Source organism: Phaseolus vulgaris, chromosome 4 (genome assembly GCF_000499845.2).
Source record: "Phaseolus vulgaris cultivar G19833 chromosome 4, P. vulgaris v2.0, whole genome shotgun sequence".
In the NCBI taxonomy this organism is placed as follows: Eukaryota; Viridiplantae; Streptophyta; class Magnoliopsida; order Fabales; family Fabaceae; genus Phaseolus; species Phaseolus vulgaris.
The window spans coordinates 19,069,454-19,131,397 of NC_023756.2; the positions used below are offsets into that span (position 1 = coordinate 19,069,454).

General features: G+C 34.3%; 2 protein-coding genes across 5 annotated transcripts; both read right to left on the reverse strand.

Annotated features, from left to right (window-relative positions):
* Positions 1 to 19,483: 19,483 nt before the first annotated feature.
* On the reverse strand, positions 19,484 to 24,027 carry LOC137837391 (YTH domain-containing protein ECT2-like). Of its 4 annotated transcripts, none has more exons than XM_068646368.1 (9): positions 23,774 to 24,027; positions 23,153 to 23,229; positions 22,965 to 23,067; positions 22,797 to 22,864; positions 21,560 to 22,132; positions 20,476 to 21,045; positions 20,175 to 20,387; positions 19,949 to 20,095; positions 19,484 to 19,774 (listed from the first exon to the last, which is right to left on the reverse strand). In XM_068646368.1, exons 1-9 carry the CDS (start codon positions 23,805 to 23,807, stop codon positions 19,643 to 19,645), a joined length of 1,917 nt encoding a protein of 638 aa, XP_068502469.1. In that variant the 5' UTR covers positions 23,808 to 24,027; the 3' UTR covers positions 19,484 to 19,642. The 4 variants fall into 4 exon arrangements, with proteins under 4 accessions (XP_068502469.1, XP_068502466.1, XP_068502470.1 ...); XM_068646365.1 differs by having other exon boundaries at positions 22,965 to 23,082; positions 23,774 to 24,010; XM_068646369.1 differs by having other exon boundaries at positions 22,960 to 23,067; positions 23,774 to 23,942.
* A 15,260-nt stretch (positions 24,028 to 39,287) lies between these two features.
* On the reverse strand, positions 39,288 to 45,047 carry LOC137837392 (ADP-glucose phosphorylase). Its single transcript, XM_068646371.1, has 3 exons — positions 44,408 to 45,047; positions 42,204 to 42,494; positions 39,288 to 39,846 (listed from the first exon to the last, which is right to left on the reverse strand). The coding sequence occupies exons 1-3, from the start codon at positions 44,861 to 44,863 to the stop codon at positions 39,580 to 39,582; spliced, it is 1,014 nt and encodes a 337-aa protein (XP_068502472.1). The 5' UTR covers positions 44,864 to 45,047; the 3' UTR covers positions 39,288 to 39,579.
* Positions 45,048 to 61,944: the final 16,897 nt, after the last annotated feature.

Consider the following 61,944-nt stretch of genomic DNA (forward strand, 5'->3'; position numbering starts at 1 on the left):
TGGGTTTCTTCCCGGATGACCTGACGCCTTTCATCGTTAAAATTCCTCCTTCTTTGGCGGACAGGTCGGACCTGTGGGTCCATGGTGAGATGATGACACAGAAAATCGGGGTCAATGCTAGGCATGTCTGAGGCAGACCATGTGAAGGCATCTAAGTGTTGTGCTATGACCTCGGCAATCTGGTCCTACACTTCTTCGCCTAAGGACTTTCCAAGTTTGAACATTTTACCCCCAATCTCCCTCTCCGGTACTTCTTCTACGGGCTCGGGTCGTCTTTCTCGGGCGATCTCGATACGGGTGACCCCTTCTTCCCATGGAGGTTGGGTGGTGACGGCGTACACTCTTCTTCTTGTTTTGAGGCTGTTCTCGTAGCACCTTTTGGCCTCTTTCTGATCAAATTTGATGGTGATCAATGTTCCTTCAAGGGAAGGCAACTTCACCTTCATATGCCTCGAAAAGGCTACTGCTCCTATCTTGTTCAAAGCGAATCTGCCCAAAAGTATGTTATAGGCTGAGGGAGCATTAACAACAAGATACCTTATGTTAGCAGTGCGGGAAGTTGTGCCGTTAGTGAAGGTTGTCCTCAACACTACGTATCCACGCACTTCTACTTGGTCTCCCGCGAAACCATACAAATAGCCATCGTAAGGTCTCAATTGGTCAGGAGACAGCTGCAGTTTGTTGAAGGTCGACCAAAACATTACCTCGGCCGAGCTTCCCTAGTTGACAAGAACACGGTGTACCTTTCTTCCCACCGTTACCACTGAGATCACCACTGGGTCATTGTCGTGTGGGATCACGTCCTGCAAGTCGGCCTTGGTGAAGATGAGGTCGGGCTCGGGTGTCTGGTATGACTTCTGGGCTTCTACTGCCATCACTTCTCTGGCATATTTCCTGCGTTAGGAGGCGGTGCACCCTCCTCTTGAGAATCCTCCAGAGATTGTGTTGATCTCTCCGTGGATGGCCACCTCGTGCCCCTGATCTCCTGTTGGGGCTGCTGACGTCGGAGACCTCTGCAGTTCTTGTAGGTATTCCTTCAAGAAACCATTCCTCACCAGTTCATCTAACTGGAATCCTAATGCCAAAGAGTTGTGCAAGTTGTGGCCAAAGGCTTGGTGGAACTCGCACCAAGTGTCTTTGCTGGGCCCTAGCCTCTTGTCGATCTTCGGTGGAGACTTCAGCTTGTCTGCCACGTTTGGGATGACATCAGCTCTTTGAGGTCCATTCGAAAATTGTGTCTGGTGGGGGCGTTTTCCTTCGCACATGCCTTGAAGGGTCCTGGCAGCACCCCTCGTCTGATAGCGTGTACCGTCATATCTTCATCTTTGAAGTGCAGCTAAACCACTAGTGCCCCGAACATGTTCAAGAAGTCTTTCAGAGGCTCTCCCTGATATTGCTTTACGTCGAAGAGATCGTAAGAGACAGGAGAGGGAGCCAGGTTGACAATGTATTGCTCTCTGAATAATGTTGAGAACTGGTCGAAGGAGGTAAGGTGTCCATCAGGGAGACTGATGAACCAGTCCAACGCTGTGCTTGAGAACGTACTCATAAACAACTTACAATACATGGCGTCGGTGCCTCCTCAGATCATCATTTGGGTGTGGAAAGCCGTGATATGGACTTCTGGGTCTTCTATGCCTTTGAAGCCGATCTTTGGACCCATGAAGCTGGCTGGTATCATAGTGTCCATGATCTCCTGTGAAAACGGCATGAGGCAAGCCCTAACTGGTATAGGCGGGTTTCACTCATCAGTTGAACGCTCACCCATGCGTTGCAAATCTCTGTACAATTCTTCGTTGGCTCTGCGTTGTTGCTTATTGCTTGCATGCGACGCAGCCAAGTCGTTCTGGTATCGGTTTTGGCTAGCTTCCTGCTCGGCTTGAACCTCAGCCCGAATCCTGTCCTGGTCAACCTTGGACACCGTTATAGCCTGCTGGAGAGCGCGAATGGTCTCCATGAGTTGTTGCATGGAGACGTTGTCTCCTCCTTCGATTGCAGATGCACCTTGCCTTGTATTTCTCATGTTGTTGGGTGGCTCTCAACACGATTGTGAATGGAACCTAGTTTTATCGGGTCCCATGGTGGGCGCCAAATGTTCTCACCGGTTGACTCAGTCGTCGTTGACTTCAAAGGCAGATGGTGGCTCCTCCTATTTCCTGGTGGTTTCTGCTCCCTCCTCGGGTGGTCGAGAGTGGCTCCGTTGAAACAGAGGGGGCCCTACCTATTGATTGCACTCTGATGATCAAGTTAGTATTGGGCTAAGAAACAATAAGTATGTAAAGCAGTTTCAGTCTTAGAAACAGCGTACCTTTCTAGGGTTCTTACCACCCTTTATATAGGTTGTATCTAGGTTAACTCCATGTCCCACGAGGATCTTTCCTTAAGTGGAATTAGGGTTACTGGTGAGGCATTTTGTGACACGTTGCACAAGCTTACCGTAGCCGCCGCACAGGACTTAAGAGTGCAAAATCTTAACAGCATGGTCGTCAGGGTACCAACTCATGTACCAGCGCTGCAGGAACATTTGTTCTATCTCCTAAGTATTCATGTGCCATGCATGCAGTCTATCCTTGGAAACCCTAACCCTTACGGGCCTTAGTGCCTTTGAGGGATACTTACTTGTGCTAGACCTGAGCGTACTATGCATACTACATGCATGATCTCCCTCGTGACTTAGGTCCTTCTTTCGTCTGGGTGATAACTCATTATTATTTTTGGGACCCACTTACGTGACCCATTAATGCGACCGGACCACCGAGGTTCGATGTCCAAGTTTGACGTCGATGACCAAGGTCTGGCCAGTACAACCTTATTTCTTTATAATTTTATTTAAATACATTTCTGTTTGATGTTTATTTTTTTATCCTAGAGAAAATTAAGCAAAATAAATAAAAGTGGAGGAACTTGAATATCTCTCAGATCGGAGGTCAGATCATTTTCAATAGGGAGGGTATGATGTCGGAGCATCTAACCACCACATATTGAGCTAAGAAGGCTGAAGAAGATCAATCCAATTTGAGAGAAGCAATCATAGTTGAAGAGTCGTCTTTCTTCCTAGCCTTGTAAATAATAGTATAGAGTAGTTTAGGAAATTATTTTATGCCTTGTATTTTGGGCCAAGAAGAATAGGATTTCGGTCCAAGTAGCATAGAATTTTGGCCATTGGGCCTTTTATCAAAAGTTCTCTAGAACGTCCACTTATGAAGCTTGCAAGTGGCGTCACATATGAAGCTCGTCTCCAACAAGGCACCCCATGAGTCTCCAAGAAGGTGCCACATCGGAAGCTTGCTTTCCAAGTTTATTTTGTCACTTATCCACCGCTAATTGAAGAGGATTTTGAAGCTTGTTCTGCAAGTTATTCCTGCCACATGTCAACTTATAAGTTGATAGTGTAATTAAGGGTGTAGGCTCATTTAATTTTGAGTTTTGATATGCACATTGAAGTGCTGGCAAAATTTGTGCACAACTCTCACTTATTCTTAGCTCTCCCTAGGTTAACTTCTCTTAAAATATTTTAGCCTAAGACCCACTCAAGAAATGGCCTAACCTCTCTTGAATTCAGATCCAATTCCACCTTAAATCACTTTCATTTGCCTATTAACAATAACCACAACTTTCACATCTTCCAATTGCACTTACCTTTCCTCAGATCAAACTTGGAGCTAAGGAGAATTGCATCACTTTCTATCTCCAAGAAAGTCCACCAGTACATGGTGTTGAATTAATGGGGGGGGGGGCTAAGTTCAAGAGGGGGTGAATGTACTTAGGTAGATTTTTGCAAGTAGTAGTTTAGTCAATCCTGTCAGAAATTTAATCAATTGTTTTTCAAAATAACTGATTAAAACTTTCTAAAAGAACAATGATTCAGAAAATAAAAAACACAATTATTAATAAAAACAGTTGATAAAAAAAATCCAGGCACACAAATCACTAAGACACAAATTTGTCAATCAATTTCACTTAGAAAAGATTTAAATTTGTTTTAGGAAATAAATTTCAGAATTAATTTCAACTGATTATCTTTAAAAACAACTGATTGTTTTTTCCAATTTTAGTTACAGAAAAAAAAAAAACAGATTAAACTTGAAAACAACAAATTGATTTTCTGGTTTTGGTAAAAGACAAAAAATATTTCAGCTTTCAAGAATCAATTAAGAATCCAATACAATCATGTATAGTTTTCAATGAGCTTTTTCATTTAAACAATGCAAGTGTATACACACAGAATCAATACACAGATATTCACACAAAATTGTTTAGAACACTAATTATGTTAAATTCAGAAAGTCAAACAGCTCTACAGATAAAAACAGCCGATTGATTTTAAAAACAATAGATTGATCTTTACACCAGTAAGAACAATTATGCAAAGAAAGAAATTGCAGTGATAAGGAAAGGTTAATGCACACCAATATTTATACTGGTTCACTCAAAACAGGGTTACTTCTAGTGCCACCTCACACCAAGATGGAATTCACTAGATCAACATTTTCTTTTTACAAAAGAAGATCAAAAAAGTTCTTGAACACTACAAGAACCAAACCACACATTGCAACACCCTGTCACAGTTGTGATACCCGCCAAGAAACCTATCTTGGCACTTACAAACACAATAAAGAAAAAGAAGTTCACCTTAATTATGAACCAATAAACTCAAAGGGATGTCCCAATTCACATATGCACTTTGAATAACCTTTAACCTCAAGTTGAATCGTGAAAATTAGGCACAAAGAATACTCAAACATTAACAAAGACTAATTTTCTCCAAAAGCACCTCACTCTTGATTCTCTCAATTTGTAAAAGTGTATTGTCTGTAAGAAAATCTCATAACCTTTTTAAGAAAAAAAAAAACTCACCCTTTTATAGGAGTTAAAACAGAAGTTGTTTTAAAACATAATATGTCAATAAAATCAACCGGTTAAAAATCTATATAATCAGTTGATTTTACTTAAAACACTTAATTTGTTTCAAAACTGATTTTTCTTAAAAGGAAAGTGTTTAAACTGAAAATACTTTATATCTTACATATTAAAATATGATTTTTCAAACGTAAAATACATTACAGAAAAAATCTAAAACATTTCGAGATTTTCAATCAATTGATTTACAAACATAACCGATTTAAAAATTGCACCTTTCTAGTAAAGAAAATTATAACCAGTCAAAAATATTTTTAATCAATTTAAAAAAAATAACCAATTAAAAAACACTTTAACCAATTGAAAATGAAAGCCAAAACTACCTGGACACATAAGGCAGCAAGTCTTCACTCAAGGCTTCATCAAACACTTTGAGTTGGGATTCTTGAGATGTCCAATACATGGCATATCCCTGGAAGCTTAAGGTGGTCTATGGTACTTTTCTTTCCTCACTAACTTGATGACAGGTAAATAATTATTCTACCTTCATCTCCCAATCAAGGTAGACTTCAACATCTTCCTTACCATGAAAATAAGGTCAAACAACTTTTGCTTCTTTAGGTTTGGCTTTCTTTGTTTGCCTTCTAGGTGGGTGTTGATAAAATGCATTGATTCTAATACTACCTTCCTCATATTGGGTCTCCCCCGACCTAGAACTTTTGTTAGAACTTTTATTTAAAAAATTTCTTGCAACCGTTTATCTTTTTCCCTTAAGAGTATTAACTCCTCCTCAAGTGCAGCAAGATGAGCTTCTATTTCAATTCTTTCTTTTCCTTTTTGAATAACATCTTGTTGTCTCCACAGTTAAAGTGAATGAAGATCTTTACAAATTTGTTTCAAAAGTTTTCAAGAAGAACTTAAATCACTTCCACTGTGGTGAGGAGTAAGATTTAACAGAAGCAAAATAAGCCCAACTCACAAGGTAAGTTCCCATGAAGGAACGGTGGATCACTTAAGTACCAAGTATTTTCTAGTCAGACCTTATCCATGTGTACTTCACAATGTTTCTTCTAATGAGAAACACTCAACACAATAAAGATTTGTCCTAAGAAAACTAAAAGAAAAACTCAATAAATGCACAAATTGAAACTAGGTGAGTTCTAAGGTGAGGCTGTTAGGATTGATGACTAAAACAAGAGGGGGGTGAATTGTTTATAGAAGATTTTCGCAAATACTTTCTTTAAAATGAATCTTTAACAATCAACTCAGATAAGAAATTCATAAAGCCAATCAAATAGACAAACAGAAACTAATATCATAATTTCAATCGGTTAAAAGCACGATTTAACCGGTTGTTTATGATAGCGGAAAATATCAAACAATTATGGAGAAGAGGGATAGAGAGATTTACACACAAGGTTTATACTGATTCACTCAATCCTTGAGCTACATCCAGTCCTCAGTCAAACCACTGAGTATTCCCCTATGTAACCAATCACAGATTACAAACACATATACCACAAAGAGGTGACTTGGAATCCCACAAAGCCTACTCACCCTTTTTTTCACACAGCAAACACCTTAAGCCAGAATCACACTGACTTTACAGGATTTTACAAACAGTTTTTACAGAGTGTAATAAGAACAATTACAAGAAACTAAGTAAGGGTAGAAAACACCTGGAATTACAGTACACCAGAAACCCTATTGATCAGTTCTTGAATCACAGCAAAGCTCAAAAGCAATCTTGCTAAACTTGGAAAAACACCTTTTCACAAACAGTTGGTAATCTCTCTTTTTTTTATCTCAAATCAGAGTGTAAAACTTCTCTCTTTCGTATTTCAAACATTTAAAAGAAGGCTATATTTATAACCTTTGAAAAACTACCGTTTAAGGCAGATTTAAGTAACTGAAACAGTTAAAACATGTTTTCAAAAAGTTGTTAAGAAAACTTACTTTTAATCGGTTGAAACTATGATTTAACCGGTTGAATGGTTTCAGCAGTTATACAACTGATTCAAAAAACAGTTTAAAAACTCCTTTGCTGGCTAAGTGACAAACAATTGATTGCCTCAAAACTTTAATTAGTTGTTTTCCCTTTGCATGAAAAAAACACTTTAATCTTTAAAACATATTGAAATAAGCTTTGTTTAAGAATCAAGACTGATCTTACAAAGATTTTAAACCCCTTAACTAAACCCAACCCTAAAACATAACACAGCTTCAGGTCCAAGAGGATTTGATACATCAAAGCTTCCCATCTTCAACAGAGCCTTCTTGGCAATTATGAAACTTCAAAACACACTCACTGTCAAAATGTTTTATCTAATCAAGTAATTAAAGAAAAATCTTTACGAAATGGAAGAACGCCAAAGACTCTTCCAATACACCTAAAGTTAACAATGGTCCTTTACAACAAAAATTGAAAGTACAGCAAAAGAAAATTCGTCAAACTTTATTCTCTCTAGGGTTTCCATCTCCAATTGCCTTCAGACTTGTTTTCTCTCTTTGGGGTGTTCATCCTTGGAATTTTTCCTATTTATCTTTGGATGATACCTAGTCAAAATAGCTTCACAATCCACATATCAATTCCAACAAGAAATTTCAATCCACTTCAAAAGAAGTTAAGAAATAAGAAAGCAAGAAAAGCTAATTTGAATAACACAACTCAAGATAGTGTAGATGAGACAATGCACAAGAATTAACAATAAATTTAGACAATCAAGAAATTAAGGCAAGAAATAAAGTAGGCACACAAGAAAATTAACTAAGATAGGCACTAGAATAGAATACACAAACAAAAATAAATTTTTAGAGTATTTCTGGCAATAGTACTTATCAGACTTACTAAATTTTTTTCTACAATGAATTCGGCCTTGAAATTTGTATCTCAACTTTTTAACTCAAAATAAGGATTATCCGTAACAAAACTTGATGAAAAACACAACGGGAAAAGTCTAAATATTACCGAGAGCAAACGCACAAAGAATTTTATTTTTTTCAACACATAGCATTCTAGCTCTTTTGATTTATCATTTTTATTCTTCTTTGAATTAGGATGCATCTTTTTAGCACAACATCAATAACATATTGAAGTATTCAATTCCAAATTTGTGCTTGAAAATACGGTGTATTTATTTTTAACAAAATTTACAGTCTAGTGTTAATAGTACTTAGTTTTCCAGCAAATAGAAACCTAAAGGAAACAAAAAAATTGAACAATACAACAAGACACAATGGAAATCTAACTCTAAGGATGATCACTAATGATCTACTAATAATCAATGAACCCAAGATTGAAAAGAAAAAGCACTCAAAGCACTCAAAGGCACACAATATGCAGTCCACTAATTACAAGACTTTAAAATACAAACCAATCGGCTAAACTAAGAGATTATGACATATAACGGAGTAACATTACTTAAGAATACATTGAATGGATCTTAAAATGAAAATAAATCAAATGGAATATGATTTAACTAAACAAAAAGGATAAAACACAAGTAGAAATAATAGAGCACACGACTACACTTAAAATTAATCCTAAAAGCTCAAACATAGAGGTTCAATAAGGAACAATGCAATTGAACAAAACAAAAAAGACAAGTCAATTAATCTAATAAGTGTAAAACACTTTAAACAAGCTCAAGACAAGAAAAAAGTGTAGTAGACAACATGGAACTTAGAAGAAAACAATTTGAAGAAGAAAAACACTTATCTTTTATGTCAACTGAAACTTTTAATACCAACTTATGGCCTTCTCCTTCTTCATTGATGTTGTTTCTTAACTTTAGATTGAGTGGAATGGAGTAATGATGTGAAAGCTTTGAAGAAATGTAGATGGATGTCGAGAGTTTGAAGCGAAAGAACTAGAAAGACCTAGTGAAATGTTATGCATATTCACTAGGAAAGAATCTAGGGGAGGTTATTTAGGATACTACTCTGTAGAGAGATTTAGCCATTTTAGATGTGACACTTTACTTAGGATTGAGATTTTTATCAATTATATGGTGAGAACCCAAAGAAGATCCCTATTGGACACGAACTTAACCAAGTGGTTAAGTAAGTGTGAAGGTTCACTTCTAGAGGGCAAAGGAAAAATACAAGTATATGGTGATTGATGATGAAGGGCGGAAATTAAATGGACATGGAAGGAAACATACAAGCATGATGGAAACCGAATTGACAATGGAGGAAAATAAGAACATAAGAGCACAAAGATAAATGGAGTAATGAAAAAATGGAAGAGATGAAGGAAGGAAAAGCTTATGTGATGGAAGAGAGTTGGTCACGCCACTTGGAGTGGGGTCTTCTTCCAAGATAAGTGAGATGGTCGCCACTTGAGAGCTCTCCAATCACTCAAGATGAGACCTAATGCTAAGAGGAAACAAGCTTCAAAAAACACCTCACACAATTTGTGCAGAGTAACTTTTCTATTCAAATTCAACATGAAAATACATGGAGTAAGGCACCCTATTTATAGGAATGGGTGCCTTGGAAAACAAGATGAGCAAGGATAGGATGGTAAATGTGTGTGGGGTTGCCTTTAGGGTTTGACTAAGTCAAAAACACACCCTAGGCTTAATGTTCTAGAAACTAGGTCAACTACACCCCTATTATGTTAAAGGCTCCTTATTCTAGCCTATCTTACTATTTGGACCCCTAAAGTGAGCCCAAATTATTTACAGTACATGTTTTATTTTTAAAAAGACCAGAAGAAAGAACATTTGATGTTCTAGTCTTTGCCCATTTCTTCTTCTGGTGAGGCCTGTTAGATCCTTAGTGGGGTCTTCATTTGAAAGTTGAAATGACTTCTCATAGTGTGAATGGTCATGTGAGTCCTTGGTCATCTCCTTGTTGGCTTGGATTGTATCAATTTATGAGACAACTCACTAATCACTCAAGCACAGCTTCTCTTCTATATTCAAGTTCAAGTGTAAGAATACATGAGGCAAGACACCTTTTATATAGGAGAGACTGACTTGGGGACCAAGAGTGAGAGGGGTAGGGACGTCAAGAAACCATCTAAAAGGTAGGTAAAAGAAACCCTAAACCTAGGTGCAAATGTCATGAAAGGTGGGCTTGGCACAAACCCAATTTCCTAAGTACACCCTACTCTATCTTATTCTTCTATTTGAACCCCCAAAGTGAGCCCAATTTATTTACATAACTTGTCTTGTGAAAAGATTAGAAGGAAGAACATTTGATATTCTAGTTTATGTCTGGTTCTTCTTCTATTGAGGTTCTCTTGAGATTTGGTGGGGCCTAGTCTTGTATTCTAAGATGACTGAGCTAATTGTGAAGTGTCTTTTGTGTCATTGGTCATATGCTTGTCTAGTTGGGTTGTATCACTCACCTGTAAGAAATTATGTAAATTAATTTCTATAAAGTGACTCACATGACTTAGTGATATGATTCCAATATATTTGATTCTCATCACTTAGAGTTTGGGCTTTGGGCCCAAATATGATTTAATAATAATAATAATAATAATAATAGAATAAAGGGCACATTGGTTAACGTGAGAAATATATATTTGATGATATACCTAATGAAAACCTGCATCTGATGGAGATTGGAAACTAAAGGCTATAGGGTTCTGTCTCTGCAAATAATAGTTGTCTCACTGATAACCATCACGAAAGTGTGTGACAAGAACGGAATTGTTAAGAGATAGATTGGGACAAAGGAGATAAAGTAATTGCTCAAGTAGGATCACTCATGGATCAAGGTAAGTGCCTATTCCTTCATTGTATGAGAACATTATTGTATGTGTTCAATTGTACGTTTATGTATGTTTTAATTTACATGTGGTATCAGAGCCTTGTTGCTCATTTTTTGTGATTCTCCATTAATGTTTTTCCATAATTTTAAAAACCCTAATTCGGTTCCCAATTTAATTAATCTCAATTGAAGAACCCTAATTTTAAAATTAGGGTTTATAGATCAAAGTTTTCATTCCTCAATAACAGAACCTAATATGCACCCAACGCCATTAACGACGTTAATACCCTGTATCTGAACCCATTATCGGAGTCGCTGTCGGCGCGAAACCGCAAGCCACAGTCGATCGCGCAGCCTCTCTCGTTGTCGATGCGCACCTCTCCGTCACCACCCATATTTGCAGCCGACGACGCAGGTGGTCGCAACCTGGTCGTCGTCAAGGAACAGATTTGTTCGCACGATTGTTCGCGCAGTGGCCGACGCGATGGTTCGTGGTTGGAGGCGCAGTGGTGGTCTCCCTGAACGGCCTGGTGCAGCGTTGGGGTTGAAGAGGGAAAGTGAACTTTTTACGGTAATGCAGAAACATATGCTTTTGGTTGCATGATTGTCTTCCAAAAGAATGGTTCTAGGTTTGCAATATGTATGAATTAATTCGTCGCACCTTATGTCATCAGTTTTTTTTTTTTTTTTTGGTGTGTGGAAGTATCAGCCTTGGCATGGATGATGCAATGACACATAGGGTCCACGTCCTCACGAAATTGGAATCTGACCAAATGTCGGATTCAAAATATTATAATATAATATAATAAAATCCATATATAAATTATCTGCACCCTTACGTTATTAATTCCCTCAACTTTACGTTATCAATTTTATTACTGTTTTTGTTAAAGTTTAATTAAAGTCTTTTTCAAATTTTATTATATTATAATATAAAATAATGAAATGCATGTATGAAAAGAATTCAATTAATGAAACGCATGAATTCATTTATGCACCTTACGTCATTTATTTTATTAATGATTTTATCAAATTTTTAATTAAAATTTTATTATGTTATAATGTAATTTAATTTACATTAAATTAAATTTTAATTAAAGTTTTAATGAAATTTTATTTTGTTATAATGTAATTTAATTTTCATTATATTAAAGTTTAATTAATTGACTGAAAGTGAGGAATGGAAAATTAATTTTTCCGCTATATGTATTAATTTTTTTTAAATTATGATTTTGGAATTATTTGTATGATAGATTTTTAATCATCAAAGTGATCACATCTTTATGTTTTATTTAATTCCAAATTATGGATGAATTTTATTTCAATTAATGATATTATTTATGGAATTATTTGTTTGATAGATTTGTAATCTCCAAAGTGATCAAATCTTTATGTTTTATTTAATTCCAAATTATGGGTGAATTTTATTTCAATTAATGATATAATTTTTGGAATTATTTGTATGATAGATTTGTAATCACCGAAGTGATAAAATCTTTAAATTTTATCTAATTCTGAATTATGGATGGAATTTTATTTCAATTAATGATATCATTTATGGAATTATTTGTATGATAGATTTGTAATCACCAAAGTGATCAAATCTTTAAGTTTGATTTAATTCCAAATTATTGATGAAATTTTATTTCAATTAATGATATTATTTATGGAATTATTTGTATGATAGATTTGTAATCACCAAAGTGATCAAATCTTTAAGTTTTATTTAATTCCAAATTACTGATAAATTTTATTTCAATTACCTATAGAATGGATGCTAAATTATTTAAATATGGGTAAATGGAAATTCATTATTATAAGACATTTTTGGATCACCCAAAGGTTGATTAGTTGTCCTTATAATTAATGGATATGATTGTTGGTAGTGAGTATGTGTTATTAGTTTTGTTTGTATATCCAAAGATAACAAGTGTTTCTAGTTAATGCATATATCTTGCCAAATAAAGTTAATACTATTAGCATCATTATGTTTTGTGTAGTAATGGATCTCCCAAAGGAGAACATTATTATACATAGAATGTTTTCTGAATCTGTATTGTATGGTTAGTTTATGACTTGAAGTATTAATGGTAAGCATGTGTGATTGCAGTATCTGTTCCTGTAGCCTTACATTCGCAAGCTACGTCTGTTCCAGTCTTTAATGATCTAAATTTTTCTGACTAGAGTGAAAAAGTCCAATTTCACTTAGGTGTATTGGATCTTATGACCTCGCATCATAATGTTGGCCCTAAACGTAGTTTGGTGAATTAATGTTCTGCTTTCTTGTGGCACAAACGTTTGGGACATATTTCCAAAGAAAGGATGGAGAGATTGGTAAAGAATGAAATACTTCCAAGTTTGGATTTTACTGATCTGAATGTATGTGTGGATTGTATTAAAGGCAAACAAACAAAACACACAAAGAAGGGAGCCACAAGAAGTACTCAGCTTCTTGAAATTATACACACTGATATATGTGGACCTTTTGATGCAAGTTCTTTCAATAAAGAAAGGTATTTTATCACCTTTATTGATGATTTTTCACGTTATGGTTATGTCTATTTACTGCATGAAAAATCGCAAGCAGTGAATGCCTTAGAAGTTTATATAAATGAAGTGGAAAGACAATTAGACAGAAAGGTGAAAATTGTCAAGTCAGATAGGGGTGGTGAATATCATGGAAAGTATGATGAAAGTGGACAACACCCTGGTCCATTTGTTAAGTTCCTTAAGAGACGTGGTATTTGTGCTCAATACACAATGTCAGGTACACCACAACAAAATGGTGTTTCAAAAAGGCGTAATCGAACCTTAATGGATATGGTTAGGAGCATGTTAAGTAAGTTAATTGTACATGTTTCATTGTCGATGTATGCTTTAAAAACTGCCATGTATCTGTTGAACAGGGTTCCTAGTAAGGCAGTTCAAAAAGACACCTTTTGCAATGTGGACAGGAAGGAAACCTAGTTTGAGACACCTGCATGTTTGGGGATGTCAGGCAGAAGTTAGAATATACAATTCGCAAGAAAAGAAATTGGATGCAAGAAAAATCATTGGATATTTCATTGGTTATCCAGCAAAGTCAAAAGGGTATATGTTTCACTGTCCTACCCATAGCACAAGAATTGTTGAATTTAGAAATACACGGTTCATTGAAAATGGTGAAACCAGTGGGAGTGATACTTCACAAAATGTGGAGATTAAGGAAGTTAGAGTACAAGTTCCTTTAACTAGTACCTCTACTTCAAGTATTGTTGTTCCTAATGAAGTTGAATCACTCAACGATGAAGAAGAACAACAAATTAATGATCATGAAGTTAACAATGAACCTATAGTAGAACAACCACAAGAAATAGTATTAAGAAGATCTCAAAGAGAAAGAAAGTCTGCTATTTCGAATGATTATGTGGTTTATCTACAAGAGTCAGAAAATGACTTAGGTATTGATAATGATCAAGTTTCATTTTCATACGCCATCAATGATGATAATTCTGATAAGTGGTTAGATGCCATGAAAGATGAGCTTAAATCAATGGCACAAAATGATGTATGGGACCTTATAGAATTGCCAGAAGGATGCAAGAGAGTTGGGTGTAAATGGGTCTTTAAGACTAAACGTGACTCTCATCGCAATATTGAACGTTACAAGGCCCGACTTGTTGCCAAAGGTTTTACTCAAAAGGATGGCATTGATTATAAGGAAACATTTTCACCTGTTTCTAAGAAAGATTCCTTTTGAATTATCATGGCATTAGTAGCTCATTATGATCTTGAGTTGCATCAGATGGATGTCAAAACTGTCTTTTTGAATGGGGATTTAGAAGAGGATGTTTACATGGACCAACCAGTGGGGTTCATTGAAGAAGGAAAGGAACACATGGTGTGTAAACTTAAGAAATCAATATACGGGCTTAAACAGGCTTATAGGCAATGCTATTTTAAGTTCAATGATACTATTGTGTCCTTTGGATTTAAGGAAAACATCGTTGATCGGTGTATATACCTGAAGGTCAGTGGGAGCAAGTTTATATTTCTGATTCTGTATGTTGATGATATCTTGCTTGCAACTAATGATCTTGGTCTATTAAGTGAGACTAAGAAGTTTCTCTCTAATAACTTTGAGATGAAAGATATGGGTGAGGCATACTATGTGATAGGAATAGAAATATTTTGTGATAGATCACAAGGACTGTTAGGTTTGTCTCAGAAAGCATATATTAATAAAGTTTTAGAGAGATTCAGAATGGATAAATGTTCAACATCTCCTGTTCCAATACAGAAAGGAGATAAATTTAGTCTCATGCAATGTCCAAAGAATGATTTGGAACAGAAACAGATGGAGAATATACCTTATGCATATTGGATGGAGAATATACTTTATTGTTGGGAGTTTAATGTATGCTCAAACTTGTACACGACCAGATATTAGTTTTGCAGTTGGTATGCTTGGTAGATACCAAAGTAATCCAGGATTGGATCATTGGAAAGCTGCAAAGAAAGTTTTAAGATACTTGCAAGGAAACGAAGGATCACATGCTTACTTATAAAAGATCTAATCATCTTGAGGTGATTGGATATACATAGTCATATTTTGCTGGCTGCGTGGATACACGAAAGTCTACATTTGGTTATGTGTATCTTTTAGCCGGAGGAGTGATTTCATGGAAAAGTGCGAAGCAGACAGTCATTGTTGCATCCACCATGGAGGCTGAATTTGTGGCATGCTTTGAAGCCACAATTCAGGCTAATTGGTTGCGGAATTTTGTTTCAGGACTTGGAATTGTTGACAGTATTGCCAAGCCGCTGAGAATTTATTGTGATAACTCCGCAACCGTCTTCTTTTCTAAAAACAACAAGGTGTTAAACATATGGAATTGAAATACTTTGTCGTTAAAGAAGAAGTTCAGAAACATAGAGTGTCAATAGAATGTATTAGCACTGATCTTATGATTGCTGACCCTTTAACAAAAGGGTTACCGCCCAAAACATTTACTGGTCATGTTGTAAATATGGGCATTATGTCTACTAGTGAATGATGAATGTTGTTATTAATGCTTATTTGACACTCTGAGCTCATTGATAAATAAAGTTTCTGAAATTTATGTTTTCTACTTTATGTATATGCATGTAAATTATGTTGTTATTGATGAAAAATGACATTATGTTTGAACCTATTATGGATTTCTCACTATAAAGTCATATTAATGAGAAAGAATGATATAGTAGTACATGGAAGGAAATGTGTTGATTGAAATGGCATGTAACCGCCATGACTCTTATTATTTATGTATCCTTGATTTTGATTAATGATAGAACCAATTTATGTAAGGCCTTTTAAATGCGCATTTACGTAATTATTAAATCATGTATTATAACTCATATGAGTCAAGTGGGAGAATGTAAGAAATTATGTAAATTAATTTCTATAAAGTGACTCACATGACTTAGAGTTTGGGCTTTGGGGCCAAATATGATTTAATAATAATAATAGAATAAAGGACTCATTGGTTAACGTGAGAAATATATATCTGATGATATACCTAATGAAAACCTACATCTGATGGAGATTGGGAACTAAAGGCTATAGGGTTTTGTCTCTGCAAATAATAGTTGTCTCACTGATAACCATCACGAAAGTGTGTGACAAGAACGGAATTGTTAAGAGATAGATTGGGACAAAGGAGATAAAGTAATTGCTCAAGTAGGATCACTCATGGATCAAGGTAAAGTGTCTATTCCTTCATTGTATGATTGTGTGAGAATCATGATATGATAAGATCTGTATGAGAACATTATTGTATGTGTTCAATTGTACTTTTATGTATGTTTTAATTTACATCATCCACATAGAGGTGGGTGAAAAGTCTTGGTGTTGTGATGTCATTAGAGGTGTCATAACTAATGTTGTACAATGTCAACAACCCGATGTTAAGCACTGTGGGCTCAATTTGGAATCTCAAATTTACATAACTTATGTCCGCCGAGACCAACTTCAATTCATCTCAATCCCAGGGTTATAAGGCAACATGTTCATCATAACTAACTAGCAAGGACATATCAAAAGGACCTCCAACAAATCTTTGTTGCTCATTCTGTTTTCGTGCAGGTGCTGACAACACATCCACCTCGAGTGCAAGAGCAACTTGTTCCCTATCTCTTTTAGTGACCAACACTGTTAGTCTTTATCTAGCTTCATCTTGAGATGATCCAGCTTTGATCTTGATCATATCTCTACTAAACACCGAATCATTCCATTAGTATTAAACAAATAAAAATACATTACATTGTAAATTACACAAACTAGAATGTCAAAAAAAACATTTGTTTTAGATTGCACAATCAAACAATCAAGACACAAATTTCAGAGAAACTGTTCTAGAATCACGCAACACCAGAAAAACAAAGAAAAAACACAAAAATGAACATGTTATACGATGACGATAATGAGACAAAGTCAGTAACAATTTTTAGGAGGCAGAGACTCTCACAAGTACAACAATTGATGGGTGCATCGAATATATGAGGAAGAAGAAAGGTGGGAGATAAATGAAAATATAGTTGAATACAAATTGGTGAGAGTATTTTGGTCATTTAGCAACCCATGGGGCTCACTTTCAAATGATGGCAATGTAGTGCAGAATGAAAAGCTCATTTTTTAATCATCATTTCTTCCTTCTCTAATGGTCATTTTCATTCTTTTCAATTTACTTAATCCTTCATTTTCTCACTGTGGTAAAATGTTATCGGTATTAGTGTAAAAGTGAGAAAAAACTAAAACTTCTGTTTTACAAGTTATAAAAAAACCGAAACAAACATTTTATTTGTTTTGCAAGTTATAAAAAAACCAAAACAAACATTTTATTTGTTTTACAACAATATTCTATCCTTGATCTTTTTGCACCATATTTAGTTCATCATCATACAAGGGTCTTGACAATGACAGTGTTATATTTTTGTATTCTTTTCCAATATAAAAGTCTGGTGTCCTTTTTTCGAAAACCTTGCATTTATGTGTGTGGGAGAAAGAGAAAATATAAAACTCAGAGAGGAAGAAAATATCCAATTGGAAACGCGGGTTCAAATTACACATAATGAAACTCCATAATTTCTTCTTTTAAAATACCAAAAATTATCTTATATCTTATTAATACTTTAATAACTTTGTAATGTATAATTTAAAGACTTTCTAAATTACATTACAGGATTTAAAATTTATATTTTTTAAAATACCAAAGTTATCTTATTATATTTTATTAATATTTTTATAATTTTAAAATTCAAAAGCTTTTTAATAGGAGTTAACATGTAAAAACAAAAAATTTCTATTTTGAATTATATATTTATATCTATATATAAAGAAATTTTCCACTTTTTAAATACTCTAAATTGTTTTTCTATTTTATCCTTACTTAATATTTTATTTTATTAAATTATTTTTTTTATTTAAATATTTTATAATTTTAAAAATTAATAAAACATTTTTTTAATTTTAAAATTTTATTTTATTTTAATAGAAAGATTGGTAAGTTAATTTTATTTTATTTGTGGTCACTTAATTGGTAAGAGAATGAAGAGATTGATTCTTTTCTTTAAAAGAGTCATCAGTTTTGAGCAGTTTTTTAATTTTTTCTCTCTTATTTTATCTCTCTTCTTCCTCAAATCTCTTGAAATCTAATAATATGTCTCTCATAAATACAAATACACATGAATTTATATATAAAAATATATATAATAATAGTAAAAATAAAAACTAAAAAATGTGGATGTTATCTGTTTCCCTAGTACGTTAATAAAAATAATATAAAATGTTTTTAAAATTACATAATTTAAAATTTGATTAATTCAAATTGTATGGTACAAAATATAAAATTTATATTTTAAATTTTATAATTCAAAATATAATATAATTTATGTTTTAATTGTACTTCAAAATATATTTTGTTATAAATTTTACAACTAAATAATATAATTTAAAAGTTATATTCTAAATTAAATATATATATATAAATTTTATATTTATAAATTATACAATCAATAATATAATTTTATATTATGCATTAAATAATTTAAAATATATAATTTTTATATTTATGAGTTGTACAATCAATAATATAATTTTAAATTAAATAATTTGAAATATAAATTTTATATTATATTTTGGAATTGCATGAAATCTTCAAAGACAAGACTTGAATCTCAAATCCGATTTTCAATTAAATAGATTTATTATCAAAAGAGTGAACCAAAACTCACTTGAATTTAATTCATTCTAATTTAGGGAAACTCACATTTGAACTAAATTCATTTTAATTTCCCAAAATGCACATTTGAATTAAATTCATTTTAATTTCCCGAAACACATTTGAATTAAATTCATTTAATTTCTCAAAAACTAGACACCTTTTCTGTGGAAACATTTAAGAAACATGCCAAAAACTGACATTTGATGGGAGTGCTCACTGAAAAAAATAAAACAAAAGAGAAAGATTGATAGTACTCTCCAGAAATAGCTCTATATAAAAAGATGAAAAGGGGTGTTGTAGGGCTTATCTTTTTTATTAAGGGTTAAATGGTTAACCCATGAAGGTGCAGGAAGAAAATATGGTGATGCAAGAAGACAATCCCTGAATCCATTGAAGGTACATAAATAATGGACCACTTAAGAAGGTCTACCTTTACCTGCTCGTTAAAATATCATTTCTTGTTTTATAAAGAAATTATGAATTATTATACATATAAAATTGTTAACTTATATGAATACTAAAAGTTGATTTTTGATTTGTTGAATTTATTAAAAGTTAGATTGTATAGTAATTAATTAACCTCATTATTTTCAACCTTGCTTAATAATTTAACTTTTAAAAGAGGCAATGCGGCTACATTCACTACAATACCAAGGTCAAACAAAATAAGCATGTAAATGAGGTATAACTAGCAATAGAAAACACAAAAACTGGCTCCATACTATATAAAGGAGTGCATGAAAAAAGATTGGAAAGGGGTAGGGGATACGAAAACTACATTTTTAACCACTCTACAATCTACCACTGTCACATGTTTAGCAGTTCTTCGAACAGTCTTCAATTGCTTGTGTTGTTGATCCATTCACTTCTACCAGATTTTCCTTTTGTCCTGATTCACCTGTAGTAGCTGATTCATCAATCAAGGCTCCATCGTGAGACTTGCTAACCTACAATACCACAGGAGATTTGAAGTGCTTAATCAGGCAGAAAAGGCATGATACAGAATGTATCTTAGGGTTTAGGAAGGTGCATAGTAATAAAAAACACAAGAGGAAAAACTCGCAGGAACATTTGAAATGCCAAAACTTATTCTTAATATGTGATTTGAAGGTTCGTTTTACCTGTTTTGGAAACTGTTGTTCCTTAGATTTTCTTTCCTGAATCATTTTTTCACGAGTCTCATAAAAGCCAAAATCATCCAGGATGCATGTCTTGCTTGACTGCTCCTTGAAGATTTTGAGAACTTGAATACCCTTCTCAAAGTTAACCTGCGGATAACATAGATGAGTACAGCGAGTTGAAAGGGGAAGAGATTCAAGGGAATGAAATAAGGTACTGAGTCAATACCTCCTGAGTGTCTCTACTATTGGTGACAGGTTTGTTTTCATTATTTTCTAGAGTAATGTGCCTCAACACACTGTTCGGGATATCTTTTATGATATGCCACTTCACAGAAAAGCAACCAGTCCACCTATCCTGCTGCCAGTACTCCAAAGTTCTACCAAAATCAACTGGGCTCACCATCTCTGCTAAACCAACAAATTGTCCACTGGTGTTGACCTGCACCCCAAGAAACAACACGAGGCTTAGTAAGAGCAATAACGCATAGGAGTCAAACTAATTGCCATATAAAGTCAGAGCAACTCACCGAAAATAGCAAAAATACAGGACAGTCACCAGGCTTCTCCTTGGCTTCATGATATGCTGCATCCAGCTTTTTGTTGCCATTAAGGGTGCTTGCCCAAACATTATATTTTATGCTTTTATGAATATCATCCTCACTATAAGATTTGATGACAAAGAATTTTGCATCAGAATAATTCTCAGGAAAATCTTCTCCATCGTACTCTTTCTTATTAGGAATGAGAAGCGATTCTTTATTGTCACTTTTAATTAGAAGATTCTGTCCCTCGGGTAATAATGTGGCAGCTTCAGGACCTTTCATACTTTTATCATCAGAACAATTGCCAGATCTTGGTCCCTTATTCAGCTCACCAAAGCCATCCATATTTTTTTTAAAATGATCATTAACACGGCCATTTGCAGCTTTAAGCTTGTTATCAAAGGACCCTGTTCTAAATCCATAGGGAGCAGGTCCAATATGAGAATTGGCTCTATATGTGTTTCCATATTGGTTGTACATTGCGTTGCTTGGGTATATCCCATTCATGAATCCATAGAATGGTTCTGGTCCAGATGAATGCATGGAACTATAGCTCTGCATCGAAGAATCAGTTTAAGAGTTAGTTTTGAGTTCATTTTAATCTTAGAAATTTGAAATAATATTGTGCACAGACCAAAATCAAGCTATCGACCATAGGACAGGACATGTAGCTGCATAATTAAGTAGAAATGACTAGAACATGCATAACCACAAGAATATACACATGCATAACCTGACATCTTCCCCCCAAAACCGATACCATACTAAACAGATCAGTCTTAATCTTCTTCCCTGTCTTCTATAAACTACCTGCAATTCTGTAAGAAATCTTACCAACTATAACTCCCTCAACTAACAGAAACTAGTACATTGGGGCTTGCCTGACATAATATAAATAGAAAGTTGGTTGAAGAAAGTATATTCTCTTGGAAAACTTTTGACAGCAAAAGTACAAAATACAAAATACAAAATGCAAGCTTAAGTTGTAAAAGGGATAAACAAATACATTTAAATACTTAAATCCCGTCTCATACAGAGGAACAGGAGGGGCGTGATAGACCAAGCATACCATGGACTGTGGAAGTTGCAGAGGAATAGCCGTATTCCTTTGAGAGGATGTTTTTTTGACAGGCACAGCTGGAGAAGATAATCCAATTTTTGCTCCATCATTGGACTTTTGATCAGAAAATATTAAGGCATCTGAAGGTAATGCTGGTTGAGTCCCATGAGGAACTACTCTTGAATCTTGATGTCCTGGCAAAGGAGCATATGCAGGAAAGCCAGCCCTTTGATAAGTAGAATCATTTGAATTCAACAATGAGGGCCTGGAACTTGACAAAAAATCCTTCAACCCATTGTTATTTGTAGAATCTTCGTTGACAACACCAACACTGCTTCCATTATTAATAACACCAGAAGGGGTATGTTCATCACTGACTGCAGCAGATATTTTCCCTGGTTGAGCATTGATTTTATTAGCAGCAAATGACCCATCAGCAGAAGTTGGAGACTGGTAGTAGGAAGAAGGGTAATGGTACTGTTGAAGCCCATAGAATTTATCATCATGTTGCATGGGTGCTCCATATGGTGTATAACCATAACCTTGATGGTACAAATAAGAAGAGCCGTCTCCCCAAACACCCTGTTAATAAATTCATTACACACAAAAAAAGCACACTATTAGATTGTCTCACCTTTAACAATTTAGTAAATCTATATTTTGTTCTTTAAAATAGTAAGAAGCAAATCATATACTTGCAACAATAAGTGGAATAAGAAAGATTAGAACCAACACATCTAAGAAAATTAGCAAAAGAAGGAAATTATCATGGCTAATTATGCTTACCTCCCTAGAAGATAAGGATTACAAAACTTACACCCTTTTGTTAGGGAAAGTCCAACCACACTACTTACTTTATGCCCTTAAAAATAACAAGGCAAAGAAAATTGGTATAATATCATAAAAAGGATGGTGTCAATATTAAAGTGCCAACCTCAGCAGAGTTAATTATAGTTACCCCAAATGACTTTAGGCCCGTTAAAGTGATCAAAACTAGAAAATCACAAATAATGTACTGTTATTTACTATTTAAAATTTGAAACAGTATGTTTCTGCAATATTGACTAAATAATTTAGAATCATCTGATAGATGATTTTAGAAAGTAGAATAGTTTGGTGTTGAACTTAACAATAACATATAGCAGAATTGAGCAACTTAGCCAGAATACTCAGTTATACTTATAATATAAAATTATATACACAGCTTCATTAAAGTCCAGTAGTAACCAGAACAAGAGATGCTTACTTGTGTCATCCCTCCATTAAAGTTCATATATCTGGAGTAAGAGTTCCAATCACCTTGCCCATCATAACCTGCACGGAATCTTATAGCCACCATCAATTTTCCAGAAGGATAAGTTATTCAATCAACAACTTTCACATCATCCACTGAAGTCATAACAGCTTACCTTACCTCCATAATAGTACGCAGTAGACGGATGTCCATTTGGAGTGAAGCTTGCATTCAGGTTAAATGGCTTGGACACCCCCCTAGCTGGACCGTGTCCGTGTCCATTCTGTATAGAAGCAGACTATAAAAATTTTGTTATCACAACACAACCAAAGTTTCAAATGCATCAATTCTATAGCAAAAATACAAACCTTCTTTGCAGGCTCAGCAACTACGGCGGTCTTGGGCTCAGAGTCCAAGGATAAATTCTGCAGTAAATCTGCAGCTTCTGCATTAAAATGGTAAATAAAACTCATCATTGAAAGAACAGTTTCAACAGCAAACAAAAAAAAACTCACAATAAAAAGCAAAAATGAAATAATTTTTTTTTCAAAAAAAAAAAATTTGAGCAACACAACAAACACTATCACACCAGTAAAAACACTCTTAAACCCTTCAGAACAGTTTCATATAAATGACCTTTCTATTAATCTAAACATTAAATTCAAACTATTCACCACTACCTAGGGCATCACTCTCAAATTTCACAAAAATTAAACAAAAACAATAAAATATTTTTTACTTCCATAATCTCAAGAACATCAATCTTTATCCAAAATTGTACACATGCAAAACCTACTTTTGAGCCAATTCACCACACACCAAAGAGATAGAGAGGAATGATTGTTCATCACGAACACACCTCTAATCACAAGCACAAACACTTCAAAAGCAACAACCCAATAAAGAAAGACAGAAGGCATGCACAAAAACAATATAATTGAATTAGAAAGAGTTTTGCAAGAACAGAGAAAGAGAATGAAAGAATATACTTGTGGTATCGGAGGAAGGAGAGAGGTCTTCCATGATCCAATTGAAGGTGAAGATTCAAGAGGAAAGGAAGAAGAAGAAGTGAATATATATGTAACGGAAAAGAGAAGCTTGGAGAAGGGGTCGCCGCTGCTGGCACCGCTTTTGGTTTGGGGTTTTAGTTTCACAATAAGCAAAGGAACTAGGGTATATATAAGCCTGTTGCTGCGTCACTTCTCAAAATCCTAATTCCACCCCCCTTTCATTAATTCCCATCATCTCTAATATCAATTTATTTATGTTTAAAACATTGTTTTTTTTTCGTATGAAGAATTTACTACTTTTACGTTCTTTTTATTTTGATATTATTTTTTTTATTATAATATTTATATGTTTTTCATCATCATATATATTTTTAAATATAAGTAATGCAAGGTATTCATAGAGGTCAAATATAAAATAAAAATAATAAAACCAAACAAAATAATTATTATATCAAATGTACAATTTTTAATTTTTTTGGGCCCAATTACCTATTTAAGCCTCTTACTTAATAATTCAAAATAATTCATATTGTTTTTTTTCACAAATATATCTTTATATATACTAGCGGAAACACAGGCACTGTATCCGTATTTTTTATTTTTTTAGTATTTTTTTTATTTTTTAAAAACAATTTCTCTTAATAACATTAAAATGAGAAGTTAAAGAATAGTGGAGAGAGAAAGTGGGAACTAAGTACCTATATAGGAGAGAGAAAGTGGAAAGTAGGATGTGTGGGTTATGTGTAGTGGAGAATCATAAAATTTGTTTCTTAAATCAATTTTAATAAAAAAAATATCAGTTTAAATCAGAAAAGTCGTATCAAATCTCCCTCTCCTGCTAAGGTGGTCCACAATCAATCTCTCACTCTCCCCATTCTCTCCACTCTCTAGTTAAATAATAACAAATAAAATAAATTTTAAAATTAAAAAATTATTTTATTAATTTTTGAAATTATAAAATATCCAAATAACCAAAATAAATTAATACAATAAATTATTAAGTAAGGATAAAATGGGAAAAAAAAATTAAGAGCAGTTAAGAGGGGAATAAGAAATGACACAATGACCATAATACAATAATAAAATTAAATTTAATATAAGGATAAAATAGGAAAAAAAATTAAGAGCAGTTAAGAGGAGAATCCCCTTTATATATAATAAATATATATATATATATAATATATATTATGGTTTCAATCTATTTAAAATTTGCAATATTTGATTTTACTTTTTAATTTTGAATTTTAATATTTTTATTTTTATTTTCAAAGTGATTTCCATATGGATGAGAAGAAGGAAAGTTATCTAGATAATGATAGCACTAATGAATGAAGAGTGTTGTATTTCAAAATTAAAGAAATTAAAAATAGAGAAATATCTTTAAAGAAATAGGACTCAAGTTTACCTTTTTTTTCAAAACTAAAACATATTTTTATCTTTGTATAGAATATTATTTAAAATGATAATTTTTTTAATTAATATTATTTCAGAGCTTTCAATTTCTTAGTTACTAAGTTATTTCAAATAGTTCTAACTTATATGATTTTTTTTTCATTAATATCCTTTATATTTTAATATATTTTCTTATTATTATTATTTTTTATCCATTATTATTTATTCCTAATTTTACAAAAAAAAAATATTATTATAATATTTTTAATATTTTAAATTATTTTTGAATTTTTTATATAATTTAAATTAAAAAATTAAACGTATGTAATATTTCATTACACAATGCTATATATAAAAAAAATACATGATGAAGACTGTTAAAAAAGACAATAATAAGTAGTAGAGATTGAGAAATAAAAAAGTTTAAATTATAAAATTGAAAGTTGAATTCAAAATAATTTCGTGTCATTTTATAATTTTCAAGTTTATTAGTTATTTCAACAAAACATTTCTAATATGATAGAATTCTAAACTTTAAATTAGAAGTTTCTCAATCATTATCAGATATGAACTAATTTACCAATGTTAATTTATAAACTGCATACTAATCTCACAAAACACATTATTAATGCAATATACCCAACTTATACGTTAATTTATATAACTTTTGAAAATTGAAATTTAATCTCTGACTAAATAAATTTAATGTTCTTAATATATTTTTTTTTTATTAAGTATTTAATAATTTTTAAAAATTTTAAATTTTAATATAAGTTTTTAAAATATTTATTAAAAAAATCATTAAATAAAAACTATTTTTAAAGAAAAAAATAATAATTATTAAGAATTAGATATTATTTTAAAATTAAAAATTATTAATATCTAAAGTATTTTTTATTATAAATAAAAAATTTAAATTAATTTTAAAATTGATATTTAATTAACTATTAACTAATTTAGATTCTAAATATAATAATTAAAATTTAATAGATAATTAAGTATTAATTAAATATCAATTTATAAATTAATTTAAACATTTAAAAATTAATTTAAATATCAATAATTTTTTAGTTTATAAAATAATAATAATTTAATCAATATATAGCTAATTTTATTTTTTGAATAATTAGTTATTTAATAATTTTTTGTAATGATATTATTTATATTTTAATTTTATTATTATGTTGACTTTGAAGTATTATTTAAAAAAAAATCAGTTTTTTTAATCTTTCAACTTTCTTAATATAAAAATAACTTATATTGTTTTTATAATGTGATAATATATCTTTTACAAAATAATATAAGAGAATTAATGTATATTATTATTTTTCAACACATGTGGACAGTAGAATTAACCTATAATACAAGATACATAAATAAAATTATTTAATTTGTTATACACTCAATTTAAAAAAAAAAAATTGATACTCAAAACAAAATAAAACAAAAGTTATATATTTGATACCTAAATTGTATTTAACTTATTGAACACATAATTTAAGAAAAATTGGATATTCAAAACAGAAGAAATCTAACACTTATTTAATTCTAACTAATTTGCATGAAGATATAATATGAAGTTAATATATTTCAAGTAGGTCCTTCTTTTGTGTGGTAGGATGGAGCAAGTTGTTGCAAACAATTCATCTTGATTGAGTGGTTTTCATAATTAGTTATACAAGAAAAAGATAAATACTAAATTCTTTATAAATTAAAATCAATTTATAAGTATAATTACTACGTCTCTATTGGTAGAACATTTTGATTTCATTAAGTCTATTAAAAAAAATTGTCATACTTATGATTGAAGGGACATTTGGTTTTAAAAAAGAATTGTCATACTTATGAGATGATTGAAGGGACATTTGGTTTTATAAAGGTTGAACTCTATTGGTGGAACATTTTGATTTCATTAAGTCTATTAAAAAAAATCGTCATAATTATGAGTAAAGGGACATTTGGTTTTAGAAGGGGTTGAATGAAGTTCAAATTAATTCATAAAAATAAAGCAAACATAATGTGATTATTTTTTAATTATCCAAACCTTCTATTTTAAGATTTACACTATGAATGCATTTTCAAATAGTTTTTAAGTTAACATAAAATTTGAAATTTGAATTATAATCCGATTTTAACATGGATATATTTTCACAAAATATATTTCGAAAAAACGCTTTGGTATGAAAAATATGTGTGCTCTATTTTTCAAAACCTTTCTAGCAATATACTATTCATTTGAAAACTTTTCAATACAATTTTAAACTTAATCTTTGAATGCAAAACTGTGTTTGAAATAGTTTATGATCAATATAGAAATTGTATTTCATTCACAAAACATTAAAGCACACAATATTTTAGATTTTTAGATTTTTAGTGTGCTCTATTTTACGTTTTCAAATACAAAAAAATTCCAAAATCATTCGATCATTAATATTTTTGAAAACTTTGTTTTATAGGAATTAAGAATGTCAAATAATATTCGAAGACATTAACATTGTGATAGAAAATGTTATATGAGTGTAAAAGTTAAGTATATATACTCCTTGATATAATAGACTGTCTAATAAATAGAAGACGAGGTAATCGTCTATCACATGTAGGCTTTAGCGACTGTCTAGTGTGTCCATAAGCATTTTCTTGATAAGATTTATTTGTGCTTTTGGATTCATATGCTTTGATATGTCATTTGGAATCATCCAGCGAGATCATCTGGCACATTCCAACATTGTGAGATCGTCTAACGAAATTATTCACAGTTGGATTGTTTAACACGTCTTTGTGTTTACTCTAGTGAGATTGTTTAGTGAGTTTCACTCATCTCTCTTGTTGATATTGTCTAAATTGATATCTATTCTAACAAGGTACTACCAGCTATCAAGCGTAAAGAAAAGAAGAGAATTTAATGCTCCATGACATGCATTTAATGCTTCTCAACATAAGAGTTCATCATATGATAGCGAAAAAAGAAAGAAGACAACAAAAATACTTCAAAGTTACTCAACAACCAGAAAAGGGAATGCAATGATTGTGTGTGAAGTCAAAGAGGGTGTGTGTTCTTAAGTGGTCAAGATCACCTATTTGAGGTTGTGGTGTATTGTAATTTGTTGTTGATTACCTAGTGAATACCCAATGGTTTTCTGGACACTGGATGTAGCTCTGGTAAAGAGTGAACTAGTATAATTATTTGTGTGATTTTCTCTCTCTCACTCATTTGAAATATGTTTGAATTGTGATTTTATCTCTGCTGTAAAGAGTGAACTAGTATAATTATTTGTGTGATTTTCTCTCTCTCACTCATTTGAAATATGTTTGAATTGTGATTTTATCTCTGCTGCCATAAACAATCGGTTAAAACGTATTTTCAACCGGTTGTTTTTCTGATAACAGTTTTAATCAATTTGTTTTCTTGGTTGATCTGATTCTTTGATCTGTAAATCATTATCAATCTTCATTTTTAGCCAGTATTTGGGAAAAACTTCCATTAAACAATTCCCCCCCTCTTGTTTAGGCCATTAATTCTTACAATTGGCATCAAGAGCTAGGTTCTCGAAATTTTTTCAAGTTTTGTTTTTCAAATCTGTTTTAATGGCTGACAAGTTACCTTTTGGGGAGGGAGCTTCCATCAATAGACCACCTTTATTCTCTGGTGAGAGCTATCAGCTATGGTGTATAAGAATGAAAATTTTTGTTGATTCTATCGATAGACAAATCTGGGATGTCATCACAAATAGTTCTTTCATACCTTTGCTTGAAACTAATATTGTTTTCTCTGAAAGTGAAAAAAATCATCTTGATTGTGTTGCTAAAAATATCATTGTTTCTGCTCTTGATTCTAATGAATTTCTTAGAGTTACAAAGTGTGTTTCAACTAAAGACATGTGGGATACTCTTCAAAGAATTCATAAAGATTCAAGAAATGCTTGGTTGGACAGTGACAAGTTCTCTTCTGGATCATCCTCTGCAGTTTCCAAAATAAACGTATGTCTGATGGCAAAAGAAGATTTTGCATCAAACAGTGTAAGTACATCCTCCTCTACCAAATGTGATTGTTATTATCAACTTCTTGAGGCTTTTAAAGAGACTGATGAAGAACCTCATAGATTAACCTTTTCAAACAATCGGTTGAAAAGTAAAAACAATTGGTTGAAAAATAGAGTCAAGGTCTTGAAAGAAGATTTGAACCACTCAAAAACTGATTTTAAAAACTTAGAAATGATTTGTCAAAATTCTTCTTGCAAGTGTGAATCTAGTTCTTGCAAAAACTGTGAATCTCTTCAAAAGAAGGTTTTTTATCTTGTGAAAACTGTGGGTAGAATTTCAAAAGGAAAATCCAACTTTGAGAATGTCTTAGCATCTCAAAATTGTGCTTTTGGAAAATCTGGTATGGGTTTTAACCCACAAAGCAAGAACAGTGGCATTTCAAAACCTATTTCAACCATTACAGAAAATCAACTGATTGAGTAGTCGAAACAACCTGTTGTTTCTTGTTTCTACTGTATAAGAAAGGGTCATTCTGTCAGGTTTTGCAAAATTCGCAAATTTTTTGTTCGTAAAGGTATCCTAAAGTGGGTTCCCAAGAATCCTAAGGTTCCTAACAATCAAATTAACATTCATGGACCCAAATTTATTAGGGGACCAGATCATGCCACCTGATTTTAATTTTTGCATAATTTATTGATGAAAAATCAGCAGTAATGGTACTTGGACAATGGTTGCTCCAAGCACATGACTAGAGATGTATCAAAATTTGTCAACATCATTCTTAAGCAGGAAGGCCATGTGACCTATGGGGATAATAACAAAGGAAAGATCCTTGAAAAAGGTACGATTGGTAATGAAAATAGTTTTCTGATTCATGATGTCTTCTATGTGGAAGGTCTCAAGCTCAAGCCCAACCTTCTCAGCATAAGTCAGCTTTGTGATAGAGGATATCAAGTCACATTCAAAACTAACTTCTGTGAGATTCGTCTACCAAATTCAAAGGAAGTGTTGTTGGTTGGTAAGAGAATTAATAATGTTTATTTACTTGATATTTCAAATTCCACATCTATTGGTTGTCTTTTGACCAAGTATGAAGAATCATGGCTTTGGCATAGAAGAATTGCACACATTCATATGCATCACCTGGACAAATTAATTTCAAATGATCTTGTAATTGGCTTACCCAAACTCAAGTTTGAGAAGAATCATGTGTGTGAAGCTTGTCAAAAGGGGAAACAAACAAAACGGTCTTTTAAACTGAAAAACATTGTTTCCACCTCAAAACCCCTTGAGCTGCTACATATGGATCTGTTTTGTCCTTCAAGAACTATGAGCCTTGGACGGAATTATTATGCTATTGTTGTGGTTGATGACTTTTCCAAGTTTACATGGACAATGTTTTTGCATTCAAAAAGTGAGGCCTACTCTGCATTTAAGAAGCTAGCCAAGAGGCTATAAAACTCCTGCTACAGCAGCATTGGTGCCATTAGGAGTGATCATGGTGGAGAACTCCAAAATGAGAAATTCAGCACCTTCTGTGATAAGTTGGGCATCTCTCACAATTTCTCTTCACCAAGGACACCTCAGCAGAATGGTGTGGTGGAAAGGAAAAACAAATCACTTGAAGAGCTGGCAAGAATAATCTTAAATGAATCCTCCTTACCAAAGTACTTTTGGGCAGATGCAGTAAGTACAACATGTTATGTAATGAACTGTGTTCTTATCAGGCCCATTCTGAAAAAGACTCCATATGAACTGCTCAATGGAAGCAAGCCTCACATAGGACATCTAAAGGTATTTGGGTATAAATGCTACATTCTGAAAAATGGTAAAGACAATCTTGGTAAGTTTGATGAAAAAGCCGATAATGGTATTTTTCTTGGTTACTCCTTATCTAGTCATGCCTATAGAGTTTATAATAAGAGACTTATGATTGTAGAGGAATTTGTACATATTGTTTTTTATGAACTAACAATGTAGAACAAGGTTCAGTGAAGTTTAGTGCAGAAAAAGATCAACAAAATATCTTTTTGAAGAATATGGAAAATTGTCCAGAAAATCAACCGATTGATTCTGCGAAACAACCGATTGATTCTGCGAAACAACCGATTGAAAATCTGCAACAATGTGAACTTCCTAAAGAGTGGAGGATTCCCGGAGATCTCTCAGTAGAAAACATCAATCGGCAAATTAATAAAGGTGTATCTACAAGAAGGACAATATCAAACTTCTGCAACCATATGGCTTTTGTCTCCAAAGTTGAACCCAAGTCAATCAATGAAGCACTTAAGGATGAACATTAGATAGCTGCTATGCATGAGGAACTTAATCAATTCGTAAGGAATGATGTGTGGCTTCTGGTTCCTAGGACAGATCAAATGAATGTTATAGGAACAAAGTGGGTATTCAGAAACAAGTCAGATGATACAGGGGTTATCACAAGAAACAAGGCAAGACTTGTTGCAAAAGGGTACAATCAAGAAGAAGGAATAGAGTATTACGAAACTTTCGCACCAATGGCAAGATTAGAGGCTGTGAGATTATTGTTGGCCTTTGCCTGCATGACTGGTTTCAAGTTGTTCCAAATGGACGTGAAGAGTGTTTTCCTAAATGGGATTGTAAATGAGGAAATCTTTGTATCACAACCACCCGGGTTTGAAGACCATCTATATCCCAATCATGTATACAAATTGAAAAAAGCTTTGTATGGTCTCAAGCAAGGGCCTAGATAGTGGTATGAAAGGTTAAGTAACTTTCTTCTATCTCACAACTATGAAAGAAGGAAGATTGACAAAACCCTTTTTATTAAAAAGTCAAATTTTGTTGTCATCTTAGTCCAAATATATGTTGATGATATTATTTTTGGATCAACTAATGATAGACTGTGTGAAGAATTTGTGACAGCAATGCAGGGGGAGATTGAGATGTCGATGATGGGGGAACTCTCCTTCTTTCTTGGATTGCAGGTCAAGCAATCCAAAAAGGGCATCTTCTTAAATCAATCAAAGTATTGCAAGGAGATACTCATGTTGAATCAAGTGTGATCAAAGCTTTGAAGAATCCAAATCCTAGCGTTTGATGGAAGGCTGAAGTTGCTGCTATGTTTTAGAGTAGGATCTAGGGTAGTTTATCTTTGAAATCCACTTTTTGTTGAATCTAAAGCTTAAGTGCTTTCAAATCTTTTAAGTTTAAAGTGTTTTTCAAACTAAGTAAAAAACAACTTGTTGTTTTGTCGAAACAACCGATTGTTTTATACTTAGGTGTTTTTGAAAAGTTTGAAAACTGTTTTGATTGGTTGACTTGTTATCAAACCAAAACAACCGATTGATTCACTCTTTCAATCAATTGTTTGTTTAAAAATTCTAACAGAATCAGATTTGTTAGTTAAGTGAGCTTTAAATGATTTTATAACTGAATACGCTCCTGCTTTAAATGCTTTGACCATTCTTTGAATGCTATAAATAGTTTGTTTAAGTTTTATAACAAATAACAAGAAAGAAAAACAGATTTGAGTTTTTCACAAAGAGCTTTCAAAGATTTGAGTTTTCACTTTTGAGCTTTGGTTTTTCAAGAGAGAAGTGGAATAGGATTACATCTGTATTGATTTCAGTTCATTCTGTAACAAGTGTTATTCGTTCTGAATACTTTGTACATTCTGGTGTTGTAAAGCCAAGAAGGGTTGTGTGTTCTTGAGGTTGTCAAGATCAACGTTCTTGGTGTGTGTGCTGAGCCAAAGGAAGTGTATTTCTTGAGGGGATCAAGGTCACTTCTTTGGTGGTGTGTGTATGTAATCTGATTTTGATTACTTAGTGGATTCCCTAGTGGTTTCTGGGAAACTGGATGTAGCTCTTGGTTTAAGAGTGAACCAGTATAAACTGTTTGTGCATCTTTTTCTTCCTTAAACTCTTTAAATTTAGTTGTTATTTTTACTAGTATAAACAACTGATTGTTTCTACGAAACAACCGATTGTTTTTCTGGTGCTTTACTGTTTTGAGCTTTGTTTCTTGGCTAACTGAATTCCTAATTTGGTTTCTTGCAAAGAATTTCATTATAGATTAAAAAGTTTGCGAAAACCCCCTTTAAACAATTCACTCCCCTCTCGTTTAAGGCCATACATTCTAACAACTCAAACGATTTGAAATGGAGAACTACAAAGAAGCCTCAACACCAATGCCTGCCAACTGCTATACGGATGCTAATGTAGCTGGAGTTGTTGAGGATCATGTTAGAATATATGGCCTTAACCAAGAAGGGGGTGAATTGTTTATGAAAGATTTTTCGCAAACTTTGAAGGTATAATGAAAGCCAATGAAGAATCACAGAGAATGAAACTATGGAAAGCAATGCACAAAGTTGTTTTAGTTGATTTCCAGAAAATCAACCGGTTGTTTTTGCGATTCAACCGATTGTTTTTATCAGCAGTTAATAAAAACAACTTAAAACAAATATATGTGAGATCAGGGAAAGAGAGAATCACACAAACAAATTTATATTGGTTCACTCTTACACCAAGAGCTACATCCAGTCCCTATAAACCATTGGGTATCTACTATGCAATCAAAATCCAAATTACAAACACATCACCTAAGAAGTGACCTTGAACACCTCAAGTCACACACTTCCTTTGGCACACAGACACCACAGAAATCAGAACACCCTCTGATTCTGCACTTACACACCAGTATTCATAAATACAAGAGATACATAAAGGATTACACCTGATGAAGATCAAATCAAAAGATTACAACAATCCTATTCCACTTCTTTGAGAAAACCCAAAAGCTTGAATGCAAATCTTGAAAACTCAAATTTGTTTTCACACTTTCACAAATGTCTCAAAACTGTTATCAAACTTTAAAAGTGTATAACAACCTCTTTAAATACTCCAAAAGATTGTTAAAACATTTAAAGCAAGAGCCTATTCAGTTAGAAAACATTTAAAGCTAATTTGCAATCTTAACAAACATTTTGTTATGGATTTTCAACAAACAATCGGTTGAATTCTCGAAACAATCGATTGAATTGGTTTGACGGCAAAGTCAGTCAACCAGCTTCAAACCCTTTTAAAAAACCCTCTAAGTGTCAAATAACCGATTGAAACGATAAAACAACTGGTTGTTTTTCCACTTCTTTATAAAACAATCTTTTTCAAAAAGGTTTTGATTCCAAACTGTTTTAGATTCAAACAAAGAGTGGATTACACATCATTCTATCCAAAACCCACCCACACAAGTAGCAACTCCAGCCTTTCATCAAACACCATGGATTTGGAGACATTAAAGCTTCAAGATCATCCTTGATCAACAAATCAAACAAAATATAGGGGGTTAATAGGATCCTTGCTTTATCTTATAGCTAGCATGCCTGACATAATGTTTGTTGTGTGCCTTTGCGCTAGATTTCAGTCAAATCCAAAGGAATCACATCTCAAAGATGCTAAAAGGATTATAAAATATTTGAAAGGAACATCTTCTGTTGGGTTATGGTATCCCTCTCATGCCCCTATACAACTTGTTGGGTATTCTGATTCTGACTTTGCAGGTTGTAAGCTAGAAAGAAAGAGTACTAGTGGAACTCGTCATCTTCTTCTAGATAGAATGTAATATACAACAATGATATCTTGTTCAACATTCTTGTTAGTGTGACAGAGATTATTGTTATAGGCGTTGAAGTTGACCTTCACCTTTCTTGAACCTGCACACAAATCTCTTATAAGCTCGATCATGCCCATCTACAAAGTGATTGTTGGATTTATTAGTGTCTAAGTTCAAGAAGGGGAGGGGGGGGGGGATTGAGCTTATAAAATTTTCCCGAAGGAAATTGTTTTAAGAAACTTTTGCAAACAAAAACAAATTGATTCAAAGTAAAACAAATTTATTTTCTGATTTCATAAGCAGTCCAGAAATATAACAGTGGTTTTAAAAAATCAAAAGATTTAATTTCTGACTTTACAATTCTAAATACACCAGATTAAAAAGTCTAGTTAAGAGATATTCATTGCATAAATTAATAACCTTCAAAACCTTTTGAAAATAGTTTCAAAGACAAAAGAACTTTGAACAAGATTGTTTAATTGAATTTTAAACACTGGTATTACCTAGTCAACAATTACAGACACAGTGAATTTTTAAGTAAGATATAGGCCTTATCAGAATCTCGAAGAACAAAATATGATTTAACCCAACAACCGTTAAAACAATAGATTCAATTTTCAAACAAAAAATTTATTTATTACAGATTATCAGATTCCATATTTAAAGCAAAGATCAAGGAAGGAGAAAAGCACACACAATTTTTATACTGGTTCACTCATCAAGAGCTACATCTAGTCCCATCTTAAACCAAGATGGATTTCACTAAACCAAGGCAATCTTTAAAAACATTTCTTGGTTCTTGAACCCTCCAAGACCCAAGATTACAAGCTGAAAAACTCTATTTCAGCCATACACTTACTTCAAGAAACCCTATCAATAAGTACAATTACAAACACCTTTATAAGAGAAAAGTATAGGAAGGAAAACACCTGAAATGCAGATACAAGAGATCAACAACAAGATCCTTATAGTTGCAGAACAATGAAAGAACCTTGAATCTTTAACCAAAGACACCTGCACAAGAGCACTTGAAGTTTTAGAGAAAAACTTTCAAAAACTAAAGCGAATTTCAAACTCTCCCTAGAAGCACTTGAAAATTGTATGCAAAACGTGATTGCAAGGTATATTTTGACCTGAGATTAACCCCTCCTTTTATAGATTTCAAATCAAAATAGATTTAAAAAATAAATAAAGAACTGTTATAAAAATAACAGATTGAAGTTCAAAAGAACATATTGTTACCTATTGTTCTTATTACTATCCCAAGAAAAATACACTGAGAAACTTCTTAAGAAGTTTGATTATTATGACTTTAAGTCAGTGAGCACCCCTTATGATGTTAACTCTAAATTAAAGAAGAATAGAGGAGAATCTATTTCTCAAACTCAATATGCCCAGATAATTGGGAGTTTATTGCATTTAATGAGCTTTTCTAGACCAGATATTGCTTATGCAATAAGTAGACTGAGTAGATACACTCAATGTCCTAGTCAGGATCATTGGGATGCACTTGCGAGACTCATGAAATACTTGAGAGATACAATGGATTATACCATTGAATATAGTGGATTTCCCGTTGTGCTAGAAGGGTACAATGATGCAAACTAGATCTCTAATTCAGATGAGACAAAGTCAACTAGTGGTTATGTATTTACACTTGGGGTGGTGCAGTTACATGAAGATCAGCCATGCAGACTATTATTGCAAGATCAACAATGGAATCTGAGTTTGTTGCTCTCAAGATGGCTGGTAGTGAAGCTGAGTGGTTGAAAAACTTCTTAGCAAACATTCCTTTAGGAATGAAACCAACCCCATTTGTATCAATGCATTGTGATTGCCAATTGAAAATAGCTATAGCTAAAAATAAAACTTACAATGGAAAGAATAAACATATAAAATTGTGACATAATTTGGTGAAACAACTGTTAAAGAGTGGAACGATTTCTATTGACTATGTCAAGTCATAACAGAATCTGGCAGATCCTTTGTCAAAACCCGTAGGGAGAAAAATTATTTTAGAAACATCGAGGGGAATGGGACTTAAGCCACTTCCAAACAAACAAGTGATGGAAACCCAACCTTTGTGATTGGAGATCCCATGAATAGGGCTCATATGGGTAAAAACAAGTCACTTGTTAGTTCTGATAGCATTAATATTGATTTAAAAATCTTTTTTGTCCATTCCTATGGTGTGTGTGAAAGTGCTAGATACTGCATTATCGAAAGGATAAACTTTGTGGTTAAAATTATGAGATAAAAGAGTTTTAACGATTTACAAAGTTTAATGATTTTCATATCCCTTATGTGTGGTATATGATTTGCAACATATTTTGATGAAATCACCTATATGAGTGTCAAGTGGGGCTGGTTGCATGAGATTTTGGCAAGATCTCTATAGCACTCATGAATATTGGGCACGCGCATGGCCTAGTAGCCCAACACAACGATAACAACAAGTAATGTGAGGGTGTATTGTGATTGATAAACCTCTAACACATACTAAGTGTCTTGGTTCATATAGCTTGCTATACCAACTACACTATGTGTTAAGCTCATCAATTTAAGACTAGTTCATATAGCTTGCTATACCAGTTCTGATGCATTACATCTTAGATGAACCCAGTATTATTTTTCTTTCTCTATCTATATGTTTTATCTTTTGCAATATGTGGGGGATTGTTGTAAAATAGAATCTGGTATTGCAAAATAATAAACGAAAAACAGAGTGTGTTGTAAAACAAATCAGAGTGTACATGGAAAACCCTAGATTTTTCGATTCCGTTTGGAGGAGATCTCAGAAGTGCAATAAAGACTGGATCTGCACCAAGATTGTCGTGCTTGTTGCCCTCTCCACCTAGGATCGTGGCCGCATGACCGGGAAAGCTCTGCCTGATCCTACGAATGGTCTTTCGGGATACTAGAACGTTGCCGCATTTGAGATGTTGAACGGAAGCACGTGGGTCTGGAAGTTGCAACAAATTTTGTTGTTCCTCACCCTATATAAAGAGATTTCCATCCACTTCAGAAAATGCATCTCTCATTTTCACCTTCTTCATCATCTTCACTTCCTCTCACCTTTTTCACTTTCTCTCTCCTCTTTTATTTTATTTTATTTTACTATTATATTGGGTTCTATTGGATTCTTACTCTTTTAAGAGTAAGTTGCTAGTTCTGATCCTCGGACACTTTCGAGAAATTATTGTTGTATCTTGGGGGACTTGCACAATATATCACGGATAAATTCTTACATACAGTGATTACTCACGCACCTCAAGAAATCAATTTTATTGGTGTTTTAAAGCCTCATTTCCTATAAAAGAAACGTAAATGTTCATTGAAGACTTTGTTACCACATACCTTATGTCATAATCAGTTAATTTAATAAACCTACCATGCCTGACTTAACATTTTCCTTTTCTTTTTAATCTTAAAAACTACTTTTAAGTTACAGTTCATAATAGTACCTGGAGAGAAGAAGTATCTGTTTGATATTTTTTTAATTTAACATACACATTCAATTTACAGTTAATTAACTTAAAAAAATATTTCAACTCATTAGCTCTTTGGATGGAGGGACAAGGAAAAACAATAATGCATGAGTTGGCAAAGAAGAGCCATTCCTTGAGAGCTAATGTATCTAACAGTATTATTGGATGTGATAAGTTATTACAGAATTGAAAATGAGGAAAAAAAAGTATGATTGAAATAGAATATCATTGTATTGTTGACAGAATGATTAGGATCAAGATCCTCTACGGTTCAAACTGTAACTGCATGCCCAGGAGTTCAATAGTATGGTTATTGATTTTTATGTGCATTCAAAAGTTTTAATTTTCTATAGATTATGATGGTTGATATTATCTGCAGTTGAAATTTGGACATCTTGTGATCCTAATCCAAATGGTTGGACTAATAACAGCAGCATATATAGCTCACAAAAATATTAAAGGTAGTTATTGAACCAGCACACAAAATTTCAACCAGTTACGGCAAGAACACTCTACTAACTTAACTCCCTATGCATCCAGTTCATACACGTGCTGCTGACATAGTCTCCATTAATGGAGATGGTGACGGTTGAGTGGTGGGGCTTAGAAGGAACTCACAGAATCTGACACTTTCTACCGTACAACTCATTCAGGAAGGAAAGTTTAAATATACAATAATTGTGGACTTCTTTTTTCTTCAGAAAAAGCAATTAGTGCTTTTCTTGTAAGCTACAAATAGTAACTTCTGAAAAAAAAAGTTCTTAGGATATGTCTTAGTTGATATAAAGAATTGAGTGCAATGGAGATCAAACATTTCCCTTTTTATCTTGTTCCATTCTTATTTTAGTAAATCAAACGGTGGACCTACTTTCTCATCATTCCATCTCCTCCACTTGAGAAAAATACTTTATCACAAATTCACTTTCATTTTTTAGGTTTAAAGAAAAAAGCGTGTATCATATCATGCAAAAGCTATATTATTTGCTTCAGGTTGACGTGGATATAAAATTCAGAGACACTCTAGGAAAAAGTTACCCTTGCCATAAAAATCCCCCAATTTATAAAAAATGCAGTACCCTTTCCTCTTTCTGCACAATGGCTTTCTCAATGATATACAAAGAGTAGTTTATTTCAATTTCAATGTTCCAATATCTCGAGGTTCCATGACTACAATCACTAATGACACATGTAAGAGCCGAAACTCCCTCACTAAGAAGCTCAGATTATAAAAAACTGTGACAAAAAAGCTTGACCCTCGTATGTGTATCAAAGAAACTTATTATTACCTAACAAGTTTGAGATTAGATTACCAATACGTTTCTACATGCTTTATCCTGACTCTGGAACTTTCACTTCCCTTAGAACCTTTGCAGCATCCTCGGGGAACACAGGATTTATGTAACACCCAGTTCCAAGCTCAAAACCCGCAATTCCAATTAGTTGAGGTACTATCTGTATAAACCAATGAGTGTATGCTAACTCTGACCCATTACTGTGAAGTGGACTAGTGTGAATCATATAGTTGAATGGTGGATTGTTCAACTGCAAAGACATCTTCCTGAGCATTAGTTTCAACAAACCTCCCAGTTCAACTGCCTGCAAAATAAATATTAGAAGTAATTGTTAATCTTTGGAACAAGAAACAGGAATAAAGGAGATATTCGTACATGTGTAAATTTACAGTAATACCAGGTGGATCGGTGCTATGTTATGCTAAACATCTAGCATTGCAAATTCCACAATGTGTACTAATAGTTTAAGCTATCTGTGTGCTATGCTAAAGATAATGAATATGGATTACAACATAATAAATCCCCAGAGTTCTAGTGCCCATTAGGCCCTAAAGCATTACTTATTTATCACTGTCCACTATAGATAGATCTCTTACAAGGATATCAGCATCCACTTCCTAATTATTTCCCTGTTCTAAGTTCATCTGCAGAAGCATCGCCAGCGTCTTCTGCAGAATGCAGCATTTTCTGACAGCAGGACCAGATAATCAATATAACAGACTGCCTGCCAAATTCAAAATTTTCCTCTTTGAACCTTTTATCCTTTTGCAGGTCAGAAACATGAAGAACTTCCAAGCTAGCAGTTCGTCATTATTTCCAATATTTATATTGTTTCTGAGTCCAAAAACTCCATGCTTTTCAGATTTAGCCTCAGTCACTAGATGAGAAAATAGATTGGGCTAAACGATGTTTTGTCAAGATAGGCCTGGTCTATTTAAAGAATTTACACTGTTTGTTTCTGTATATTTACTGTTCACGTAAAGAAGAGGAATGTTGAGATTTTGACCCTAAAAAAGGAGAAAAAAAGGAGAAAGATAGGTCATAGTTTGTCTATTAGTACTTTGTCCTTCATTTTAATTATATGTTAATTATATGTTCACAGCAATTGGTTGAAGAAGAACAGTGGAAGAAAGTGAGCACAATCTATGATGTCATAATTGATTATGTCCAGAAGGATAATCGATTACGGACTTTCAACTGTTTATTTACAGTGTGATTGGATATAGGAATGTACTATTTATGTGGAAGTAAAGAGAGAAGAAAGTGTATTAGAAAACGTAAAACACAAAAATTGAAACAAAACTGTACCATTAAACTTTCTTCCATATTGTATGAAGATTTGAAAGAAAGTTTGATGATCCATTATACGTAATGTATATTTAGTGATATATGTTTTCTTTTTCATCTCTTTCTGTTCCATGTTCTCTTTTCTTCCTTACAGTTGGATTGAGGAAAAATGAGTAAAAAATAAAAGAAAATGAGTGAAAATTTTATAATAGATTTGATTAAGGTAATAGAAAAAAAATAAAATCAATTGGATGATATTATGAATTACCAAAATACCCTTGTTTCAATTTTAATAAGAATAAAGATGAACAAAAATTGAAGGATGATTAATTATGAGGTTATTATTTTATAAAATTAGAAATTATATTAAAAAAATAACATTTAAAATTTAATATATTTAAATAATTAATTGAAGATTATATAAAAAAAATCACATACCAAATATATTTCCCTTGTTTTCACATTATTTTACTTTGATAATGTATAGTGACTAAATTTATTAATAGTTGGATAACCTATGTAAATATTTATAGGTTTAATAAAAATTTATTTCATATTTCTTTAATTTTATATCATTTTTAAATTATACAATAACATAATATTTTATTAATTATTTTTTTCCTCACTTCTTTTATGCAATTAGATTGTTCAAGGGAATTAAATTTAATGCTTAAGAGTATTTTATTTTCTACAATTATTTAAAATTAATTTGATAGTCAAACATTTAAATTAAAAAATAATAATTTTCGGACATCCCTGTGAACATATTCTATAACTTTAACAAATAACTGGAACATTTCATAAGGAAGGAAGTGGCAACAAAGCAAAATGTTATGGATTTTTTTAGGCTTGGCTTGATATTTTTAAAAGCTTGACTTAGCCTACTTAAAGACCTATTTAGTTTTTAGATATGTATGACCTATCCTTGACTAATAATAGTCATAGGAAAAATAAAATTCTATTTAAAACAAACTACTAAACTACGAAAATTTAAACCACTACTACCCGATGCACGAGACAAGGTAGAAATAGGTTGATCTGACATTATAAGTGTCGTGTTTAACTTTATTTACATGATAGAAACTGATTTTTAAGGTTTAATATCATGATAACTTATTTAAAAATTTATCTTGCAATAAGATTCCAATGTACCATAATGGCAATGGATACAACTAAAAGTCTAACAACATTTCAGATCTATTTGTTCAGACACTTCAGTATATTTCTGTCACATGCAATGCAATCAGCCCATAATAGGAATAAGTGTCAAGTCACAGAAAATAACTAAAATTAAGCCTTTAATTCACTCCACATACCAGATGCATTATTTGGCACCTAAGAAGCAAGAAGAGTTTGCAAATAAAGAAGTGGTACCTTTTCCGCATCCAATTCATGGAAGTGAGCAGAGTGGTACCGAGGAATAATCCATATCTCAAAAGGAAATGTAGCAGCAAAAGGAACCAGTGAAAAGAAGTTGGTAGATGAATCAATCAAAAGATCTTCACGTTGAATTTCACAAATCAAACATTTCCCTGTCTGATCAAAATGATCTTTCATACTAGCAAGACGGGCAGATACAGTAGGTGGAATAATTGGCAAGGCCATCATCTGACTGTGAGAATGACTCATTGATGCACCAGCTGAAGCGCCATGGTTTTTGAACACCTTCAAAGATTAATAAAAACAAGTTTACAAGATAAAACAAGTGCAAGAGGAAGAAAAAACAGAAAATTATTTATGCAGAAATGTGAAAAACTTGATCAATTTCAATTATTAATGTCAAGGTAGAAAATGATGGAAATGCAGGCATGTAGCCAGTATCTACCATTTGATTAACACAGTGACAACGTTAACCAAAACAGTAAATAGATATATTGTCAATGATGCAAATTAGGCATGCAGCCATTTCTTGTGGCTTAATTGCTCTCATTACCCAAATTAAATCAACAATTATACTGTCTAGAAGCCGTAGTACACAATTGCGCACTGCAACAAATCTAAAACATATTTATCTGCCAATAAATGCAAGATCCACACACACTATTCCCAAATTTCACAAGAGTTTATACCTTTCATTATATCAACACATATATTGCATACTATTACATCTAAAATTCCTGCCTCAGCTTTTGTGGAGCAAGCAAGAATTAAAAAATGATAAAAAAAAATCAAGAGATGGAAAACAGAAAGCAACTTCATGCATTACACAGTCAAAAAACATTAATCCCCATAAGAACACAACCAACAAATTCATCAAAGACAGAGGGTTTCATTCCCACACACCCTTTTTAAGCAAAAAGAACATCTTGGTGCACAAGCAGTGCTCAAAACATCACATAGTAATGCTAAAATATAAAGCATAAGGATTAATGAGGCAGACATAATAAACATTGTGAGATCACAGACGTTAATGACTAATTCAATGTTAGCTAGCACATAATTTCACATTTTATTCATAAGATTCATCAAAGACAAAGGGCTTCATTCCCACACACCCTTTTTAAGCAAAAAGAACATCTTGGTGCACAAGCAGTGCTCAAAACATCACATAGTAATGCTAAAACATTAAGCATAAGGATTAATTAGGCAGACAAAATAAACATTGAGAGATCACAGACGTTAATGACTAATTCATTGTTAGCTAGCACATAATTTCACATTTTATCCATAAGATTCTTCATCAATATTCAAAGTCTGCAAGGAGGAAACAAATTTTATTGATACACTTAAGTCATAATTTACACCATTTTGAAACTAATACGACATTTTACCCTGATAGTGAATAGAACTTAGTTCCTCGAAGATATAGTGTGGTAAAGTTCTAAAAACCAGTCTGCAACCGCAAGTTAGTTTTTGGACCTTCAACAACTTCGTTGTAAACATAATCGTGGCCCTATCAGCTGCATCTGTACCTAGTTTTACTACAACCGTAACCACTATCAAAAACCTTGAAGTGTGAGTGATATTTATGCCTGAGGTCCTTAAATGAGTAGTTCTTTAGTCCAATTAGGACCTCTTCTGACCAACTTTACAATAAACATTTCAGAGAGATAAACAAGAAGAAAAAATGAAACAAGTTTCTCTATAAATTAAAATTTTCTTATGCATAAACTAATTTGTAATTTTCTGTTCATATAACTTCTCTAAATTTTGATTTTTAATTAAGTAATGCATAAATTAATTGAAAAACATATCTCATTTTTTCTCTCTCAGAAGTATTTGGGGAAAAGTTTGTCAAAACACATCCTTGGTTTTCTTATCACCAATATCAAAGACAAGTTCTGTATGATGAAATACACATTTACAGACAAAGTGCATGACTGAACAGCAACTGGAAGAGATCAAAATATTTTCAACAATTCCCTCCATCTTCCTTTTGAGCATTGGAATTCAGTAATGTGCATTGAAATTCACACAAAAAAATTCCCAACTTCTGTAAAAAAAAGTAGCCTAATTTGACCAATAAATGCAATTACCAAAGTTCCAAACTCATCAGACAATGTAAATTCGAAGAACAAACACAACGCCGCATCTTTCAGGTGCTAATTGTGAAAATTAGGAGGCTCGTGCGAGCAAACCTGCACGTATTGAATTGATTTATGGCTCGCGAGCTGCTGGATTCTCTCGGTATAAGCGAGGAGAACTCGGCCAATTTCCGGAGGAGGCAAATCGCAGAGCTGAACCGGGTGAACCGGAGTCTCTATGACTACATCGTGAAACCCAAACCCGGTCTGGAGTGAACCGGAAGGGGCGTGTTGGGGTTCCGGGAGGGTGCGGGAGAGTGCGGGGTAGAGGTTCTGGATGACCCGGATTTTCCAATCGGGGTCTCGGGGCGGGACCCGGAAGATCTCAGGCGCGCACTCGTGCTCGTGGCCTATGCAGAAGGGGCACTGTTGGTTCGGGTTAGGGTCGGTGGGGGACTTGGACTTGAAGTCGGAGGGTCGTTTGGCTCGGGCGGGTGAGAATATGACCCAACGGTTCCACACCGCGTCTTTTCTCACTTCTGGGTCTGTGTTTCCCGAGGAAGAGGCCATGTCTTGCTGTGTTCTTATTTCTTATGGATCATTACACTCTGCTTTTGCCTTTTCTCACTTACCACTTCAACATTCTCGAGTATCTCATTCGTCTTTTCTCTTCTTCTTCCGAGGATTCCTAAGTTCGGTTTGGTACCCAACCAAACCGAAAAATATAATTGTAAACGAAAATTTTGAAAATATTAATAAAAGTAATATCTTAATTTTGTTTTTATTAAGAATATTGTTGTTGTCGAGATAAAGTCGATAGGAATTTGGATGGATTGTGAGTGGTCTTCTTCAAACTTTAATGATTTAGTTTTCAAGTGAGGGCTTTACCTGCAGAAAATGACGTTTAAGTCAATAAGAACATCAAGTTTTGGGTTACATAGTGCTAAAGTTTGAGTTCAGATTACTCTATGTGAGTGATCATCTATTTATAAGCTTTTATAGGCTTGGATCTTTGACACTAGTTTCTCCAGGTTTTAATATGTCATATTATAGTATTCTTTCATAAAATCTGAATATCATGAACATAAATCGGAGTATTTTATCATATAATCAGAGCATTTATGTAATATAAGCATGAATATTGTGCAAATAAATCAGAGCATTCAAAGAAGTTGTTGGGATATTGTGAGTTAATAAGATTTATTCTCATAATATATTTATCCAAATTAATATTATTACATGATGATAATTATGTGGAGATTTATAATCCCAAAAATCATGGTGGCATTGGCCTTGGACCACTTGGCGGGTCGGACTAATCCGTATATGACCAACCAAACCCAAGACAGTACAGATCCCCTAGTCTTGAATCGAGCGAGGGAATGAAAAGGCTTTTCGAAAATGTTATATCTAACTCCAACCAATCAATATATTTATCTTGAAGAGTAGTAGAAATTTTATGCAATAATAATCAAGTTAAAAAAGTCAAACCTTTTTGGTACATGGCTTTTGCCATTTCGTTGAAGTCTTTTGCAGCTAGATCTGACCGCTAGTTAGGTAAATTCTTCAAAGCAATAAATCTTTAATAAAATCAAATTTAAAATCAAACATGTTTAGGCTCGCATATTTGATCCAAGTATTGTTCCAACCAGATTCATTTTGTGTTATTTTTTTATCAAACTTCTCAGGTCCAAGGTGGAGAAACCCATATTCAATTCTGAGTTGCTTTTTATCATACTTCTCGGGGTTCGAGGTGGAGACAACTAGATTCAATTTCAATTTGTTTTTTATCGGACTTCTCGAGTTCGAGGTGGAGACAACCAAATTCAGTTCTAAGTTGTTTATTATCGGACTCCTCAGGTCCGAGGTGGAGACAACTAGATTCAATTCTAAGTTGTTTTATCGGACTTCTCGGGTTTGAGGTGGAGACACTCAGATGCAATTCTAAGTTGTTTTTTATCGGATTTCTCGGGTCCGAGGTGGACACAACCAGATTCAATTCTAAATTGTTTTTATCAGACTTCTCGGGTCCGAGGTGAACACAACTAGATTCAAATGTAAGTTGTTTTTTTATCGTACTTCTCGGGTACGAGGTGGAGACAACCAGATTCAATTCTAAGTTGTTTTTTATCGGACTTCTCGGGTTTGAGGTGGAGACAATCAGATGCAATTCTAAGTTATTTTTTATCGAATTTCTCGGGTCCGAGGTGGACACAACCAGATTCAATTCTAAATTGTTTTTTATCAAACTTCTCGGGTCCGAGGTGGACACAACTAGATTCAATTGTAAGTTGTTTTTTATCGTACTTCTCGGGTACGAGGTGGAGACAAGCAGATTCAATTCTAATTTGTTTTTTATCGGACTTTTTGGGTCCGAGGTGGAGACAACCAGATTCAATTCTAAGTTATTTTTTATCGGACTTCTCAAGTCCGAGGTGGAGAAAACCAGGTTCAATTCTAAGTTGTTTTTTATCGCACTTCAAGCAACGAGATGGCGAGCCACTAAGGATTACCTCAAAAGTTGTTATGAGGTATATGTCTACGTCCAACACCCAAATGAAGAAATGGTGGTAGACGCCTTCGTGAAAGGCCTCCGTGCAAATCCGTCTAGCGAGTTCTTGCTTAGTAACAAAGTAGAGTCAATGACGGATATTCACGATCGACCCTCAACCTATATCGAAGCCAAGGAGGAAATCCATAGAAAAAACACGGATGAGCGACAGAGACAAGGGAAGTATATGGACAACACTCGGGAAGCTCGACCAAGGATAATTGACGACTTACTCGGATGACGACCATAACAGAGGTATGTTCCCTACATAGCCCGACGTGATAATGTCAAAAGGATGCAACTTGTGCCCCAGCCTCCCTGTCCAAAGTTCACTTTATCTCGTAAGCGACTCTTAGAAGAGCTCAACATGACCGCTTTTAGGACACCGCTGGGATGCTTAGTGTGATTTTCACCAAGTACATGGACACGACTCTTCAGGATTTTTCAAGAAACATTTATAGCCCACACTAGAAAGATCTTGGTGATTTTAACATCATATCAAGGGGATTTTTGGAAGGATGAGTTATTACAACAAGTTGAAACCGTTATTGTAGGGTCGTCCTATCTTTGGAAACACACACGATCAAACCAGTGTAAGCGTCATATCTTTGTTTCACGTTGACTGATCTAAAGGATATGTTTCCCATGAGAACGACCCCCCCGTGATTTTAACAGTAGTCACCATGGGAAGAAATGTACATCGAGTACTGATCAACCAAGGAAGTTTCGCTGATGTGATGTTTTGGAGCACTTACGAAGGTCAATCAATTAAAAAAAATTATGGAACCTTATAAGGTTCGCGGGGGACCAAGTAAAGGTTTGAGGCTACGTGGAATTATGTACAACCTTCTCAGATAAAGAGGTTGATGACTTAAGTAAATTTACTTGATGTACTCAAATCTCAACCATGAAGACTACAAAGTTGTGCATGTGTATGTGTTTAGGTAGATTTTGTTGAATCTTTTTCATTAGGCATTATGGTTCAAGACATTTCCAAGAAAATGTTTTAAAATTGTTATGTTTTTAAATCAGTTGATTCAGGTTTTTCATCGGCTAAAATCACTTACACTGAAGTCTTGTGACTTTAGTAAAGTATATTTAACAAGTTGAATTATCGTATCAACTGACTAAAAATACTAAAGTCTTTTTAATGATTTAAAAGACAAATTTTTGTATCCTTCACCTTATGATACAACCCAACTTTACAAGAAGATGACTGATGAGAATCAAATAAATGAGGCTTTTATTAATGAAGGAAGAGGACATTCGCCTTCACATTTGAAGTTCTTCCTTCTAGTCTTCTCAAAATTAAAAGAAGACATAAAATAAAGATGAGGCCCAAGCCCAAAGCCCAAGCCCAAGCCCAAGAAGGCCAAAGCCCAAAAAGCCCAAGTCCATCCCATGAGGGGCAAGGCCAAGCATTAAAGAGCATCATTTGATTTACTCTTGTAGGAGGTGTGGATATTAAATAAGGAAGTGTGAAAATGTAAAATAAAGTCACATTATCCATGTGACTTAGGAGAGTAGGTGTAGGTGTAGTTTTTAGGAGGTGTCATAGTAGAAAAAGGTCACACCTCCCATGTGACTTGTTTTTGGTGAGAATTTCAAATGAGTTTATTTGAATTTTCCCACCTATTTTCCAGCACCCTCACACTATAAATAAAGGTGCTTACCTTGTAAAATTCAGATTTGAATTTTGAATTAGAGAAACTCTACTCAATTTGAGAGAGAATTGGAGAGCTTTGTGCCTTCCTCACTTAGTCTTATCTTGAGTGTTCTTGGTTACCTCAAGTGGCGGCATAGCACACTCATCTTGGAGTCTTCATCCTCTAAGTGGCGTGATCATCCAACCAATCCCTCCATCTTCATGAGCTTTCTCTTCTCCTTCCTTCCTTCTCCTTTTATGTTCATGTCTTAGCTTGTGTTCTTTGCATTTTCAGTTCGGTATTCTAGTTTCCTTTGCTGTTTTGCTTCGGTTCCTTTTACATTTGTTGTTCCTCTTTGCTTCTTCTTCATTTCTAGTTGTTGTTTTGATTCAATTGACAATACATGGATCTTCCATGTGAGTTTGGATTTTGGTACTAGTCTTGGTGAGTTCTTGAACATAGAACCTTGATCCAATTCTATCAAAAAGTGTCTACCTCATATCCAACTCAAGTTGATTCCTAAGAATGTCAAGAATCATTCATATCTACCTAGTGGAATCACATCAATGACCAAGGGCACAAAAGACTATTCACACCTAGGTCAGTCATCTCAGGATTAGAGACAAGACCCCACCATCCCTCAGAAGATCTTCAATAGAAAAAGACCAGACATGGACCAAAATATCAATTATTCTTTCTTCTAGTCTTTTTACAAGACAAGATTATGTAATAAATTGGTTTCACATTGGCCCAAGAAGAAGAATAAGCTAGTTTAGGCATCTAGAAACCCTAGTTTCTAGAAGATCACCCCATGTGTCGCCCATGAGCTAGACTCTCTTAACCTAGCTTTTAGAAAGGCCATTTTAACCTAGTTTCTAAAAGGTTTTCCCCTCCATGTGTGGCACCCTTGGCCAACCCTAGGTTCTAGAATGTTTCCCTCATGTGTCACCCCTTCTCCACCTCTCTTGTTCACCAAGGCACTTGTATCTATAAATAGGGTGTCTCACCTATTGTAAATCACATTGAATGAATAGTACAAAAACTCTGCTTGAGTGATTCTTAAGTGTTCCTAAATTCTTTTTATTCTCATATTGGCAGAGATGGCTGCAAGTGGCGACTCACATCCTAACTCATCTTGGAGCTTCCTCCCCCAAGTGTAGGAGATAGAGGTGGAAGGAAAGAAATTCAAGTTTGGTGTGTCTTTAAGGGAGAGCTTGGAAGCTATGTTGAAGAAAGTATTATCCAGAAACATAGATGCCTTTACATGGTTGGCTGCCAACATGTTAGGCATCGACCCTGATTTTTATGTCACCACTTGATGATTGAAGCCCGTATAAAGCTAGTTGTGCAGAAGAGGCAAAAATTCAACAAGGAAAAATGCTTAACAATTAAGGAGGAAAGTCATAAGCTGGTGGAGGCCAATTATATTAGGGAGATTCAATATCTCGAGTGGTTGAAAACGTTGTCATGGTAAAGAAGTCAAGTGGTAAATGGAAGATGTGCGGGACTTTACAAACCTAAAAAATGTTTGTCCTAAAGATTCATATCCAATGTCTAACATAGACACTCTAGTGGACAACATTTTAGGTTGTGGTCTCCTCAATTTCATGATACTTTTTTTGGATACAATTAAATTAAGATGCCCCCTCGACGAGGAAACAAATATTTATGGCTAAGATGACCAATTACTACTACAAAGTAATGTCTTTCGACCTCAAGAATGCAGTGGCAACTTATTAATGATTGATGGATAAGATTTTGTAGCCCATGATCGATAAAAATGTTCAGGTTTACTGTTAGAATTAATGACTTAACCAAGAGAGGGGGTGAATTGTTTGTCAAAAGATTTTCGCAAAGATTGAATAAGAATGAAGCTTTATCAACAATCATAGATTAAGCAATCAAGGAAGTCAATCAAACAATGTAAAAGAAACTGTTTATGGCACCAGCAAAAACAGAATTAAATCAAACTGTTTATAAGGAGTGAGAGAGAGAAAGATTACTCAGCCAATTTATACTGGTTCACTCAACCTTGAGCTACATCCAGTTTCCAGAAAACCATTGGGTCCCACTAGTAACCAATCACAGATTACAACACACATAATCACAAAAAGGTGATCTTGATACCACAAGAACCACTCACCCTCTTTGCTACACACACCTTTAGTCAGAACACCGTCTAACTTTACAGGTTTTCACACACTTCACAAGTTTATAAAAGAACAAATACAAGAATCATGAAAGGAACATATTACACCTGAATTTACAGGAATCACAGAGCTCCTAAAATCAGACCTTGAACTAGTGCACAACTATTTAGCAATCTTGCAAACCTTTGAATTTTTTTTCTCAAAATCAATCTCAATCTCACTGTATTTGATATCTTTCTTGTTGTTTTATTGTTTTGAAAGAAAAACCATATTTATAGCTCTCAAAACTAGTTGTTATAGGCATCCATCATGAGGCAAAATAGTTTTGATTTAATTGCAAAACAGATTAACAGGATTTTGAAAAGCTATTATGAAATGTGACAATCAACTGGTTGAAAAGTTGTTTTAACCAGTTGAATTGGTTAGACGGTTATTTAACCAAGTCAAAAACAATTTTAAAACCTTTAAACAAGCTAAGTGACAAACAACCGATTATTTTGTGGTTTCAACCGATTGTTTTTCTCTTTGCTTAGAAAAACACTTTTCTCTTTTAAAATAGATTGAGTTAGCTTGTGCAAGGGACTAGAAATGATCTTTACAAGAAATCTAAACAACCTAGACTAAGCCCAAACCAAAATCAGCACAACTTCAACCTTCATCATAGATTTGAAACATCAAAGCTTCCATGTTCTACACTTACATGGATGACATGGTGTTAAGCTTGGAGAAACTTGACACTCAATTTTCCGATTTGGAGGAACTGTTTAAAACAATTGGGAAACATCGGTTGAAGCTCAACCCCGAAAAATGTGTTCATTACATTCGGGCAAGAAAGTTTCTAGGGTTCTTGCTCACTGAAAGATGGATAAAAGCAAACCCAAATAAGTGTGCAACCATCATTGACATGAAGAGCCCTGCTAGTGTAAAGGAAGTTCAACGTCTCACTGGTAAGATGAACGCCTTATCACTTTTTCTTTCTACTAGCAGAGACAAAGGCTATCATTATTTCCAATGTTTGCAGAAGAACGAATGATGTTTCGGTCAAACGAGTGTGGGGAAGCATTTCTAAAATTAAAGGACTACCTCTCTAACCCACATGCAATTAGTAAACCTACGCTAGATGCTCCAATTCAGTTATACTTCTCAGTCGACTAAGTAGTAAGTTCAGTAATCGTCCAAGACAACAAAAGGGTTCAAAATTCGATCTTTTCATCAACAAAATTCTACATGGAACGGAGACACGATATAAGGCCATGGAGAAAGTTGTTTTAGTTGTTGTTTTCATCGCTAGACAACTTCTTCATTACTTTTAAAATTTTGCAGTGATAGTTATGATGGATCTCCTTATCCCATAAGTTCTCGGCAAGCCTGACATAGCATGAAGAATGGTAAAATGGGCTATCGAACTATCAATTCGATATCCATTATGAGCCTTAAGGTCCAAGCTAAGTGCAAGTAATTAATGATTGTGTTGTTGACATAACTCCCGAGAACCCTCCTAGAACGAATGAAGATTTCAGATGGATCCTCTCAGTGGACGGAGCATCCAATTTGAAGGGAAATGACACATGAATTATCGTTTTGAGATAAGTCCAGGCTCAGGTGGAGACTAGAGGCTTATTCGACACCAACCTCCCTCCAAGAGAGCTTGGCAACTTCACCTTTGTAGACTTTGACCTTATTAGCAAAGAACTTGTCCTTCTGGACAAGCTCTTGTTGCAAGTTGGACAAACAGTCGTCTTGCTCTGCCAGGCGAGTCTCTTGCTCGACGACCTCCTTAGTCTTGGCATCCAAGAGTTGCTCAGCTTGCCAATGGAGGGCTCAGAGGCTTTTTGAATCTCTTGTTGCAAGCTCACCATCTTCTGTTGAGTGTCCTGCTTCTCCTGTTTGACGATGGTTTCTTGGCTCCGTAGTTTCTTCGAGGCCAAGCAGCTTGTAGCCAAAGTTTGCCCAAACTGCTTCATGGCCTCTTGTAGCAGGTGGTGACCCCCGTGAACCCCCATCCTCTCCTCGTCTTTAGGGCGCAGCAGGGAGTCCTTCAGGTAGGAGGTGATGTCGACGTCCTGGTCCCAAAGACCTCTCCTCCTTGAGCTCAACACACCCCCTTCAAGAAGGCACGGTGTGGTTGGAAGAACGCGGGAAGGTTGCGGAAGAAGAGCAACGTTTGAAGCCGTCTGGCCTCGGGAGGGAGAAGGAATCGAGCTAATGGCCCGAGAAGCCCTCCCTTTCTTTATGGTGAAGTCAAAGCCCGAGGCAGTGTCCTCATCGTCCTTGGAGGAGGTAGGGGCAACCGCCGCCTTCAGTGGCATATGGTTGGCCATCTTTGCCTTCGTAGCCAGTATCAACAAGTCCTCCTTGTTAAAACGAGCCAACTTCCTATTTGCAAAGAAGACACGAGAAAAATTGGTTACATTACGCAAGCAAAAAATTTATTCTCTAAGGTTAAAGGAGAAAAAGTGTATCGGTGTAACTCTTTAAAGAGTCTGGGTCAAACTCGTTGGTCAAGAAGTAGGCAGTATCAAAGGCGACTGAGAGGCTTGTGAAAAATTTTCAAACCTCCTGATCAGCAGGAGCTAATTTGTCTAGGCGCCGAGCAACCTTGAAGTTGGGTTTTTCAGTCCAGTATAGGGGAAACCCATCTAGAAGGTCAGGGTGCTTCTTATTAGCTCAGACCTTGAGGAAGTGGCCTTTAAAATTTGTATAAGATGATTGGAAGAGGGTAAGGATCCCACTTCCAAAAACCCTATTTACAGAGACCCAGAGTTGACGACCTAGTTTCTTCACCTCGAAGAGGTAAAGGAACACATCAACAAAGGGTGGGATGTCGAACTGGTCATAAAGAATGGAAAAGGCACAAACAAATGCCCAGCTATTAGGATGTAGCTGGGCAGGAGCTACATTGATTTCGGTCAAAAGTACTTTTTCAAAAACTGACAAAGGAAGGCAAAAAAGCAATTTTTTAAAGACAGTGGAATAGAAGTAGCAAAAGGGTTTGTTTGGGGATATGGCTTCATCACAACATATTGGCTCATCTACCGCACAAGGGTCTAAGAAAATCCAATCATCCTCTTTGCCGAAGTGGCATTAACTCTTCCTAAGGGTTACTATTTTTTCGTAAGAGGTATAAGAAGAGGTTTCGGTGAGAAGGTTTGGCGGTGCCCAGGGGTACAAGGATTTATAATCCATGGAATGTTGCATCTAAACACAATCACACGCAGAAAAGCGAAAAATATATGAGACCCAACACAACATAGAAACAATCAAAGCAAGTATAAATTCATACGATGGAACAATAAAAAAGCAGAAAAATAGAATCCAACAAGTATACGGGAACTCATACGACAACATACATAAATGGATGAAAACAGAATGGTCCCAAGCAGAGCATGCGTTTGCTAAAGATGAATAGTTGAGATGAGAAAAAAGAGTAGCTTTTGTGGTTGGAATAAGGAAAGCTTGGAGAAATGAGAAAGAACGTGTGAGGAGCTATGAACGATAAGAAGGAAAAGGTGCAAGTTTTGAAGGGTATTAGGGGTTTTAGCATTTCTGAGACAAAGTTTTGAGAGAAAAGGGAATTCGAACGGTTGAGTTTCGCTGCCACTAGTGCTAGGAAACTTGTGTGTGTGGGGCTGCATACAATAAAATGTCACTTCAAAGACACTTCACGCGTCGTGCCCCACCCACCTCTGAGAAATGGTCACGTTAGTGGTCAAGGGTACTCTAAATACTTCGCTTAGCCAAGCTCAACTCGAGCCTGGGGGGCTTATGTACTGATCAGTACTCGGTTCTCGGTAGAACGTTTGGATGCTTCTTTTGTGTTGTAGGAGGTCAACTCGGTTGTTGGACCTGGGTAAGATCAGTGCAGATGACCCTTTTTCAGGGTAGGCCCAAAGCGTGTGGTAGGGACGTTACACAAAGTAATTTTATATATACACCTGCTTGTAGGTATGTTTGGGGCGGTGAATATAAAATTGTTGTTATTTTGCATATTTGTTGTTGGTATTTTCTGTAACATGTTGCGTATCTGTTACACATGGATAGTTGCTATTAACCCTAGTAAGATAGGGAGATGCGTTGGGAACAGAAAGTAGGCCTACGGATGGCACCTAAAGATCATTGGTGCCCGTGGAAGGTGGTTTTTCAGTTAGAGATAAGATTAACGTGCTTAGTATATTTTAAGTTAAGATTTGTTTATCTATAGGGAGAATGGTTGCATGTGCGCCAATAAAAGGAGAGTAAGTCTCCATGTAAAGGTACACTGTTTTTTGATATACTTTCTTAACTAGTTACTTTTGGTGAGCCTTAGGTTGACTTGATCGTCGAAGTGTAATCTGTTCAACCAAGTGGTGTTCAATGTTTTGAAGAATCCAAATCCTTTGAAGGATGTTGAAACCTTTGCTTTGCTTGATGTTGTTGTGCTGGTTTAAGCTTTGTTCTGGGGTAGTTTAATGTTGTAATCCACCCTTTGATTAAATCTCAAGCAATTAGCATCTCAATCTTTATCAAAGTAAAATGTTTTTCAAACTAAGTTGAAACAACCGATTGTTTTGTCGAAACAACCGATTGTTTACACTTAGGTGTTTTGAGAAAGTTTGAAAACTGTTTTTAAATGGTTAAAACTGTTAAGTACCAAAACAACCGATTGATTCGAGGAAACAACCGATTGTTTGTTTTGGAACCATAACAGAAAAACTGTTTTCTTTGACTGAGCTTTAAATGCTTTAACTGAATACGCTCCAGTCATTAAATGCTTTGACCAATCTATTTTAAATGCAATTAAGAGTTTGTTAAGATTTGATAACAAACTATATCTTTGTATAATTTCAGAAAAACTGTTTTTAAGAAATAAGAATCTTGAGACAAAGTTTTTCACTAAGAGTTTTTCAAAGAGTTCTGAGATTGATTAAGAGTTTAGAGATTGATCAAGGTGCTGGAATAGGATTCTACTTGTATTGATTTCAGATATTCATCTGTAACAAGTGTAATCTTTGTAAAACTGCTGAACAATTCGTTTGTGTGTTTTGCTGAGATTGGTTGTGTGTTCTTGAGGTGTTCAAGATCAGCAATCTTAGTGTTGGCCAAGGAGAGTGTGTTTCTTGAAGGTGTTCAAGGTCATTCTCTTGGTTGTGGTGTAAGTGATCAAGTGGTGATCGCTTAGTGGATATCCTCAGGGTTTCTGAGAAGACTGGATGTAGCTCTAGTTTGGAGTGAACCAGTATAAACAACTGTGTACAATCTCTCTATCTCTAACTCTTTAATTTCAGTTTGTTTTTTGTTTGCTGGTATAAACAACCGATTGTTTCGAAGAAACAACTGATTGTTTTTTCTAGTACTACAGTTTTTGCTTGTTGTTTTGGCTAACTGAATTGCTGAATCAATTGGTTTCTGAAATAAATTCATTCTAGCTTTGAAAAGTTTACGAAAACCCCTTTAAACAATTCACCCCCCTCTAGTTTAAAGCCATCTTTTCTAACAATTGGCATCAAGAGCTTGGTTCTTGAAAGTCATTCAAGTTGATCCTAAAATCTTTTTAAAATGGCTGATAAACTACCGTTTGGGGAAGGTGCCTCAATAAATAGACCACCCTTGTTTTGTGGTTTGAATTACCAGTTTTGAAAAGTTAGAATGAAAATATTTATGGAATCTCTTGACAAAGGAATTTGGGATGCAATTGAAAATGGTTCTTTTATCCCAAAGTTTGAAAAAGATGGTTTTGTGATTGAGAAGCCATGGTCTCAATGGACTGATGCAGAAAGTAAAAAGGCCAAATTCGATTGCATTGCCAAAAATATTATAACCTCTGCTTTTAAATTCTGATGAGTTTTTCAGGGTCTCACAATGCAAATCATCAAAAGAAATGTGGGATACTTTGGAAGTCACTCATGAATGAACAAATGAGGTGAAAAGAGCTAGGAAGCATGCTCTCATCCAAGAGTATGAGATGTTTAGAATGCTTAAAGGTGAAACAATAGCTGAGGTGCAGAAAAGGTTTACACACATCATCAATCACCTTATGAGCCTAGACAAGACGTTTGACAAAGAAGAGCTGAACATCAAGATCTTGAAATGTATTGATAGAGCATGGCAACCAAAGGTAACTGCTATTTCCGAATCTAAAGATCTAACATCATTTAAGTGTTGCTTCTTTGTTTGGAAAGCTTAGGGAACATGAGCTAGAGATGAATAGACTCAATGTTCAAGAGAGTGAAGATAAGCACACAAGGAGAATAGCCTTGAAAGCATCCAAACATAAGGGAAAGCAAGATTCAAGTGATGATAGTGATGAGGAAAATCTTAGTTTGCTGTCAAGAAAATTCAGCAAATTTCTAAAGAGAAACCGCAACAAAGACAACAACAAGGATATGTATGGAAACAAGAAACCCAATGAATTTAATTCAAATAACTATACTTGTTTTGGTTGTGGTAAGCAAGGTCACATAAAGGCAGATTGTCCCAACAAGAGCAAAGAGAAAAAGACAAGCTACAAGGAGAAGAAAGGCAAGACAAAAAGAGCCTACATTGCTTGGGATGAAAATGAGGTGTCATCAAGTTCTTCATCAAGTGAAGATGAAAAAGCCAACATATGCTTAGTAGCTGAGGATGATGATGATTCTTGCAGTTCAAGTGAGGTAAGTTCATGTGCTTCCTTAAATGAACAAAACTATAGTGAATTGCTTGAAGCTTTTCAAGAAACACATGATGAAGCTAATAGATTGGTTCTTTCTAACAACCGATTGAAAGATCTTAACAGTGGGCTTGAAAAGAAAGTTAAATCACTTGAAGAGGATCTGAGAAAAGCAAAAAGTGATTTTGAAAAATTGGAAAATCATTTCAAAAATGCCTCTTGCAAGTGTGATACTCTCATTTGCACAAATTGTGAAAATCTTGAGAAAAAGGTTCACTATCTTGTTGAAACTATGGACAAGCTTTCAAAAAGGGAAGTCAAACTTTGAGAATGTCTTGGCATCTCAAAGCTGTGTTTTTGGAAAGGCTGGTTTAGGCTTCAATCCACAGAACAAGCAAGATAGGTTTTCAAAAAGTTTTTTAAGAAAATCAGAAAAACAACTGATTGTTAAGACGAAACAACCGGTTGTTACATGCTTTTATTGCATGAAGAAAGGCCACTCTGTCAGATTCTGTAAAATTAGAAAATATTATGTTCCTAAAGGTCTTATGAAATGGATTCCTAAGGGATGTGATGGTTCTAACAACAAAGAAAAGCCAAATGGACCCAAATTTGTAAGAACTTGAATTTGTTTATGCAGGAAAAATGAAGAGAAAAAGAAGAACTGAGCCATCTGATCAAGCTGTTGAAGAAAAAGGAAGTCATTGAAGCTGTATCAATGCTATGCAAAAGGTCAAAACAGTGAAAAGAAGTTTTCTTGATCAACAAGCAATTGGCTCATTGAAGAAACAACACAAGGATAAGACCTTCCTTTATTCGTTCTCAATTTCTGTTTCAAAGTTCTTTCTTGTGATTAATTTTCTTTTAAATCAATGTCATGAGCTTTAATCTGTTTCTGTTTATGGTTAAAAATTTCAAAATCAAGTTTTTAACTGCTGCAGAAAAACAACCGATTGTTTTGAGTCTGATAGCACTGTGAAGAATTTGATTTAATTGCTTTTTGAAATTCTATCCGTTGCAGATCAATTTCAAAGGGAGAATCTTGGTCAAAAGATCTGTGTTGAAAGCTGAGCATGTTCATAAACAAGTTACAACAGTCATAAAGGAATATATTCCAAAATCTTGGAAATTCAAGAGCCTTAATGACTAGTCAAAGATCACATGTGAAGACCATGTGATTTTCAGCTTTTTCTGACATTTTCTGTACAGAACAGAGTCAAGTCTTCTCTCTGAAAATCAGGTACCCACTGAATGAAATTAAATTCAAATTGATTCTCTTACTGCTATAAAATCAGGTGCAGATTTCTTCCAATAAGAACAACCAATTGCAACATCTCTTGCAATATCTCTTGCACCATCTCTTGCAAAAATAAAAATAAAAAAATTCTGTGAAGTGAGTTTTCGTCTCTGTTGTCATGGAATCAACCCCTCCCACCTCTAAGAGAGTCAAAACCAGAGCTGTAAGGTTTGGAGGAAGGCTTGAAAGCTGGTTTTCTGGTGACACCGATCTCATTGAGAAGTATAGGTATGAAACAAGTGTCAAGAAGATAAACAACCCCAAGGTTGTGTGCTTTGATTGGCTGAAAAGTCAAAAGCTTGACAATGTGAGGAGGCTTCTCAAGGACCAATCACTCAGAAAATTTCTGGAGCTAAAAGGGAACATCTATCCAGATTTGGTGAGGGTATTCTACACCAACTTGAAGTTTGAGGGAAACAATCTAGTTTCTCATGTGAAAGGTGTGGAAATGGAGATAACTCATGAGGTTTGGGCTGCTGTTGCTGGGCTTAAGTTCTCTGGTCTAAGAATCAACAAGGGAAACCTTGGTGTGGTGGAAGATTTTAACAAAATCCAGTTCTACAAAAGTTGCTAGAAGAACAATCAATCTCAAGTTAGCACATGCTCAGTTGGAGGTTTGGAGTTTGATGAGAGGTTGCTTGCTCTCATTGTAACTTGGATTTTAACTCCAAGGGGGAGTACTCACTCTGTGTTGACTGAAGAAGATCTGGTTTACATCTTCTGCATCACCAAGAAAGTGAAGATCAATTGGATTCACATAATCAAAGAACATATGCAAAAAGCCATGAGGTGGAAAGTGGATAAGTAAGGATGGTGATCATGGTGCCTCATCTAGTGGTGCTGTTCATCTTGAACAAGATGAACCTGCTGATATGGATGTTCAACATGAAGATCCAACTGGAGATTTTCAAGATGCAGGGCCTAGTGCTGCTGATGGATATCAAAGAGAAAGAATGTCAACCATGTCATCTTTTGAAAGACAAATGATGGATAGGCTTGATAGCTTTGCTGAAAATCAAAGGAGCCTCCATGATCTTTGTGTTAGTAATTTCCAGAGGATTGACACAAGGTTTGACAACATGGATGCAAGGTTTATGACTCTGGATGAACAAATTGAAGTTGTCCAGAATCAAATCTTTGATCTTCAGTTTGTTGATGAAGAAGAATGAAGGAAAAACAACCGATTGGTCATCGAAATAATCAATTGTTTTTGGCTGTTCTTTTCTGGTTTTAAAATTTCTTTCCTTCTGCTGTTGCTGGTTTATTCTGATGTAATGGAAACAATATCTTGTTTTATCTCTTATATTTGTCTATTTGTGAAGACAAATAGGGGGAGATATATGTTGTGTTTTCAGTTTGTTTAAAATTCTGTTTTTCAAGTTGTTAAAAACAGTTTGGGTAATATGTATTTTGGTTCTGATATTAGATGTTTTAAGCTTTAAATGTTTTTCTGTATGCTAACAGAATATCAGAAGTTCAATGTATTGCTCAAAGTTCTATTGCAGGAATTGCTTCAGATTTAATCAGGTACAACACAAGCATCAGGGATTTGTCTTCATCAAATATTAGATGTTTTAAGCTTTAAATGTTTTTTTGTATGCTAATAGAATATCAGAAGTTCAATGTATTGCTCAAAGTTCTATTGCAGGAATTGCTTCAGATTTGTTTTGTCGAAACAACCGATTGTTTACACTTAGGTGTTTTGAGAAAGTTTGAAAACTGTTTTTAAATGGTTAAAACTGTTAAGTACCAAAACAACCGATTGATTCGAGGAAACAACCGATTGTTTGTTTTGGAACCATAACAGAAAAACTGTTTTCTTTGACTGAGCTTTAAATGCTTTAACTGAATACGCTCCAGTCATTAAATGCTTTGACCAATCTATTTTAAATGCAATTAAGAGTTTGTTAAGATTTGATAACAAACTATATCTTTGTATAATTTCAGAAAAACTGTTTTTAAGAAATAAGAATCTTGAGACAAAGTTTTTCACTAAGAGTTTTTCAAAGAGTTCTGAGATTGATTAAGAGTTTAGAGATTGATCAAGGTGCTGGAATAGGATTCTACTTGTATTGATTTCAGATATTCATCTGTAACAAGTGTAATCTTTGTAAAACTGCTGAACAATTCGTTTGTGTGTTTTGCTGAGATTGGTTGTGTGTTCTTGAGGTGTTCAAGATCAGCAATCTTAGTGTTGGCCAAGGAGAGTGTGTTTCTTGAAGGTGTTCAAGGTCATTCTCTTGGTTGTGGTGTAAGTGATCAAGTGGTGATCGCTTAGTGGATATCCTCAGGGTTTCTGAGAAGACTGGATGTAGCTCTAGTTTGGAGTGAACCAGTATAAACAACTGTGTACAATCTCTCTATCTCTAACTCTTTAATTTCAGTTTGTTTTTTGTTTGCTGGTATAAACAACCGATTGTTTCGAAGAAACAACTGATTGTTTTTTCTAGTACTACAGTTTTTGCTTGTTGTTTTGGCTAACTGAATTGCTGAATCAATTGGTTTCTGAAATAAATTCATTCTAGCTTTGAAAAGTTTGCGAAAACCCCTTTAAACAATTCACCCCCCCTCTAGTTTAAAGCCATCTTTTCTAACATAATCAACATGTAGGGCGCCCTCTGTCTCAACGAAGCCTTATTCTGGTGCGACGAGGAGGCACAAACTCGCTTCCAGAAAAGGTAGATACAGAAGGCTAAAATCAACCAGCAACCCAGTTAACCGACAAGAACAATAACAAAAACTATATTTTAGTATAATAAATAAAATAAAATAATAAGAAATAGAAACACGAGTAATCATCACTAGTTTCTTTAAAACCAATTATTTGTGTAGTTAAAATTTGATATATATTTTTTTTGAGAAAGTTATGTAATGTTCTTTTTAGTTATATTGTACAAGTGTTTGTGAATTTAACAATTTTTTATTTATTTTCTCCCTACCTTTCCACTCTCTTGCTTTCACCTCATATTATTTTTGGGCGTTATTAGATTTTAGTGAGAAAGTGTCTCAAGATAGTGATCGATATATCAATTTTATAATTAAAAGGCTAAAATACAATTTTGTTCCCTCTATTTTTAAAATTTGTAATTTTGGTTTCCTCATTTTAAAATTAGTTTCCTAATTTGTAAATGTACCTCTATAGGCAAAGATGACCTAGATAGTATCTGAAACTGATTGTACAATTGCTGACGTGCCAGTGATTGCCTCGCTCCTTCATTAAAGTCTACTTCCTTAATTGTTGGTGCTCGGTCGAGATTGACCTGAAAAGGTACTCTGACGATCAAGTAAGTGCTCTATGTAAATAGTGTATATTTGTAAACTAATTAAAAGTGTACCTTACACCTCTGTTTTAAGTTTATTTATAGTGTTGGTCATTATTGAG

What these genes read in the sequence shown, in the direction of transcription:
- LOC137837391 (XM_068646365.1), bottom strand. Translation starts at nt 23,807, where the DNA reads ATGGAAGACCTCTCTCCTTCCTCCGATACCACAA. An exon ending in TGCAACTTCCACAGTCCATG is followed by an intron (nt 21,046 to 21,559) that starts GTATGCTTGGTC and finishes TCTTCGATGCAG; the next exon opens with AGCTATAGTTCCATGCATTC. An exon ending in ATAGTAGAGACACTCAGGAG is followed by an intron (nt 20,096 to 20,174) that starts GTATTGACTCAG and finishes TGTTATCCGCAG; the next exon opens with GTTAACTTTGAGAAGGGTAT.
- LOC137837392 (XM_068646371.1), bottom strand. Translation starts at nt 44,863, where the DNA reads ATGGCCTCTTCCTCGGGAAACACAGACCCAGAAGTGAGAAAAGACGCG. An exon ending in AATCAATTCAATACGTGCAG is followed by an intron (nt 42,495 to 44,407) that starts GTTTGCTCGCAC and finishes TAATCTTTGAAG; the next exon opens with GTGTTCAAAAACCATGGCGC. An exon ending in ATGAATTGGATGCGGAAAAG is followed by an intron (nt 39,847 to 42,203) that starts GTACCACTTCTT and finishes TTTATTTTGCAG; the next exon opens with GCAGTTGAACTGGGAGGTTT.